Here is a 72089-nt window from a genome sequence, read left to right as displayed (position 1 = left end):
AATCTATGCCCTCTAGTTCTTGATGTTCTCTTGAGTGGGAACAGTTTCTCACTATTAACCCTGTCCATTCCCCTCAGGATCTTGAATACCTCTATCAAGTCTCCTCTCAGCCACCTTTTCTTCAAAATGAGGGATATTTAACCTAAAGGTCTGTTCAAGAACATCCCAGATGGGTGGACCTCGGAGTTTATCTGTTTCAATTTTGCTGTGCGGGTTAGTTGCAGCTTGGACCTGGTGTATGCTGTTTGCAGCTCACTGAGAGCAGATAGTCAAAGTAAATAACAGTTAATAGGCGCTGTAAGCAGAGAAAAAGCTAACTTCACATCAATCACTGTGAAATGCAAGTGAGACATAACTTCAGTTTGAATTTTGCAAGGGAACAGAACCTGGAAGGTTGCCTAGTTTTAAACTAGAGTAAGAGTCTACAGTGGTCCTCGAAGAGTCTTGTAGCAAAAGAAAGCACCTAGCAGATTAGTTTGGAAGTATTGAAAAGTAACCAGAATAAGCAACTGAGCCATCCATAATCAAAGGGTAGTAAATTAAAGTCTTACCTCTAGGAATAGCTGGAGTTGAGGAGAATTTAAGTAGTTTCCAGAGCACTGTGGCATACTTCTGGCAGTGCCGATAGAAGTGAATAATTCTATGAGATCATGAAGTAAAAGAGAATTCTTGGGGTCAGAAATGAGAAGTAACTTACGTAGTTATGAACCGTATTAAGTTAATAGTGCTAATTTTGTTTAAGTCTTTTATATACAGTTAATCCTCGCTTTAAGTTGCCTCACTTAATGTTGTTTGTTTTAAAGTTGTTTATTCTTTAGGGCTTGGTTCTCTGATTTATGTCTCGATTTCCATTTTTGTATAATAATTGCATGTTGTGCATCGTCACTTCCTTTGGCAGAGCAATGGAACAGTGCTGTTGGAGGATTGTCTGCAACCTCAGGAATTGGCTTGAGACATTTTCAAATCAGACCTGCTTCCACCTTGTTTGCTGCCCTGCTCAGTGTCTAACTCCCACCTTGCTTGCTTGCCACCATGCTCCAAATCACCAACGTACTATCAATTCACTCTTTCCACATCCTTGTAACAGAGACTGGGGAGAGACTTGCTGAGGACCAGGGAGGGACTCGCTGGGGATCAGGAGAGAAAAATGCTGTGGAACCTAACTCCAGTTTATACATGAACTCTTATGGGAAAATCTGATTCACTTAACATTTTTTCGTTTCAAATCGCACTTTTAAAGAACACAACCAGGAAGTTAAGTGAGAAATTAATGTACAATAACATTTTTTTTGCTTAAAACATGAAATCTTGTGGCGTAGTTGTATTGGTTAAACAAAGTGTTCAGATTTTTTTTTAACTGTTAACAGTCCCTAACAGGATCATAACAACACTAATGAATTTCCCATGGCATTGTTAATGTAATCAGAGATATGATAGTTGAAAACAGCTGTACAAAGTTTGAATTAAAAAATCTTAGTGGTGCTTAGTACTCATGGGACAGCTCAATAATGGAAACAATTGTTCTCAAGCCTCAAGACAGGTGCAGAGTGGAGGTGGCCACAGGGACCATATATGCGGACGTGGGCTGTTTAAAAAGCCTGCCTTGGTTCTCTGGGATGTCATCCGGTTGTTTTTTAAACATTAGGCCCTCTAGCCCTCACCACTCATACCCCTCAATCCCCCACCCACTCCCCATGCCCATACATGCCAACTCATGCTAACTCTACCCCCCCACCCACCCCCAATAGCCTCTCATACCCTCCATGACAATCCATGACTCCAACAATCCCCATGGGCCCTTATAGCCCTTATGCCAACTTAGTGCTAACTCATGCCACCCCACCTACCACCCTTTGTCCTTACACCCTCCACGCCAACTCACCCAGTATCCACCATAGGCAGAATGCAGGAGCTATGCTGAGATGAAATAAAATAAAGTTTTAAACATCTATTATAGACTTTACTATATAAAAACACTCTCATTCATGAAAACCCATTCATTACATTTAAATATCCTCAAGTAATTAACCCTTTATAAAAACAAACATTTGTATTCATAACCTAACATTAAGACAGCTAATCTTTAATAACCTCTTTGAGCTGTCAATCAAACTGTGATCTTACAGCTACCTATTGCGATGATGACACATTGTAGAAAGCAGCCAAGTATTAATAATGCTGAATTGGTAGCACTTATGGTTATGTCAACACACATCTATTAAAATGTCCAGAACAGATTCTTTTCAGCTCTCACAGCCAAAGGCAGGCAGCTTTTTTTTTTCAAATTTTAAAAGGCTAGCCATTTAAATAACTTGAACAGATTGAGCTTTTTTATACCTCTCTCAGACAGGCAGTTTCTTTCAATTTTTAAGGGGCTGGGCATTTATATAACTTGACAGTTGACAGTGCTACAGAATGTATCTGTTGTAAAAAGCCTTTAAGCAATAGCAGCACACCATCATTAGAAGGGAAGTGTGTCATGTGATCCAGTCTCAGTTTCAATTTGGCCTGTGAGTAGAACACAGCAAACACAGCTCTGCTGCTAATATTGTCAAACCCTCTACCTTTGCATAGCTGTGCTAATGTGCCTAGTCTAAATAGATAAACTCACAGGGTGTTTACACAATTCCTCATGAGTGATTGGTGCCTTTATATCAGGATAAAAACATGACAGTGTCCAACCTTCATGAGCATTAACAACATCTCTAAAGCACTGAGTTCAAATGGCTCTGCTGAGTTCAGGTTTTTGGCAAAAATGTTTCCTGCTGGATATTACCATAAGATGTAGGAGTAGAAGTAGGCCATTTGGCCCTTCGAGTCTGCTCCGCTACCCAACGAAACCACGGCTGATCCGATAATTCTCAACACCACTTTCCTGCCTTTTCCCCATAACCCTTGATTCCCCAACTGCTTAAAAATCTACCTTTCTCAGCCTTGAATATACTTATTGACCCAGCCGCTACAGCTCTCTGCGGTAAAGAATTCAACAGATTCACTACCCTTTGAAGGAAGAAATTCCTCCTCATCTCTGTCTTAAATGAGATTATGTCCGCTGGTCCTAGACTCTCCCGCAAGGGGAAATAACCTTTCAGCATCTACCCTGTCAAGGCCCCTAAGAATCTTATATGTTTCAGTAAGGTCGCCTCTCATTCTTCTAAACTCCAATGAGTACAGTCCCAACCTGTTCAACCTCTCCTCATAAGAAGATCCCTCCATACCTGGGATCAACCTAGTGAACTTGTCTGGACTGCCTCCAATTCCAGGATATCTTTCCTTAGATAAGGGGACCAAAACTGTTCACAGTATTCTAGGTGTGGTCTAACTAGTGCCTTGTATAGTTTTAGCAAGACCTCCCTATTTTTATACTCTATTCCCTTTGAAATACAGGGCAACATTCTTTTTGCCTTCCCTATTACCTGTTGAACTTATATGCTAGCTTTCTGTGATTCAAGCACAAGAACCCCCAAATCCCTGTGTGCTGCAGCTTTCTGCAGTCTTTCTCCATTTAAATAATATTCATCTCCTCTATTCTTCCTGCCAAAGTGCATAACCTCACATTTTCCCGTATGATATTCCATCTCCTAAGTTTTTCAAACTCATTTAACCTGTCTATATCCCTCTGCAGACTGAGTCATTCCCACCACTTGCCTTCCCACCTATTTTTGTGTCATCCGCAAACTTGGCAATAGTACATACACTTCCCTCATCCAAGTCATTAATACATATTGTAAATAATTGTGGCCCCAGCACTGATCCCTGTGGCACTCCACTAGTTGCAGGTTGCCATCCTGAAAATGCCTCCCATATCCCAACTCTGTGAGGCGGGATGCTGACCACCACCCACAATTGAGGCTGGACCGCGATTTCACGCTGGCGGGCCAATTAAGGCCCACCCAACATGAATTGCAAGTGGCAGCGCTCAGTGATGCCCGTGGTGGGGGGGAGAGGAGGGTGAGTGGGGAGCTTTGTGCATGTGCGCCGGTGCACGCTTGAAAATCTCCCTGAGGCACAGAGCTGCCTCAGGGAGATGAAGATATGAAAAATTAAAAACAAAATTAAGTTACGTTATTGGTTAAATTTTTATTTTATTTTTATTTGCTGTTGGAAACCTCATCCCGCCTGTGGATGATGTTTCCATAATAGTGGAAGGCCGGCTTGGCCTTTTTGCCTGCCCACCAACTACAAGATTGGATGGGTAGTGAAAAATTTATTTCAATTACCTTTTTAATGGCCTTAATAGGCTTTTTAATTGTAAATGGGCGTGCTGCTGACTTAGGCGCGTGCCTGCCAACCGAAATATCACGCAAGTGCGTGATGATTTCGGGATGCTCGCCCATCATCATGTGTCATTTTATGCTTGGTCGAGTTGGGCGTGTGCACACCCGATGAGCTAAGAATTCAAGAATTCTACCCCATGTCTTCTATGATTTATCCAATCCTCTATCCATGCAAATATAATACCTCCAACACTACGGGCTTTTATCTTATTAAATAGCCTTATGTGCGGTACCTTGTTGAACGCCTTTTGGAAATCCAAATATATTATATCTATTGGTTCCCCATTATTTATCCAGCTTGTTACCTCCTCAAATAATTCTAATAAATTTATTATTTGCCCTTCATGAAGGCATGCTCACTCTGCTTAATTGTATTTTGTATTTCTAAATGCTCTGCTATTAAATCCTTTATAATAGACTTTATCATTTTCCCAATGATGGATGTTAAGCAAACTGTTTTTTGTCTCCCTTCCCATTTGAATAAGGGCGTTACTTTGGAAACTTTCCAATGCTTGGGGACTTTTCCAGAATCAAAGGATTCTTGGAAGATTACCACCAATGCATCCACAATCTCTGTAGTTACTTCCTTTAATGTCCTAGGATGCAACCCATCAGATCCAAGGGGCCTATTGGCCTTTAGCCCTGTTAGTTTCCCTAGTACTTTTTCTCTAGTGATAGTTATTGTATTTATTTCCTCCCCATTTTGCCCCTTGATTATTTAGTATTTTTGGAATGCTGTTAGTGTCTTCTACCATGAAGACTGATGCAAAGTATTTATTCAACTCCTTTGCCATCTCCTGGTTCCCCATTATTATTTCCCCTGCCTCATTCTTGAAGGGGCCTATGTTCTCTTTAACCCCTCTCTTCCTGGTTGGGACTTCCGGATCAGGTTTCCATCCACCATTTTGGATATGTTGCAGAGTCTCCATGACTTTGCAAATTGGTCAATGGATGACTACAATCCTATGTTATTAAATCACATTGGAAAATAACGTTACACGATAGATACTTATGAACAGCAACGTTTAACTCATCCCCACTCATCCTCCTTGGAAGAACCAGTAGTCGTTATTTTGAAATGGTGAAAATCTAGTGGAGGACTAGAGATTTAGATGACTGTTTACAGAGAATATTAAAATATAATAGCCAGATACAAAAGATAATCAAAAAAAATGGAACATTAGCCTTCATAACCAGAGGGATAGAATATAAAGACCAGGGAGTTGCGCTACTGATTTATAAAGCCTTGATTAGACCTGTAGAGCTGTGTACAGTTCTGGGCACTGCACGTTAGAGATGATGTATTGACCTTGGAATGATTGCAGTGCAGACTCACAGAAAAGTTACCATTGCTCCAAGGTTTAGATTATGAGGAGAGATTACATAAACCAGGTTCAAGGCTCATTGATAATTTGATTGAGGTTTTTCTGATTTTGGTATTCATTAGGATAGATAGAGAAAATGTTTTCCATTGGTGACAGAATCTAGGAAGAAGGAACATAAGTTTAAGAGCAAGATTATTCACAAGATGAGTTAGGAAAAACTCCTTCATGAAATGGGTGGCAAAAATGTGGAACGTTCTCCCACAAAAAGCACCAGATGCTAGCTCAATTAATAATTTGAAATCTGAGATTGTCAGATTTCTGCTAGCCAAGGTAACCAAGGTGAGTAGGTGAAAATAGAATACAGATCAGCCATGATTCCATTGAATGGCAGAGCAGACCCACTCCCATTCCTTTTTCCTGTCTGGCCCCTTCCCCAATCACAACACCCAAACATTTAATTGATTCCAACTAGTTGTCTTGGATAATTGTCATTTTATCCAACATTGGTTATGGTTCACAATGTAACAACATTACTACAAAGCACCTGCCATTCGTAATCAGTTTGTTATCAGTTACCCAAATTTAAAGGCTAAAGTGAATTTGGAACAGTTATTTATTTGCAGCAAGATCCTGAATCCTTTCCAACAGAATAAAATGTATGACAATAGTTCCTGATTAACTTTGCACACATTAAATGTATTCCCATGTCATGTTGAGTGACTTTTCTATGAGATTGAATTTGTATGTTATCAATTTCATCCTTTACATTAAACATTTAATTTGTCTCTGCTTGTTGTTGCATACTGAATACAATTGCAAAAAGAGTCAAAATAAACACTTGTGTGTAACAGATTTTATATGGTTCGTAAACCCAGATAGTTATTTGTTTAAACTTTGATTTCCACCTAACCAGTATAAAGCAACAAGGTATTGTTCGCTCACAGCATTTCAATATTGGTTGCTTCCTGTGAGCCCGAAAGAACAGCCTGCCAGTGGTGTCAGCTGCCCAAAATGAGACAGCACTGCAGTGTCCTGTGCACCTCTCGTCAACATCTTCTAGTGAAGTCATTTCCAATAGGGAACTTCAGGAAGTAACACCAGGTGAGTAACAGAAGAAAAACCTGTTTGTTGAATGACCAAAGCAAACTTTTGCATATGCTGAAAATCTGGGAAAAAAAACAGAAAATGCTGGAAATACCCAGCAGGCTAGGCAGCATCCATGGAGAGAAACAGAATTAAAGGGGTGAAATTTACAGCCTCCCTGGGGCAAGATGGCAAAGAGAGGGCATAAAATTGGCAGTGGCACTATGCCTGCCACCGACTTCCCCCTACACATATCCGCTGCAATTTTACCTGTGGAGGGGAGGCATCAGGTGGCTGGCTCACCCGTGGGCCAACTGAGGCCCTTATGTGACCAATTAGCCAATTAAGGGCCTCCTCCCTCCTGTCACCCCATCTCCTACACTGTCCCAATGAAGTTCAACATAAGCTTGAGGATAGCACTTCATCTTTCAATTAGACAGTTTACAACCTTCCAGACTCAACATTTTCAGATCTTAACTCTGCCCCCCTTTATTTATTTGTTTGTTCATTTTGTTTTTGGACAGCAGCTGTAGAGTTCACTCCTTTTCTCTCCAGATCTGCTGAATATATCCATCATTTTCTGTTTGAGTTGAATTGTTGCCAATGATCACTTGTACTTTTTCAAATGCAGCTAAATCATGCAATTGCCTTCTTACTGTTCACTGGAAAAGGAGACCCAGGTGTTAGTGTTGTGGACCAATAAGAACAGGAGTAGGCCTGTTCCACCAGTCAGTTAGATCATGGTTGATCCATATTTTAACACCAGCTAGCCATCTTGCTTCTGTAACCCATAATACCCTTGTCTAACAGAAATCTGTCAATCTCATTTTTAACATTTTCATTTGACCTTGTCCCTTCAGCTTTTGGAGATCAAATTTGTCTGAGGAAGTACTTCCTGACATAACCCTGAACATCCTAGCTCTTATTTTAAGGTTATAAATTATTTTTCTGTATTTCCCCACCAGAGAATATTATTCATTTCTATCTTATCAAATCCTTTTGATCCAATGCATTGAGCACCTGTTTAATACCTGTGTGGCCAGAATATTGGCTGACACAACAATACCAACTGCATGAGAAGGCAGAAAACCTGAAGTTGGTGGTGGCCTTACTTGCTGCTGACAATGCTGTGCCACGTTATAGTTGGCCACATATATTCTTCTAGTCAGAGCTCCTCAAGTTGCTCTTTGCTGACCCAAAGCCCACCAATGCAGTTGTTCTACGTCATTGGCAGATGAATATACCAGGGTCACACAAAATCGAAGATGTCTTTGCTGGTATATAGTGACCAATTTATTACAATTATTCCAATGTGACTGAATCAGTGCTTTGTAAAACTCACTATTAATACCTGAGATGTATGTATTTTTAGGTCTATATCTTAAATTGTGTTCAACTGCTCCCCTTTTTTTAGGATGGTAGTTGCTGTTGTCATCATTTTCACTTCGCCAAGGCCCATCTTTTGTTGTTTTACTTGTAGCATTGCCATCTTCTTTCGCCTTGCACATCATCCATTATGTCTTTCAATCATCCTGCCTCCCACCCTAGGACAGACCTTTCCTTTAATTCTTTCCTCTCCCCTCCCTTTCTCTGCCTCTGTACTTGCTTAAACCTGTTATATCTCTAACTTTTTCCAGTTCTGATGAAAGGTCATCGATCTGAAACTGTAAATTTGCTTCTCTCCACAGTGTGCGAAACATCGTTTGAAAATGTTACACACTTCAAGAGATGGACCCAGAAGGAACACCAGCAATAACGGAAGCAGCTTTCAATCATCTGCTTCCTGTTCAAAAAAGAACATTAGAAATCTGCCCCCGATTGCTAGAGAGATCCAACAACCGAAATACATTTCTCTGCGCACCAAACAGAAAAAGCACACGGCCGCGCTCCTGCTGTGCATTGGTGAATTGTTTTCTTCGCTTTCGTCTCGCGGGGAATCACGTGGCTGTGCAGCGAGCTGACGTGTTGGGGGAAAAAGTTGCGAAAGTTTTGTTCGTTCCTGAAAGAAAAGCGAGTTGGAATTAGAAAGCTCAGCTGAAGGTAAGTAAAGTATTAATCTCCAGTGCCGATGGCAAGGAGAGAGGTAAACAACAGCTACAGAATGGGGTGGAAATTGATGTATTTTTGCTTTTAAAGAAACTGGGAGACAGTTTATTGACCAGCATGTTGGAAATCTTATATAAATTCCAAGGTCAGCTTGGTCATTGGCCAACTTCGTTATTTCCAGAACTTCAGTGAAATGCTGGGAATGGTCTTCGTTTACGTCAGGAATCTTGACAATGTTCCTGGTAATGGCGATTTTATTGAAAATGGAACTAAGGTTCAGTCACAGGAACTGTGGTGTGTTTAAGTTCCTTATTTCTTTAAGGTTTAAAAAATAATACAATTAAGAATGTAATTGTCGCGGTTTTATGACAGATTGTCCTTGGGTAATTTCATTAGAGCGTTAAACCGGCGTTTCGGATCGGGCACTCGTTTTAGAAGTCGCTGGCTTTTCCTCAATATTGATTTAATTGGAAAGGAAAAAGTGTGTGTTTTCCACAACTGGCGCCTGACCCGCGACGTCTGGCGGTAAATTGAAAATTACCCTGAAAATAGAAATACCTGACTGTTGGAAATGCTAGGTTCTCAGTCTGTAGAAGAGTGACTTAGTTTAGTATGTTATTATGCATCAATTTTGACGGGGTGGTAATGAAGTACTGTACGAATCTAGCATTGCAAAGGTGTGACACTGGGTGAGCAGCAGCAATATGGTGGAGCATTTGTGTTGAGTGAGCATCTTCAGACGATGGCCTTGAACTGCTCTCGCTTCCATACCCCCCCCCCCCCCCCAACATAACTGCGAAAAGGAAAGAGCTCGTATGCTCTGCTGCATTCTAATACTGAATTGTGGTCTCCGCATGTTTTCTTTTCATCCCCTGCTAACTATGGGATTCTGCTTCGCCTTGCTGGAGGATGATGCAAATCTTATAAAGGTACTGCTTCCTTCCACTATTTTACAGGAAGCCCTGTTGTTGATTGGTACCCACAGCAGAGCATGAATACCGTGTCTATATATTTGTGAATTGCACAGTGCAATGCTGTGTTGTATATTGTGTGTAGTCATTGGTTACAAGTTCATTTTAGTCATTGGTGTTTAGTAAATCCCACATGAGTGGGAACTTTGATGCTGTGGAGTAAATTGGTTGCAGATTTGAGAAACTAATGTCTATAGCCTATAGATATGGTATTACCACATGGAAAGATGTTCACATTGAAGGCAAGTTCTTCTCCATTTATGTTATGGCAAAAGTATTGTAATTTGTAAAATAATTTTCTCTTTACTGTCCCTAATTTCCTTGGAATGCACTTCAAAGATAGGAAAAAACTTGTTATTGTGGCATTTCGTTGGTAATCTTTTTCATGGAAGCACCCTGACCAGAAACAAAACTTTGCTTAATGCCAGACTCATGTTAAAGTGTGGAATTGTTTTTTTATTTGTGCATGGGATGTGAGCATCATTGGCACAGCCAGCATTTTGTTGCCCACCCCTAACTCCTTTGAGCTGCAGCCTTGAATCACTGCAGTCCATGTGATGTAGATACACCTACAGTGCTTTTCATAGGGAGTTCCAGGATTTTGACCCAGTGAAAATGAAACAAAGGTGATCTAGTTCAATGTCAGGATGGCGTGTGACTTGGAGGGGATTTTTAAAAAAAATTCATTCTTGGGATGTGGGCTTCGCTGGCTGGACCAGCATTTATTGCCCATTGCTAGTTGCCCTCAAGAAGGTGGTGGTGAGCTGCCTTTTTAAACTGCTGCAGTCCATGTGATGTAGGTACACACACACTGCTGTTAGGAAGGGAGCTCCAGGATTTTGACCCAGTGACGGTGAAGGAGCGGTGATATATTTCCAAGTCAGGATGGTGAATGACATGGAGGGGAAATTTCAGGTGGTGGTGTCCTCATCTATCCTTGTCCTTTCTAGATGGTAGTGGTCATGGGTTTGGAAGGTGCTGTCAAAGCAGCCTTGGTGAATTCCTGCAGCGCATTTTGTAGATGGTGTACACTGCTGCTACTGTGCATCGGTGGTGGAGGGAGTGAATATTTATGGATGTGGTGCCAATCAAGTAGGCTGCTTTGTCCTGGATGGTGTCAAGCTGCTTGAGTGTTGTGGGAGCTGCACTCATCCAGGCAAGTGGAGAGTATTCCATCACACTCCTGACTTGTGCCTTGTAGGTGGTGGACAGGTTTTGGGGAGTCTGGGTGAGTTACTCGCACAGGATTCCTAGCCCCAGACCTGCCCTTGTAGCCACAGTATTTATATAGCTAGTCCAGTTCAGTTTCTAGTTAATGGAACCCCCAGAATTCTGATTTTGGGGATTCAGTGATGGTAATGTCATTGAACATGAAGGGGTGATGGTTAGATTCTCTTTTGTTGGAGATGGTCATTGTCTTGCACTTGTATGATGCGAATGTTACTTGCTAGTTGTCAGCTCAAGCCTGGATATTATCTCATGATATTGAAGGCGAACAGAGCCTTGTAGATGGTGAACAGGCTTTGGGGAGACAAGAGGTGAGTTACTTGCCTCAGAATTCTCAGCCTGCTTTTTGTAATGTGCGATTTAAGCACATGGATTGCACCAAGGTTATAAGATTTTAGGGTTTCGAGGCATAAAACGCTCCTAATTAAAATCTCTATGCGTTCTGAATTCTTAATTTCTGAAACCAGGGTTCTCAGTTGTGCCGGATCTAATAAGGTACGAATAACTAGTATTTATAAATCAAGTAGAATTTATTAAGCAAGATCTTACATATACTTAACAAAAATCAGTGAAAGCAACATGGAAGTATCTCATCCCTCAAGTTCTTAGGATTCCTTGAACATTGTCAGTACAGGCAATGTCTTTCTTTTCTTCTCTGAAGTGATGTTGAACTGTGTCATGCCACAGGAGCTATGGTAAAACTGTGTCAACAAAGACTCCAATTTTCCAACTTTTATCCCCACTTTTCTTTATTTGGAATCCCTTATTTGGAAATAGTCCAAATTCACCTCTACCATTGGCTTAGGGTGCAGGTCATCTGGTGTCACCTCACCTCTGTAATTAAGAGTCATGCAGACTGAAGTCAAATGTCCATCCCTTGTGCCCTGGGGCCCCAGAGTGTACATTCCATTGTGGGCAAATGGCACATTTCCTTTTAGATTCGGAGCAGTTACAAACAATGTCACATCCTCTTCAACATATTTTAACATGAGTCCTATGGATACTAAAGTTTTATGGACAGGAGGGAGTTTAATTTACAACAGCCCTGATTTCTGCACTCACTACCCATTCGTAAACAGGATTTAAAAAATTTCAAATTGGTGGCGTATTTCCTTCACTTTCAATGTCACTGGACAATATACATGTGCTTGGTGGAGCCAGATGCCATGTGGCAATGGAGAAGGTAGCCAGGACAAAAGGTCAGGACTTGAGTGGCAGTGTGGCAGAAATCTAGGGCAGCTTGAAGCCCAAGAGTGGCTAAGGAACCAGGAAGGGAACTGGAAACCGAATCAAACTGAGTGGCATTACCCCTGAGTCAGAGAAGCCCCATGAGAATGAGAGAGAAAAAAAACAGGACTACAGCCAGGAGCTGAACAAGCCTGGTGAGTAACTGCATTCAGGAGCCAAGGCCTGGAATAGGACAGAGTTTGGAGTATCAGCAGTGAGTATTCTCTGTAAATAGTTTGTTCCTTGGAGTTACACTTTCCTTTGAGGGTTGATACTGCTTTGATGCCAGCGGAATAAACAAACCCTGTTTTATAATCTTGTAAGGTTTTGATAATACTATTAATTTTGAGAATTTAATGTTGGTCCGAAGTAACCACTTTTTAAAAGGTTCTGTTTGAATTCCTGCTAGTTGGGATAGTTTACAAGATGGCAGCTATTGCATGTGAGAAACTACATTTAATGGATTTATGACTACGTTGCCTGAGGGTCTAGGTTCAGCAGTTGTATGTTGTCTTTATTGTGGGCAAGTAAGAGTCTTTTTCTCAGTTTTGAAGAGTTAGCTGAAAGGTAGCTTGCTTAGGATGACACGATCTTTAATCAAAACCCATGCTTTAAATGATTAACCATATTTGTAGAGCAGAACATTTGTATTAGAGGAAAATTTTCTTTGCTTTGACATCATGGTAGGAAGTGTTATTAACATTTGTTCTTAATGGCTTTTGTCATGATCAGAAGGCAGGAAGGAAAAAAAATATATATCTCTATCATCCTGGATACTTTATTAACTTATTACTTTTTTAAAAAATGCACAAATGGCTAGACTGAAAATGGCCACAGCTGACCACAGGATGGTAGTTCTGGAAGTTTCTGAGCAGTTTAAATATGGACAACAGCTGACTCATCAAACTCCAGGAATGTAACAGTCCTTGCATTGTATAAAAATTCCAGTCAGGCGAATGCAAAGGGCTAGTTGACGAGGCATCTGCACCAGCCAGTGCTGGACAAAGGCTGGACAATTAGGATCCTCATCTCCAATGTTGCAATAATGGTTCTACTGCTCAAAACACAATGAGCCTTGTTAGGTGAATAGCTCAACCTGAAACCATCCTCCTACATGACCGAGAGTTTAGCTGTTTGAATTCCTTTAATTATACAGTTTTTGAGTTTTATCTGCAGTTGTGGTTTAACTTCCGAAGAGAACTGAAAGCCAGGCTGGCAGCCTGCCTTTGACGACCATCTCTCTCCAAGCCTGATTTCCCGAAGGAACTCTGTATTTCACCTCCAGAGTTAACTAATTTCCATGATGCGAGAATACTTTGCTGCCTCTTCAACAGACTCAGCCTGCAACCAAATTTCCAGGACCAAGAGGAATTCTGCCAGGCAAAGCCACCTAAGGCAGCTTTCATTGGACATTGACTTACCGGACTCTGGACTCACATGAAACCATAATTTCTTATTTTTATCGTGGTCTTTGCTCTGAACCCCCTTCTTTCTCATATCCCCCTTTTATTGTATGAATTCAAAAAGGTGCAGATGTTGCGAAACCCTTCCATGTTTCGTGTATGTAAAATAAACTAACGCTCTTATTTTATCCTATCTCGAGTTTGCTATGGGGCTATTAAGAGAGGATTGGATCACTCCATGATGGAAGGGTTCGGAAAAATATCGTCCAGTGACTATGAAGGCGAAGGAAAAATACACCACCGATTTGAAAGGGGGAAAACAGAAATTTTTTAAATCTCTGTTTACGAATGGGTAGTGAGTGCAGAAATCAGGGCTGTTGTAAATTAAACTTCCTCCTGTCCATAAAACTTTACTATCTATGGGACTCGCGTTAAAATATGTTGAAGAGGATGTGACATTGTTTGTAACTGCTTTGCATCTAAAGGAAATGTGCCATTTGCCCACAATGGAATGTATACCCTGGGGCCCCAGGGCACAAGGGATGGACATTTGTCTTCAGTCTGCATGACTCTTAATTACAGAGGTGAGGTGACACCAGATGACCCGCACCCTAAGCCAATGGTAGAGGTGAATTTGGACTATTTCCAAATAGGGATTCTGAATAAAGAAAAGTGGGGATAAAAGTTGGAAAATTGGAGTCTTTGTTGACACAGTTTTACCATAGCTTCTGTGGCATGGCACATTTCAACATCACTTCAGAGACAAAGAAGAGAAAAACATTGCCTGTGCTGACAATGTTCAAGGAATCCTAAGAACTTGGGGGATGAGATACTTGTCAAAGATACAGCTGCCTGCAGGTGGGGGCCCAAAGGGGTCAACAAGTTCCCTTGCTCGGTGTTTTCCCCCAACAGTGCCATCTGCTGTTGGAGTAAGCAGTAGATGTCTATTACTGCTTGCTTGTCCCTACAACCACACCCCCCTCCACTCCCCCCCCCCCCCCCCACCCCACACACACACACACACACACACACACACACACACACACACACACACACCTTAAACCAGCTTATATTTCACCCCTTCCTTGGATTCACCTAGTTCTGTTGAAGGGTCATGAGGACTCGAAACATCAACTCTTTTCTTCTCCGCCGATGCTGCCAGACCTGCAGAGTTTTTCCAGGTAATTCTGTTTTTGTTTTTGTTTTGGATTTCCAGCATCCGCATTTTTTTGTTTTTATCTGAGTTTTTTTCTGGAGATGCTTATTGCTGGCAGTTGTGTGGCACAAATGCTTGTGGTCACTTATCAGTCCGAGCCTGAATGTTGTTGAGGTCTTTCTGCATGTGGGATGGACTATTTCCGTATCTGAGGGATGGTACTGAACACTGCAATCATCAGCATTGTTACGATCTGTTTAGGGACCATGAGCAGTTAAGGGGAAATCAGTGCCTCATTTTAATCAGTAGAATTATGGCATAAGATTTCATGTTTTTAAACAAATGCAAACTTTATTATATATAAAAGACTTAAGTTAATAGTGCTTATTTCATTTAACAATATGGTTTATAACTACATATCTTATGCACTCAATTTTGCTTCCTACTTTCCCAAAGAACCTTCTGATACTTTATGATATCTTGAGAGTTATTTACTTCTGAGGGGACCACCCAGAGGTATGCCATAGTCGTCTGGAAACTAATTCTCCTCAGTTCCAGCTATTCTCAGAGATAAGACTTTCATTTACTACCTCACTGTGGATGCCTCAGTCCCTTGTTCTCATTGTGTTCTCAATCCTTCCAAGCTAAACTGCTGGTTGCTTTCTTTTGCCAAAAGACTGAGCAACCGCTGCAGCTTTTTCCATTAGCTTCAAACTAGACAATCTTCCAGCTTCTTTTCACTCATGAAATCCAAACTGAGATTAAGCCCTACTTGCATTTGACATGGCAATTGATGAAGTTAGCTTTTCCACTGTTTGCAGTGCAGGCCTAGCTAATTGTCATTTACTTTGTCTATCCTCTGTGAGCTGCAAACTGCACACACCAGGTCCAAGCTGCAACTAACTCTGTCAGCAAACACCCAGATAAATTGAAACCAGAGAACCTCCCTAAGCTCTCCGCATCTCCATGATGACATAGCATGCTCTGTGATGTCCTCAAACAGACCTGTAAGTCAAGTGTTCCTCATTTAAAATTCATTTTTTGACCTGATGAAAGAAATGGATTTTATAGCCTTTTACAAAATGCTTTTAAACTAATTTAGCTCTACCTCTCAAAGCAAAAACATCTCTCAGGACTGCCCTCACTGCAAGATTTGCAGATGTCATGCCTCTAGCTTTTAGCTAAGTGATGACCTGGGGCTGAGATGATTGGATTCCAGCAACCGCACCCATTTTCTTTTGTGTTATATGTGACTCCAACTAGTGGAGAACTTTTCCCCGATTACAATTGACTTTTAGTTTTGCTACGATTCTTTAATGCCACACTTGTTTAAATGCTGCCTTCATATTAAGGGTAGTTACTCTCGTCTCACCTCTTGAATTCAGCGTTTTTGTCCATGTTTGGGCCAAGTGTGTAATGAGACCTGGAGCACTGGTGAACGGGTGGTTACTGTGTAAGTGTTGCTTGATAGCACTGACGGAAACACCTTTCAGCACTTTGATGATGATTGAGAATAGATTGATGGAGAGGTAATTGGCTGCTTTTTTTCCTGCTTTTTGTGGATAATACATTCCTGGGCAATTTTCAACATTGCGGATAGGTGCCAATGTTGCAGCTGTACTGGAGCAGCTTGGTTAGGGCCGCGGAGAGATCTGAAGCACAAGTCTTTAGCACTGCAGTAGGGATGTTGTCAGAGTCCATAGCCTTTGCTGAATCCAGTGTCATCAGCCATTTCTTGATGTCACGTGGAGTGAATCGAATTGGCTGAGAACTGTCATCTATGATGTTGGAGACTTCATGAGGAGGCCAAGATGGATAATCCATTCAACAATTCTGGCTGAAGATGGTTGCAAATGCTTCAGCCTTGTCTTTTGCACTGATATGCTGGGCATCCCCATCATTGAGGATGGGAATGTTTGAGAGGTCTCCTCTTCCGGTTAGTTGTTTACTTGCCCACCACCATTCATGGCTGGATGTGGTAGGACTGCAGATCTTTTACCTGATCTGTTGATTGTGGAATCGTTTTGCTCTGTTGCATGCTACTTCTGTTTAGTATACATGTAATCCTGTGTTGTAGCTTCATCAGATTGGCACCTCATTTTTATGTATGCCTGGTGCTGCTCCTGCCATGCTCTCCTGCACACCTTTGAACCAGGATTAATCCCCTGGCATGATGAGAGAATGAGGGATATTCCTGGTCTTTAGGTAACAGACTGTCGTTGAATACAATTTTGCTATCACTGATGGCCCAGAGTGCTCAATGGGTACCCATATTTGACCTGTTAAGTCTGTTCAGAATCTATCTCGTTTAGCACGTAGTAGTGCCACACAACACGATGGAGGGTATTCTTAGGAGAAAGGTGGGACTTCATCTCCACAAGAACTGTGCACTGATCATTCTTACAAATGCTGTCAAAGATCAGCAAAGGATAAATTGGTGATGATGAAGATTTTCCCCTCTTTTTGATTCTCTTATTTATTGCAAGCCCTGTCTGGCAGATATTTCCTTCAGGACTCAGCTAGCTTGGTGAGTAGTGGAGCCACTGGGCCGCTCTTGGTGATATGCATTGACGTCCCCCACCTGGAAAATATTCTGTAACCTTGCTATCCAAGTGGAATACTTATATTTTACTCCGAGAAGCTGTATATGCACAAATCTGCTATTAAAATATTCCTTAAATGGAAACAATGTGAAATTGTTGCTGCAGAGTGCAAGGCCATTCCTTCCTGTTATCCTACAGCATTTTGTTTGCTGATTCCATTCAACATTTAGCATTTGAACAGACCAAAGTCCTGTTACAAAAGTAAATGGAATAATTAAAACAAAAGGATAGTTTCCCTGATAGTGACACCATTGAGCATTCTTCAAAAGCATAAAAAATTGAATATGTTTTTATTAACTAAAAACAATATTGATGCTTTATAGGATTCCTTTATTTATTATCCTAAAATCAGTAAACCAAACAGATGTTTTAGTAGGATGCTATTCAAAATCTCCCTAAGTTGTCCAGTAGTTTAAGGTAGCACTGTCCAAATCATGAGCCAAATCAACCTGCAAACTGATCTTATCAAATTATTGGAGCTTTTCATCAGCTCATCAGTCCCACCTAAAGTAGCATCTGATGTGTTGGTGAGCTTGTAGAAATTAAAAAAAACTCCTAGTCAGCCTGTTTGTCAGCAGGAGTGTGTTGTAATATGCCTTTAAGGGATTGCAGCATGACATCACTTGAAGGTTGTCATCCGATCGAGTTTTAGTTTTGCTTTTGCTTTCAGCAGAGCGCATGCACACAGCTCTGTTGTCTTCAAGCTTTCTGTCCATGGATATCTGTTCACGGGCCAAGAATTAATAAATGAACCCACGACGTGTTTACCCAATCCCTTATGAGTGATTGTTCCTTTTATGTCATTATAACACACATGATAGAGTGCACTCAATTAACAGCTCCCCCTTTCACCAGTGTTGCTGACCTCCTTCAGTCAGGACCTGGCTTAGCCATTCACGGCGCTGTATTTTCAGTCTTGAAGAAAGAGAAAAGCACTGCCATATGCAGGAATTGCCCATTAATCCAGTGTACATCTACTAACTGAACTGGTAGGCAGCTTGAGAACTTGCTAACTTTTCCACAAACAAGGCTGTTCAACTGCTTTCTACTAGTAGATTTTTTCAGAGGTGAGTGTATTTATTGAATAGTGGTCACTTTGCTTAATCTGGTTCTTTCCTTCATTGCAAGGCAAACAATTGGTTACAGTGGAGCAACTGGCCAACTGACTGAGGTGACCAAAGTCGTGCCAGAGCTTGGCAGAAATCTCTTTCATATTTGGCTGCCAACCAGGCGTCTGTTTGACCCCACCTCCAGTATTTGTCAGTATCATTGTCATTCCTGACTATCATGTCTCAGATACAGTGACCACTCCTAACCTGCCCACTTGGCCCATGGACTAGGGAAAGGCAAAATCAGCCATGTTCCTGTTACTATTTGTTAGCTCATGAACCCCAATGTGTAAATATAAATGTTGGGTAAGAACAGGATTAAGCTGCTCCAAGGTAGAATGACTTAATGATACTTGTTGTATACAGGCCTGTTAGCGCACTTGGCTAGATGGTTAGCGTGTGGTTCAGGATAATGTTAACAGCATGAATTTGGTTCCTGTTCCTGCTATGGCGGACTTGGGACTTGCCTCCTTGCCCTGCTGCTGAGAGTAGAAGACAATAGTAAGTCATTGCTTAAAAAATACCTGCCAAGAAACAGTTCAGGATGAAGCATCAGCCAAGGAACTGCCTTCAGGCAGAGCACACATGACATGACATGACTTGTTGTATAGCTTGTGTGATCAGTTGATTGAGACACTGGAGGGCTGCTGAAAGCCTACCCTAGCATGAATTGGCTCCAAAAGAAGAAGAAGGTGTGAGCAGGAAATTCCTTTATAGTTGGCTGCTTAATTGGTTCTTAATTGATAAATACCTTTACTGTCTTGTTTTTAAATCATCATTTCTCCTATGTATCATTACTTTATTTTATGATTTGTTACATGGTGTTTAAAAAATAATCATTATTCGACATGTACTAAACATCATTGTTTTGAGGATGTTGTTCACATATCTGTGCTAACAGATGAACATCATCTTGGAAAACGACTCTGATGCAGCTTTGCTTCAGCATTCCTACATCCTATGGCTTCTGCCATAAGTGCTGCATGCTGTGGATATTGTTACATAGAAGGTTAAGAGTCCTGCTACCCATGTTCATTGTCATTAGTCACAGAAAGAGCAGGAGGTACTGGCTTGGGTGCTTAAAGTGGGGGATCCAAGGGCACTGCTTTGGGGGAGATGAGATGCCGAGAGCATTTTCTTTTGGTGGGATAGAGGACTACTGTTGGCAGGTTGGAGCTGAGAAGGAAAGAAAATGATATGCTTGAGGGAGAAGTTGGAAACAAAACTTTGGAAGGAGAGTTAGTGAAGAAGCTGGGAGCATTGCCGCACTTGACACATTACAGGATGGGAGAAGTGGATTGCACCATTTGAGGGAAAGAAGTGGTGTTCAGTATGAGTAGGGGGTGTGAAAGAGAAGAGTTAACTTGAACTGAGGGTTGGTTGGAAGGGAAGAAAAGTGTAAACTTGAAAAGGGGAAAGGGTATGAACACCACTGTGAAGGTTAGGTAGAGATACTATGTTTGCATAAAATGACTGGGAAGTTGGAGTTGGCACAGCATTTCTTAGCACTGGGTCTAGATGGGGCACTGTAAACTGGTGGCCGTGTGTTTGGAGGGAGGAAAGTGACTAGTGAGGTAGTGTTTTTGTAAGCTGGGACTTTTTGGTCCCCTGAAAATCCAAATGTCACTGTGTTTTCCCTTTTCTCAATTGTGAAGTATAAATATCTTTCACACAAACTTTAATGCATTTCCACACATCTTGGTCCCACAACTAAGAGCCATGCCTTTAATTGTGTAGGACCTAAGCTGTGGAATGCCCTCGCAGCTCCCCACCTTTCCCTCCTCCTTAATACTTGCTTCTTTGACCATGCTTTTAGTTATCTATGTAATATATCTTTCCTTGGTTCAGTCAATTGTTGTCTTATTGTGCCTTGAGATGCTCTATTAAGGACACTATATGTAAATGAAAGTAATTTCTGAGTCTGCAGCTTGAAGATTAATTTTTCAGGTTGGCATTTATGCAGTGTTCCTCTCCCCCACTTTTAGAATGAATTGCTAATTGTTTAATATAGTCACGGAATAAACAGATTACTTTGGAATTGATTCTTTCCATCCATTTTCACACCGCTTCTTGTGGTGAGGGTTATGGTAGCAGTAAGCTGAGCGGGGCTGACCAGAGTTCCCTTTCCTCAGCCACACATTCCAGCTCCTCCTGGGAGAACTCCCAGGTGTTCCCAGGTCAGCAGAGAGATGTACTCCTTCCAGCATGTCCTGGGTCGACCTCGAAGTCTCCTCCCAGTAGGCCCTGCCCTAACTAGCTTGAGCGGGCGCCTACCGGATGCATCCTTATCAGATGCGAGAGTTGTGTCTGCATTCTCGGCGTTAAGTTGAATTTGTTCAAGGTGCGTGTTGCACTCTGCTAAGGCTGCGTCTTGCCTCCACCCCTGTTAGTGTTTATCATGGACAGGATATCAAGGTGCAGCCGAGGTACGGAGAGGATTCAGTTTGGGGTCTTGAGGGTGGCATCTCTGCTGTTTGCAGACGATGATGTGCTTCTTGCCTCATCTGACTGTGATCTCCAACGTGCACTTGAACGTTTTGCTGCCGAGTGTGACATGGCTGGGATGCAGATCACCCCTAAATCTGAAGTTGTGGTTCTTTCTTGAAAAAGAGTGGGCTGCTGTCTCCAGGTGAGGAGGGAACAGCTTCCCTTAGTGGAGGAGTTCAAGTATCTCAGGATCTTGTTCACGAGTGATGGTGGGGGGAGCATGAGGTTGACCAGCAGATTGGTGCGGCGGCTGCAGTTCTGCGGGCGCGTTACCATCTGTGGGGGTGAAGCAGGAGCTGAGTTTTAGGATGAAGCTCTCGGTTTACCGGCCGATCTACATCTCCATCCTCACCAATGGTCCTGAACTGTAGGGAATGACTGAAAGGAAAAGATTGCTGGTACAAGTGGTGGACATGAGGCAGGGTCGCTGGGTATACACTCTGGGACAGGGTGAGGAGCTTGGCAATCCGGGAGTACCTTGGAGTTTGGTCACTGTTTCTCTGGGTCAAGAGGGGCCCGTTGAGGTGGTTCGAGCATCTGATTCTATCCAGACAGGCTTTTTCACAATTTCAACTGTCAATGAATGGCGAGAGATTTGGAAAATTATTCAGTTGTCACGCTTCCCCTCTCTTTCTTTATATTTTAATGTCTGATTCAACCAATCACTTGAAGTCTACTCCATTGAAAGTAAACATTGAATTTCTTATACTTTCCTATACTTGTATGTAACAGACTATGGTTACTATGGTACCGTACACTGTTTCTAATTACTTGTTTCTTTTGATGTTTGATTATATATCTGATTCCTCTTATTAATTTCGGCCCGTCTATTAGTAGCTATCCTTGGAATGTACTTGTCATTTCCCCAAACTCTTATCATTGATTTCATTTCCCCCTTTTGAGTAAGTTGCTCCTGATACTACGTTCTTATATTTTAAGAACATAAAAATTTAAGAATTAGGAACAGGAGTAGGCCATTTGGCCCTCCGAGCCTTCTGCAGAATCCAACAAGATCATGACCAACCTTCTATCCCAACACCACTTTCCTGCATTATTATCCCCATATGTCCTAATTCTCTTAGTCCTTAAATAAATCTTATTGACCTCCGTCTTGAACACTGTTGGCAGCTGAGAATCCACTGCTCGTTGGAGTAAAGAATTTAAAAGATTTCAAAACTCCTTTGAGTGAAGGAGTTTCTCTTCATCCTTGTCCTACATGACCGACCCTTTCTTAGACTGTGACCTCGTGTTTCAGGTTCCCCAGCCAGGGAAACATTTTCTCAACATCTACCTTCTTAAGCCCCTTAAGAATTGTATATGTTTCAATTAGGCCATCCCTTGTTTTTCTAAACTCCAGGGAATATAGACCAAGCCTACTCAATGCCCCTTTGTAGGACAATCCTCTCATCCCAGGAATTATTCTAATGAACCTCTGTTAGAGTTCCTCTAGAGGAATTATGTCCTTTCTTAGGTAAAGACAACAAAATTGCAACCATAGTCCAGGTGTGGCCTCACTAATGCCTTGTCTTGGGTGTAGGGTTCTGTGCAAAACTCTTCCAGTTGCATTTTATTATCATTGAAAAATAGCTGGACACACTACCTGCGGTCTGTCAGCAAGAAAGACCCAAACCTCCCTGTCACTTGCCATTTTAACACTCCACCCTACTCTCTTGCCCACATGTCTGTCCTTGGCTTGCTGCATTGTTCCAGTGAAGCCCAACGCAAATTGGAGGATCTCATCTTCCGACTAGGCACTTTACAGCCTTCTGGACTGAACATTGAATTCAACAACTTTAGATCTTGAACTCCCTCCTCCATCCCCACCCCCTTTCCATTTCTTCCCCCTCCCTTTTGTTTTTTCCAATAATTTATATAGATTTTTCTTTTCCCACCTATTTCCATTATTTTTAAATCTTGTATGCTTTGTTAGTCTTTCCACTCCACTCCCACTAGAGCTGTACCTTGAGTGCCCTGCCATCCATTCTTAATTAGCACATTCGTTTAGATAATATCACCACCTTCAACACCTCTTTGTTCCTTTGTCTGTGACATCTTTTGATTAACTGCTCCTATCACTGCTTGCTCGTCCCTACAACCACCCCCCCCTACTTCTCTCCCCCCACCCCCCTTAAACCAGCTTATGTTTCACCCCTCTCCTAATATTCACTCAGTTATGTTGAAGGTTCATGAGGTCTTTTCTTCTGCACCGATGCTGCCAGACCTGCTGAATTTTTCCAGGTAATTCTGTTTTTGTTTTGGATTTCCAGCATCCGCAGTTTTTTGTTTTTAACACTATCTCTCTTCTGACTACAAAGAGATTGTTACTTGAACACCAATTGTAAAGACCATTGTAAATGCCAGATAACGGTGTCTTTAGCTTAAGGTCAAATCACTAAATATGATAGGATAGAATTTCTAGGGTCTTCTCCTGATCTCTCATCATAAACCCTAGAGAAATGGCTGAATCAGGTGTTAATACCGTTTCACCAGGATTCATCTATGCTGAAGCTGTTCGCTAATTATGTTCACACACTCCTCCCCTCTGGCACACCTGTAAATAAAGAGGTTGAGTTTCTGCTAGTTATGTTAGCACAATCTGGCTAGAATGTGCTGAACCATCACAAAGAATCAGGGAAATTTAAATGTGAGTGAGCTATGCCCAAAACAACTTGTGCTTGTGTTTTGCACAATCCTTTATGCAGGTTCATGAATCAATTCACCCAAATCAGGCCGAACCAATAAAACTGGCCAGGACTTCAGATAGAAAGAGATTTCACTGATTGTGTTGGTTTTGGAAAGAAAGCTCTTCAAATTCTGTTCATTTTTTTTAGATGCACTGACACTAACAGGAACATTTTTCATATCAAGATATATTTAATTTAATAAGAAACTGGCAATGTATGTCAATGAAACTACTCAGTGGTTCTGTATAGTCTTTTATGTTAATTTCAGTGATTTTTAAATTGGGACACTCGCCGGTAGGGCACTGGACACCCTCAAAACTGCTTATCTTTTTTGGTGATAAGCCCATTTTCCATTGCAGTACTGATACTACATCACCAAGGTATTCCTTTTAATGGGCAGAAAGGAAATGAATGATTATGCTGCATGATTGCGCTGGTTCATGAAATCTTGAAGTCTAAGCTAACCAGTGTGGTTTCAGGTGCATTTTTGACAGAATATCACAATTTTCTTTCATGTTCTGTTCTTCCACACTGTTTTGGGCAGTTTTTTGTAGCCCCAATTCCCAATGTGGATGCCCTTAGAGTGTGGATATAATAGATGGAACATAAAAGCAAAATACTGTGGATGCTGGAAATCTGAAACAAAAACAAAAATTGTTGGAAAAACTTAACAGGTCTGACTGCATCTGTAGAGAGGAAGACGGTTAACATTTCGAGTCCGAATGACTGTTCATCAGAAATAAAGAGAAATAGAAATGTAGTGAAATATAAGCTGTTTAATGGGGGTGGGACAGGTGAAGGTGGATAGAAGGCCAGTGATAGGCGGAGACAAAGGAGAGATTGCTAAAGATGTCATAAACAAAAGGTCAAAGGGCTGTTGATGGTGGTGATATTAGCTAAAGGACGTGCTAATGGTGACTTTAAGGATAGAAAGCAGGATGAGCAAGAGTCAGATGGCCCCAGTGGGGGGAGGAGATCGAAAAGGTTAAAAGGTGGGGATAAAACAATATGGAAATAAATTGAAAAAATAATAATAGAAATAGGTGGGAAAAGAAAAAAATATATATTTAAAAAAATATACCATTTATTAGAAAAAAGGGGGAAAAAAAGGGGGTGAGGATGGAGGAGAGAGTTCGTGATCTGACATTGTTGAACTCAATGTTAAGTCTGGAAGGCTGTAAAGTGCCTAATTGGAAGATGAGATGCTGTTCCTCCAGTTTGCATTGAGCTTCACTGGAACATTGCAGCAGGTCAAGGATGGACATGTGGGCATGAGAGCAGGGTGGTGTGTTGAAATGGCAAGCGACAAGAAGGTCTGAGTTATGCTTGTGGACAGACTGAAGGTGTGGCATGGACCACGGCACCTTCCCATGCAATTGCAGAAAGTGCAACACCTGCCCCTTTACTTCCCCCCGCCTCTTCACTGTCCAAGGGCCCAAACACTTCTTTCAAGTGAAGCAGCACTTCACTTGCACTTCCCTCAATTTAGTCTACTGCATTCGCTGCTCACAATGCGGTCTCCTCTACATTGGAGAGACCAAATGCAGACTGGGTGATTGCTTTGCGGAACACCAATAAAATATCATGGAATTTCTGATGATCATTGCAACCTATTTGGTTTATTTAAATTGTTAGCCATGTGATTATTCTTAGAGATTAATGTTTTATGATCAGTTTCAGATATCCATTATTCTCCATGCTAAATGGGAGCAGTGACAATCATAATATTTTAGACAAAAATGAGATATTTTTACTGCCATTAGTTAACAGGGGTAAAAATGGAAGTAAGAGAAGACGATTATGATTTGAAACTTTCTAATTGAGTGGGGCCATACTTTTAAAAAAAGAATTAGTGGGAAGAAAGAGTTACAATATGAATGCTTTGAAATTGCAGATGTCAATTAATGTGGCTTGTTTTTTTACTTTTACCACAGATATCTTAATAACTATAAAATAATACAGATTAGTATTCTATTGTAATTTGAAATTACTTTAGTTGGGGTGAGAAAACAATGAATCTCTAAATTATTTTCACCTTTATCTGCTTCCTCTCCTGCCTCCCACACCATGCTAATTCATCCTGTTTCTCCTCCTGACTTTCCCACTCCCATCACAGATTTGTTTCAACTTCTGCCTAATTACTCCAGGGTATGCAACTCTGAGCCTTTGTCAATTTATTGTGTAATTTTCATGGTCATAACAAAATACATTTTTTCTTCATGAAGTATTTAATGATCAACACTTGCTTTGAAGGTTTAGTCTTGATCTTATTTTTAATCTGACTTTTAACTGCTTTGAACAAAGTTGAATATCACAAAGCACTGACAGGTCAAAAAAATTCATGAGCAAAGTAGAAGTCCTGACTAAAGAAATTTTAGAACAAGAAAATAGCCAAAAAGTTGAGATTTGATCAATTCTTGACTAGTCAGAAAATGCTGCTGGGATGTTCCTCCAACTTAGCATGCATATTGGACGCAGTTCTTTATCCATTTGATATCCCCTTTCCACAACTATGCTCTCCATAATTTACCTTTTTTGTTAGTTTCTATATTAAGTAGAAAGCACAATAGAAATAGTGGGGTGAATAAATGTAATTTTAATCCTCCTCATGTGGGCTTTGCCTTGTTAGCTCTGAACTGTTTTCTCGATCTCAGCAGATTGGTTTTGTTCCTATTTTGTGCTTCAGCTTGTGTTTTATTTTTCTTATTATGAAGCAGAACAAAATTCGTCATGCCCACAGTTTTCTGCTGATCAAGTTCAATGTGAATATTTTTTGTTGTTACTAGTGACAGAATTTTCAGCCCTGCAAATAAGATTGAAGATTCATTTGCTTCAACATTATCAAAACATTGGATTGAAATGTGCCATTGTAACTTTCTCTTGCTAGAAAGCTTTTGTGATTATAATTGCCATGGTTATTCAAATCATGCTGAAATTAAGTGGAATCCATAGAAAAAGATACTATTGTTAGAATTTGAACTGAATGTCCAGACTCTGCTTATGCAAGTTGTAAGAAATAAGATAACATTTCACCTCAACAAAAACAGAATTACCTGGAAAAACTCAGCAGGTCTGGCAGCATCGGCGGAGAAGAAAAGAGTTGACGTTTCGAGTCCTCATGACCCTTCGACAGAACTTGTCGAAGGGTCATGAGGACTCGAAACGTCAACTCTTTTCTTCTCCGCCGATGCTGCCAGACCTGCTGAGTTTTTCCAGGTAATTCTGTTTTTGTTTTGGATTTCCAGCATCCGCAGTTTTTTTGTTTTTATAACATTTCACCTCTCCTGGCTGGACTATTAGCAGAAGAATAGGCATTGAAATTGCTCTGCACTGTATTTGTAATAAACTTATTAATGCATTTGTATAATTGTTCCTTGTCCATTATAATCCTCATATCCCTGAAGAGCCCAGGAATGTTTTACATTTTGTTAAAGGCATAATCTAACGTTATAAATGCAACTTAATTTTTTAAGGAGGGCAATGCATTTGTTAGAATTTTTCCTTGTCCACTATTTTATGTGTAGCTCTCTTCCTCCTCTGATTCAAAACAAAAGAAATCCTTGCATGTATGTTGAACAATTTTGTCACATTCCACTGACAGCTCAGAGCACTGACAGACTGAAGTCTTTGGTATGGTTGAGCAGATGTTACAGGTCAGGATAATTTAATGGCCCCTGTTTGTTCAACTAAATTAGGGAGGTTTCAAAATTCCTGCTTCACAGTGATCTTAAGAGTGGATTATTGCATTTATATGGGACTTTGATCGGAAAAATCAACACGTGTGTCTTGCTATCATGTTCCAATCTGACCCATTCTTTCCTTCTTGTAGGTTAGTCTGGGTGGGGTTACCTGTTTCCAGAGTAAGTTTCCAGGAAAGGATGTTGGAACTTCAGAGTCTGTGCATTACCCATTCTAATTGGCATGTCCTCCAAGTGTTTCATACATAAATTTGTTTTGGGAAATGTTCTCCTCCACAGAGGGTGTGATAACCTGATGTGTAATATACCTTTAAGAAGAATGTTATAATGGAAGATCACGTGATCTTAGTATCCAATAGCAGAGTAGTGCGGGCTACCTCCGTAGTTAATAGTCTGTAGTTAGCAGCAGTAGTGTAAAGATAGAATTTGAAGTGTAAGCACATGTTTAGTTGCTGCTGAGTACCTTTGTAAATAAACAAGTTTCTACCTATGAAATGTCTGCTACTCAATTCTATCATCAGTACCAAATTGGCCACCCCTTCCAACAAGCACGCGAACAGAATTCAACAAATTGGTGACTAGGATCCAATAAACTGGCGACAAGGATTAAACAAGTTAAACCGGAGCAGGCAAGAGAAACGAAATTGGCACTGTACCTCGCACAGCAATTGTAAGTGGAAGTTCTGTTTAAATTGTCTAAGTGACTCCCGAATGCTGTGAGGAAGAATTGATCCTTTCAATCCAGCAGTGGACGATTGGTGCCACTATATTGAGCATCCCTCGGCTTTTTGCCAAGCAAATAAGATTTTGGGGGAAGAGAAGAGGTGGGCGATCCTCTTAAGTACGTGTGGGAGTAAGATTTTTGGCTTGATTCGAAGTTTGATGGCACCCAGTGCCCCAGACTTGAGAAATTTTGATGAATTAGTGGACCTGGCGAAGGGCCGTCACCAACCAAAGCCCTCAGTACTGATCAAAGGCTCAAGTTTCATTCAAGAATTAGAGCCCCCGGGAGATGGTTGTGAACAATGTGGCAAGCTTGAAGCAATTAACAGAGCATTGTGAGTTTGGTACATCCTTAAATGATATGCTTAGAGATCGTTTAGTGTGTGATGTGAATGAGGACATGATTCAGAAGCGATTGTTATCCGAAAGAAGTTTGGATTTTAAGAAGGCGCTAGAGATTGCACTGGCAATGGAAAGTGCTGTTAGTGATTCGAAAGCCATACAGGGCGCACAAAATGGTGCCATCCTCCACATCGGAAGGGAAGCCCCAGCCAAAAAGGGCATGAAAATGCAATACTTTACTGAGAGGCGGGAAACAGCCCCTGCTAGCTGGAAAATTAGAAAAAATGACTTAGCAGCAAAAAGGAGTAATGTCAATCGAGGCGAAAATAAGCAATCTTTTAATGATTGGCACTTTTCAAATTAAAATAGAATGTTTTTATTGTCATAAACAGTCACATAATAATGTAACGAAAGAGTCAAGTAGACTTTTAAACAAAAAGGAAAAAAAAAAGTGAGATCTACAATGTAAAAGAGCAATCAATGTAACAGTGAAAGTGAATGGAAGACCTGTTCGAATGGAAGTGGACGCAGGAGCTTCCACTAAAGTAATTGGGGAACATACTTTCATATGTGAGAGTAATGGGGAACATCAATTAAATTTGGAAGAAACAACTGCCCAATTAAAAACAAATGGGTGAAAACATTCAAGTCAAAGGCATAAGTAATGTAACTGTTAATTATGGGAGCCAATCAATAATGCTACCCTTGATGGTAGCAGCAGGCGAGGGGCCAAGTTTCCTAGGGCAAAACTGGCTAAAAGAGATCAAGTTGGAATGGGCTGAAATTTTCCAATTGAGAGCAAGTGAGTTACCAGAGCTACGACAAAAGTATGCCACAGTCTTTAGGGATGAACTTGGGAAGATCCAGAGCTGCAGGCAAAAAATCATGTGGTTCCAGAGGCCAGCCCCGATTCATGAAGGCGTGACCATTGAGAAAAACAGTCAAAACTGAATTGGACAGACTAGAAAAACTGGGCATTATACAACCTGTGCAGTTCTCAGAATGGGCAACACCCACAGCCCCCATCCTTAAACATGACCAGAGAGCCCGTACTTGTGGAGACTACAAATTGACAGTTAATAAAGTAGCTAAGCTATATAGACACCCCATACCAAAAATCAAAGACCTGTATGCCAAGCTGGCAGGTGGAACCACCTACATGAAACTTGATATAAGTCATGCTTATCAACGATTAGAGTTAGATAATGCCTCCTGGGAATTTGTCACAATTAATATCCACAAAGGGTCGCACCAGTATGCTCGATTGCCTTTTGGCGTCCCTTCAGCTTGTGCTGTCTTCCAGAGAATAATGGAAAGTTTATTGCAGGGTCTGTCCCCAGGTTGTAGACTATTTAGATGATGTTTTGGTGACAGGGTTTATTGGAAAAAAGTACATGGCAAACTTGGAAGAAGTCTTAGTGTTTCTTGCAGGCTAGAGTGCGTTTAAAAAAAGAAAAATGCACGTTCCAAGCAAGGGAGGTAATCCATTTGGGTCACCGGGTAGATTCACAGGGCCTCCACCAAGTTGAGGAGCAAGTGAGAGGCAGCTGTGCCAGAGAACACCTCTGACCTCAAATCATTCCTAGGAATGATCAGTTATTATGGACGGTGATTTCGAAATTTGTCTACAGAACTAGCGCCCCCACATTATCTACTCAAAAAGCACCAACGTTGGTCTTGGGAGGCACCCCAGAAAGAAGCTTTCCAGAAGATCAAAAAATTGTTGCACTCGCCCAACCATATTATGACCAGAGGAAAGAATTAGTGTTGTCTTGTGACGAACCCCCCTACAGAATGGGAGCAGTGCTCTCCCATCGGATGGCCAATGGCTTGGAACGGCCTATTGGTTACGTATCAAGAACACTCATCAAAGCGGAACAAGTTCTCGCAGATAGAAAAAGGCCTGTCAATCATCTTTGGTGTTAAATTTCACCTGTATGTACACAGGCGCCATTTTACTATCGTTTCAGACCACAAGCCATTGCTAGAATTGTTCAGCAAGGGCAAGACTATATGACCCATAGCCTTCGAAAGAATACAACGATGGGCTTTAATCCTGGCAGCATACGAGTAAACTTTCGTTTATAAACTCTGCTTCACTTTGTCTTGTTTGCCTTTACAAGAAAAGGATGTGGAAGTCACAGTTCCAAAATAACTTATTTTGTTGTTACATTTCTTAAATTCATCACCAGTATGTGCTCGACAGATCAGAGACTGGACAAGTAGGGACCCAGTCTTAACTCAAGTATGAGAACAATTACTTCATGGTTGGTCACAGGAGCCTATACCTGATTAAATGAAATGGTACTTTAACAGAAGACACGAAATAACCAGTCAATATGGCATCTTATTGTGGGGAGCTCGAGTGATATTACCTCCAAAGGGTAGAGAGTCACTTTTAATTGAATTGCACAATGCACATGCAGGAATATCCCGAATGAAGACCATAGCATGCAGCTACCTATGGTGGCCTGGGATGAATGGTGAAATAGAGTTTAGTGAAGAGTTGTGCGCAATGTCAGCAACTGCAAAAGTTACCTTCAACAGCTCCGTTACACCCTTGGGAATGGCCAGAAAGACCATGGGGTTACACATTGGTTATGTCGGACCTTTCATGGGAACAATGTTTCTGCTCGTTGTTGATGCCCACTCAAAATCAATGAGGTAAAATCAACGTCTCCTGTTACAATTGAGGAGTTATGTAAAAGTTTTGCCATTACCAGACTACCAGAAGTAGATAATGGCTCACCATTTACAAGTGCTGAGTTTCAGCAGTTTATCAGCCATCACTCATAAAAACTTCACTGTACCATCCTTCCTCAAATGGACTGGCCGAAAGGGCAGCCCAAACATTCAGAGCTGGCAAAAAGAAATTAACTGGAGATTCCTTATCAACCAAGCTAACAAGATTTCTTTTCCATTCTAGGACCACCTCTCACACAGCAACCGGTGTCACACCTGCAGAATTATTGGTGAAATGCTGTCTCAGGTCAAGATTGAGCTTAATAATGGCTAATTTAGCCGGGGAAAGTGGAAAGGAGTCAGGGAAGTCAGAAAACTAGACATGACTGGCATAGTTGTGAGTGGAAATTTCCTGTGGGAGGAAGGGTATACTTGAAGAACCTTGGAGAAGGACGAAAGTGGTTACCGGGTGAAATAAGTGCAGTGACTGGACCTCTGTCTTACCATGTGGAGGTGGAAGGCCAAGTCATACGGTAATGCGGATCATCTAAGGATGAGAGAAACTATGTCCCAAGCAATTTTTCCACTAATGTTCATGACTGGGCTAGCGTTTCCTGTCGAGAGAACTCAACCCAGTACAGACAAGTCTGATGTTCCTTCGAGTGGAGGATACAGATTGCAGGAGCTCACCGAAGCACCTGATGTTCAGACAACTCCAGAAAGGGAGTTTCCTGACAAGGCATCTGAAGAAGTAGAGCTGAGATGATCGCATGAGGAAACCCCCAGAAAGACTGAATTTGTAAATCACTTATTGGTGTAAATATTATGCTGTTTTGATAAAATTGTAATTGTAAATATAAGATGTATTTCTGAATAAAGGGGGAGGGATGTGGTAATCTAATGTGTAATATACCTTTAAGGAGAATGTTACAATGGAAGATCATATGATCTTTAGTATCAAATAGCAGAGTAGTGTGGGCTACCTCTGTAGTTAGTAGTCTATAGTCAGTAGTTAGTAGCAGCAGTAGTGTAGAGATAGAGTTTGAAGTGTAAGCACACGTTTAGTTGCTGCGTAGTACCTTAAATAAACAGAGTTTCTATCTACGAAATGCCTGCTACTCAACTCTATCATCAGTACCAAATTGGCCACCCCTTACAACCAGCGTGCGAACGGGATCCATCAAACTGGCGACCAGGATCCAAAGGAGTTAAAGTATCATTTAGCAATTGTCAATCTCAACTGAATTTCCTATGCTGTTGGGACAGGGTGGGAAATTGTTCTCTGCTGAGTAGGCCGTGGTCAGCAGGGAATTGAGTTATTTCATGTCCTCTGTGGTCTCCCAAACTGAAGTTTTAACTTAAGTTATGCTTGAAAGCTGTGGTATGGTACCAACCTATATATTTCACTTTGAGGTGAGAGTGCTTTAAGTGCAGTCTTGCATCACTAATAGTTCACATGAGATGGTATATCTCCAACCCAAAGCATTACTACATTGGACCCACTGGGGACTTTGAAAACTTTTCCTAAATGTTTTAAGCTTTGGCATACGGCTGACACTCTACTGTGCTTCCCTAAAGAAAAATATTTGTGGTGTTCCTCAAGATCAGAAATCATCTGTTTGTGTCCATGCATGTTCAGTGCAATTTCTTGCTTATTTTATGTAAAGTAAAGCTGTCAGTATAATTCACTCCTGCTAGTTGGGCATCACTTAATTCAGATGGCAGAGCGAGACCCATCTAACTTGAGCAGAATACTTAGTGCTGAGGCTTAATGATCATGACCTCAATACAGCCAGCATGTTTAGTTAAATAGAAAGTAGTACAAATGAGACTACAGCATTTTGAATAAATATAGATAAGTGCCTATTTAGTTTGAGGTGAGTTTTCTTAATGTATAATGTGGCATTGTTTTCTCAGCAAATTGGGTGATGATTAATTAGTCAATCATTTCTTTTCAAAATAGTGTTGTGCTATCCTAACTTGTGTTTACTTTGCATTATGTTTTCATATTGGTGGGAAAATGAAAATTCATGTAACAGTGCGTTACATGAATTGTTTTGGCATGCACAATCATTACTTCTTTCCCACAGGATATGGCTGTGCGCCTATCTTGATCTTGCCAAATGATATACTGCTTTTAAAAAAAAAACTGCATATCCCTTTGAATTTATTTTGCATTCTTAGGAAAGTAGTGACTATTACAGACACCTTAACTATGTTTTTTATGTATTAAATACATTTGACTTCCTAAAATCATTTGTCACAATCCAGTGTTTTAATATCCATAATTTAAAAGTTGTTTAACTTGAGAAGCAGCTGGGAATTTTCAGTCTTTTTCATTGTGAATGTAAGTGTTATGACTTGGTTAAGGACCTTTACCATTTAATTAGAAATCTGAATACTTTGTTTTAGCCAATAGAACTATGCTACAAAATTTCACTATTTTAAACAAAACAAACTTTATTGTATATAAGAGAATTAAATAAAACAATGACTATTAAATTAACAGTATGGTTTATAATGGCCTATGTTATGCACTCAGGCTTATGTCCCCCAAGAATTCTCTTATAAGACACATCAGTTTGCCAGTTATTTGCTTCTGTTGGGACCACCCATAAGTATGCCCAGGTCCTTTGGAAACTTTCTTTAATTCTCCTCAGTTCCAGCTATTATCATACATAAAACTATAATTTACCATCTATTAACTGTTGTTGCCTCAGTACCTTGTTCTGGTTACTTTTCAATTCTTTCAGACTAATTGGCAAAAGACTCTGTAGGGACCATTGTGGATTCTCCCAGTAACTTCAAACTAGGCAATCTTACAGCGTCTGTTCTCTCTCAGAGCTCAAACTGAGATTAACCCTCGCCCGCATTCCACACAGTGTATGTTTGGTTTTTACTCTGCTTATTGTGCACCTGTCATTTACTTTGACTGTCTTCTTTCAGTCAGCTGCAAACCATACAGGTCCAAACTGCAACTAACTGTCTCAGTGAACACCCAGATAAATTGAAACCAGAGAACTCGTCTTAGTTCCACCCATCTTCATGACGACATAGCCTTCTCTGGGCTGTTCTCATATGTCTCATTTACAATTTCTTCTTTGACCTAATGAAGTGAATGGGTTTTACAGTATTTCAGGGTTTACTGAATGCTTTTAAACTAACTTAGCTTTAATTCCCAAAACAAAACCATCGCTCTGGGATCTCTAGTTCTTACAAACACTGCTGACATCGCATCTCCAGCTCCTTAGCTAAGTCCAATGTTTTATGAACTTGCCTTTCCAGCCGTTAACCTCTTAAATCAACATGGTCCCAACCTTCTGAGGGCAATAGCCTCCAAGCTTGCTTTAATTACAATTATGCCATTTTTCAGTTAAGCATTAATTCCTAAAACTAAAAATTATATACCAAAACACGTGAACCACAAACTAAATATTTGCAACAGTGTGTGATTAGAAAAATCAATAATACTATATCTAAATATGGCAGATGGATTAATTTGCTATAACTAGATGAGATCCCAGCTAAATTATAGTTGTAGCAAAACTACCTAACTGTTAAGCTTACGCAGTACCCCATGGAAATTGCATGATGTAGCAATATTATCTGTCGTGTATAGGTGGTTTAGGAAATCGATTCAGTTGCTTATTTTGGAATGCTCAGCAATTTGGATATGATAAAACGAATGTGTGTGTTTATATACATATACTTGCATGTAAGTTGTGCTGTAGGAAGTAGCGTGAGTTCTTTTCCCTCCCCCAATTTCCTGCCCTGAAGGCTCTGGTTTATGTTGAAATATGTGTCCTCAGATGGTGATAGCTCTTGCTGGCGTGCTCAACTGCCCTTGTTTCATGAAAGCTTAGGAAGTGTGGGTGTATCACATTCGAGTCTGATCCTGTCCCTTTTTATTTGTTCAAATGCATTTTTTTTAACAGCAGGATAGCATTCAAAGCATGAACTTTGGCTGATTTATATTTTGTTTTTCAGTTCACCACCTTCCAACTGCCAGATTTCCATTTAGGCACTGACAGCTAAACTTTTCTAATAAGTGTAGCCTTTTTGAACATTGAGTAGAGGCTCCGCTTTGAATGCAATCAGTGATCCTGGTGCCTATTTTAAGTGTTTTTGCCCTTGAATGTCTGCGAAAACTCCAGATTTGAGTTGTTCCTGTCCCTTTGCATCTCACCAAGCTCAGTAATGGAGCCCAGCCCTGTCCCTTCAGTACCCACTTCAATTTTCCCAGCCATTCAACTGGGGAAAATTTCTGCTGGGCTTCCTAGATCTGGGGAAGGTGGGAGAGTGAAATGAAGCAGAACTTTTAACACTAAAATAAAAGCTAAACACTGCAGATGCTGGGAACCTGAAATAAAAACAGAAAATGCTGGAAAAATATCAGATCTGACAGCATCTGTGGAGAGAGAAACAGAGTTAACGTTTAGAGTCTGTATGACTCTTCTGCAGAGCGGAAGAGAGCTGTCTTCAGCTCTGAAGAAGAGAAACGTTAACTCTGTTAACCTCAGATGCTGTCAGACCTGCTGAGTTTTTCCAGCATTTTCTGTTTTTACTTGAGAACTTTTAACAGCTCTGATGAGATTCTGTCTGTACCTTATCTGAATGCATGACTTAGCACCCCACCCACCCCTCATATTGCTGAACTTGTATCAATGTTATACACATGTCTCTGTATATTAGTTAATCATAGGGCATAATTCTGGTTGGGAATGTACTTGAGTAATCTAGCAAACTTTTAAAAATCAAACTCAAAAGTAGCCTTGGCTGAATCTATAGCCTGGTGTGTAATGTACTATTATTGTGTTTTAATAATTGTATAGACCAATAGTTGTGTCTCAACTCTAACTGTATCTCTGACTTAAATACTTTAGAGATTGCTGGGATTCAGTTTTGCAAACTTCTAACTCCTTGTGCCATTTTGATGACATCACCGCCTTCTTTCCACATGTGCACAGTTTGCGCTAATGCAAATAAGATTTTCCAGCTGTGTCAGGAGTTAGTGTTATCACTTTAAAAAGAAGTTGGGGGAAAGAAACTTGAAATTAACAGAACAAAATCAAAGAATGCTGGAGAGTGCTGATTGCTTGCGATTTATTTTTAAAAGGGGCTGCAGATATGAGACTCATTCCCAATAAGTTACCAAGTGCCATGTAATTAGACTTTTCATTTTTGAAATTATGGGAGATTTATTTACAATAAATTAACAGAAGTATCTTATTTATAGATTCTAATTTAAAATATTTAATGCATGTATGCATACAATCTTTGGTATTTGTGCTACCTTATCTATCTAAAGAAGAAAACCAACAAATACAAAACGTAATGTCACTAATGTCTGCATCACCTTACAAAGGAGTTAGTGATAATAAAAATGAAGCCCCTGAAAATCAAAATGCAGCCCTCAGGAAAATCTCATAAAGAGCCTTTGAAAGAAAGGTATCTTGACATCTGGGTTGAATGTCATTTTCCTGGGAACTGTGGGAGTTGATATGAGTTTGAGTGATATCTGTGATTTTTTAAAAATTGATGCATGTTTCTATTCTTTTTGTTTATTAAATGTAGGAAAATGGCTGCTTCATTTTTTGTCACACTCTTTGGATTCTTTGCACTGATGTCAGCCTTACCTCAACAATTGAGTCCCACTAAAGGTAGGTGAAATATTGTAAGAAATGTTTGTATTACATGATTATACTCTGTTTGCTTTCATTACTAAAGAGAGTAACCACAGAAAAATCTAGGTCTAAACTTTCCTATTAATCAAAAATGACAGTGGGTAGATATTAATCATACTCTGTAGATATGAGTGTAAGAAGGCTGTGTGCACATTCAACACCTATAAACTCTTGTGTGTGAGTTGTTAATGGAAAGTTAAGATTTTCCATTTGTGTAGATTTTTAAAAATATAGTTTAACTTTAACTTGTACCTCTTGTATTTTTAAATGGTGACCCAGTAGGATGTTTACAAAATTGATGAAGATTGTTATATTTTTGGATTTTTCAGATATTTTTGTCTTACTAAGCAGCTGCTCCTATGAGTCTGCTTCGCATTGCAAACCAGTGTGTGTCTATATACGCAAAGTATCTAGTATTGTGGTGTCACCTAGGGTTACAGTATAAGCTTCATTAAATTTATGGGAGACTTATTGTATTCTTTGTCCTTGGATAGTGGAAGAATTAACACTCAATTGGATTGTGTAACTTAGTAAACCTTATTGTATTTTATATTCTAAATAATAGCAAGTCAATAAAGCAGATTTCAGTTGGTTCCAAATCTTCTTAAATTGCACCTCTTCTAATATTAGCAAATTTGACTTGCTATCCCTAATACAAACCTATATGCGAGGTAACTTCTGACCAATGTTCCCACTAAATTATACATGTGCATGGCTGCATAGCAAGTTGGATGGTACATAAAAGGCTGTTCAAAAGTTGTTTCCTGACACATACTGCATGCATATAGGGCTACAGAAAAATGTAGAAGTTTCACACATTGACTTAAACAATCTTGCACAACAAAGCAAATTTATGTCAATGAACGCACAAGTATAGAGGAGCTGGGAGTATTTGCCTGAAAACTATCTCTTACTCATTAAGTTCAATTCTGAATGTAAGAAATCAAAAGCTGTGTCATTTGAGTTGAACAAAATGTATCAAGTTAAATTGATGAAGTCCTGAATCTTGGTGAGGTGTTTGGCAGAAATTTATTTGCACATGATAACCAAGTCCTTTACCTTAACTTGATTGATATCAGAGCAAAGCAAATAATCTATTTTAGGTACGGTAGTGTAGTGGCTGTGGTACTGGATTTGTCATTTGGAGGTTGGAGCCAAAAATTTTTTTAATTGAATTTGATGTAAAACTAGTAGTTATGAAAGCATGGGAAGTATAGAAGTTTTGGACAGTTTTCTGATATTTGCAAATTTTAGTTATTTGCAGTTTTGGTGGAACTACCAAGGGCTCAAAGACTAGAAGCACACTCCATATCTAGGAAAATCTAGATAGATTCAAATATTTCCACTAGCATCAAGATATTGAGAAATGTTGGCTATCTCTTATTTAAAAATTCTATAAAGAAATTCCGTTTAAAGGAACTTCACCTGTGGTTTTTCTTATGTTTGTGGTTTGATTCAAAATTACTTTATTTGCGATTTTGAGAGTGATGTCTGCTACTCAAAAACTTTAAAGTAGATTTTCAACTTGTCCAGACACAGAATTGGCATTGTAAGTGGGCTACTTGTAGTAGAAATCACCTGGTTTTCATGGATTTCAATGGTGGCATGTTGAAAACCCACAACATTTTCTGGACATGAATAATATGAATTACCTTTTAAAAATGATGTGGTGCGTAATGACAACCCTATGCATAATACATGTGATTGTTTTCCCAGGGCAGCAGCTTATATTATGTTTGTACTACAAGGAATTCTCTTTTTAATTTCATTCTTGAGATGTGGGCATTCCTGGCAAAGTTTTCATGTATTGCTCATTCTTAACTATCCAGAGAAGGTGGTGTGGACTTTCATTAGTAACTGTTTTCAACTGAGTAGCTTGCTAGGCCACTTCGAAAGGCATTAAGAATAGGACCAGAATCACATTGGTCAGGCTGGGACATTAGGGGACCAAACAGGCTTTGCGCAATACAGCAGCTTTCTTCTGAGCCAGCCAGATGTAAGATCACAAATTACCAGGCCTATTGAATTTATTTTCACAGTTTGATATGGCGGAATTTGAACTTCAGGCTTATGGATTACTATCGCATAACCGCTACACTACCTATTTGACGGAGTAACAGTGCGATTCTTTGTCTCTGGGTGCTGCCTATTTCTATTAACTGAGAAAGACATCTGATGAAAGCTCGAAATATAATAGCCATTTTGCAGAAATTGATTATGCTGTTATTGTTAGCATGCTAATGGATTTTCAAGGGGGTCAAAGAAGTGGCATCTAATGTTCTAAATAAAATTTTAGTTGGTAGCACTGATGCCTCTGAGCCAAATGAAACCTGAGTTTTATCTCCACTCCATAATTTGAGCTCATGATTTAGGCTGACTCTTCAGTATTGAAGGTGTGCCCCATGATTGCACGTGCCATCTTTTGAATGAAATGCTAAATTAGCTCCTGGGTGTATGAGGTCCAAAGGTAACAGTCTTGACACAATTGTAGTGCTCTTGGGCTGGGGATGGGAATGGGAGCAGCCATGATTTGAAACTTGATTCTGGAGGGTGATGCTGGATCCCACCGCCTCCTGAATGCAATGTGATTTTCAATGTGAGGCCCCTCCTGGTAGTCGAGAACCCAAATACCTCCAATTAAGTTCTTGTTAAGTTAGTTGTTCCTAATTAAAAGGACTCAGTAGAGCAGTTTCAGATTTCCAATTGGCAGTCATGAGGAAACGCAGTTCTTTAATGTGTCAGGGTGCACCTAGTATGAGCACAGAGGGAAGCCATTACAGCTAATGGATGCACTGAAGAACTCATTTAAAAGAAAGAGAATAATGCTCAGCTGCTCAACCAGTGATACAGTGTTGCTGTATAAGTGCTGAGAAGCTTTTATTTCTCAACATTCCTCTGTGGGGCATCAGGCTGTGGGCATCACCTGGGCAGAGGTTGGAAGAGGAAGCCCTGGTGAACAGGTGAATGCCAGCTGAGGGAGTCTGGCGTATGGGGTAAATTCATCCATTTTGAGACAGATGAGCCAACAAAAGTGCAGAGGGCATTGGGCTTTGCTGCCATCAGTGGATTCCTTCAGGCCCAGAGGGTAATTGATTGCACCTCTTCATCCACTTCAAGTCAATTTGTATAATCATGTTGTGCAGCACACAACAAACGACTACAATAAGAGATATGGCTTGGCCTAAACAGCCAAGTGGTTATGGTACTGGGTTTGTAACCCCAAGCGCAAGAGTTCAAATCTCACAATGGCAAAACTATCAAGAAAGCAGCTAACACAGTCTACACAGCCAAAAATGGCCACTGTGCAGAAGGATCCATTTAGGGCTTGGCCTAAATAGCCAAGTGGTTATGGTACTGGGTTTGTAATCCCAAGATCAAGAGTTCAAATCTCACAATGGGGAAACAATGTAACTTCATCTGAAACAGATAGAAGTAGGTTTACACTTGGCCTAAATAGCCAAGTGGTTATGGTACTGGGTTTGTAACCCCAAGATCAAGAATTCAAATCTCACAATGGCAAACCATGAAACAATGTAACTTCATCTGAAATAGATGGAAACGGGTTTGTACTCGAATTTAAAAGATTATCAAGAGTTCAAATCTCACAATGGCAAACTATGAAACAATGTAACTTCATCTGAAACAGATGGAAACAGGTTTACTCAAAAGAGTATCAAGAGTTCAAATCTCACAATGGCAAACTATGAAACAATGTAACTTCATCTGAATAGGAACAGATGGAAACGTGTTTGTACTCGAAAGAGTTAGAATAAGAGATACCCTGACTGGCTCATACTGGAGGGCAGCACTTGACCCAATGGATGTAACCACTGACAAATGAGCCAGCCAGATTTCTCAACAAAAAAGGCTTCCACTCATTGAATGCCCAGCTGGCCTATGACCACAGGCAGTGCCACTTGCAGCTCTCTGCTTGGTTCCCTGGCAGCTGTCATGATTCATTCATCCTGCAAGAATCCCAGGTGCTGCATCTCTTCAGGCTCACATCAAGACTCTGAGAGTGGCTGCTGGAGAGTAAAGGTTATGCCCTGAAGAGGTCGCTCCTGATGCCTGTCCGGTACCTAGACATGGATGCAGAGAGACATGACAGCCAGAACCATCTACTAACAAGAATCTGAATTGAACCACTGAAATCTTGAAGATGTGCTTCTATTGTCTTGCTGGGTCAGGTGCTGCCCTCCAGTATGAGCCAGTCAGGGTATCTCTTATTGTGGTCGTTTGTTGCGTGCTGCACAACTTAATTATACAAATTGACTTGAAGTGGATGAAGAGGAGGATCTGGAATGTTCCAACCTCTGAGGAGGAAGATGAGAAGAGGGTGCTCCAGAAGATTCCATATCTAGGTATTGGAGGGAGATTGCTGAGACCCTCCCAAGCCTCTCAGTGATTGACGGGCTGACATGACTGCAAGGGCAATTTTCACTCAGTGATGCTTCATCTGAGTAGCTCCCAACCCTACGGCAGATGACTCCAAAAGTCAGTCTGTATCAGAGAGGCAAATTACCTGGCAACACACACACACACACACATTAATCCCATTACCACCCAGTGACATCAAGCATTGGGTCTCCATGGCCCCACATCACAGGGCATGGAACTGCATCAAGCGCCACCCCCTCCTCTTAGCTTTCATTTCATTCTTCATAGCAAGTTACAAAAACACGAGTCTGATCAATATCATCATACATTATTATTATTGAAATGAGATGGATCAATTAAAAAAACAAACACAGCAAGCTTCACCCAAGTGACCCATCAGGTGGCCTATCAAGGGAGAAGTTGTGGTAATGTCACTGGACTAGCGATCCCGGAGCTCAGGCTTATGCTCCGGGGACATTGGATCAAATACCAGCATGGCAGCTGGTGGCATTTAAATTCAATGAATAAAACTGGAATTAAAAACTAGTCTCAGTAATGGTGACCATGAAACTATTGTCGATTGTTATACAGACCTATTTGATTTACTAATGTCCTTTTAAGGAAGGAACTCTGCCATCCGTACCTGGTCTGGCCCACATGTGGCTCCATATTCTCAGCAATGTGGTTGACTCTTAAACGCCCTCTGAAATGACCTAGCAAGCTACTCAGCTATGATGTCTAGAAGGAGTGAAACCAGGTGGACCACCCAGCATCGGCTTAGGCACCAGAAACGACAAACTCAGCCCTGTAGATCCTGCAAAGTTGTCCCCTCTAACATCTGTGGGGGCTTGTCCCAAAATTGGGAGAGCTGTCCCACACACTAGTCAAGCAACAGCCTGTCATTGTCAATAAGGCATGATTCTATGTATATGACTATGTCCCAGACACCACTTTCACCATCTGCCGTGGAACAGGACATAGCCACCCGTTGTGGCGACACGGTGGTATACAGTTAGGAGGGAGTTGCCTTGGGAGTTCTCAACATCAACTATGGACCCCCTGAAGTCTCATCGCATCAGGTCAAACATGGGCAAGGAAACCTCCTGCTGATTACCACCTACTGTCCCAGTACTCCCCTCAGTACTCCTCAATGTTGATCACCAATTGGAAGGAGCACTGAGTGTAGCAAGGGTACAGAATGTACTCTGGATGGGGGATTTCAACATCTATCAGCAAGAGTGGCTCGGTAGCACCACTACAGACTGAGTTGACTGAGTCCTAAAGGATGTAGCTGCTAAACTGGGTCGGTGGCAGGTAGTGAGGAAACCAAAGAGAGGGAAAAACTCGCTTTACTTTGTCCCTACCAATTACCTGGCAATGTGGAAAATTGCCCTGGAATGTCTTGTCCACAAAAAGTAGGACAAATCCAACCTGGCCAATTACCGCCCCATCAGACTACTTTCAATCATCAGTAAAGCAATGGAAGGTGCTGTCGATAGCACTATGAAGTGGCATGCATTCAGAAATAATCCGCTCATTGCTCAGTTTGGATTCCAACAGGGCCACTCAGCACCTGATGTTATTACAGCCTTGGTCTAAACATGGACGAAAGTGTTGAGCTCCAGAGGTGAGGTGAGAGTGACTGCCCTCGACATCAAGGCAGCATTTGACAGTGTGGCATCAAAGAGCCTTAACAAAACTGGAGTCAGTGGAAATCAGGGGAAAACACTCCACTGGTTGCAGTCACACCTAGCACAAAGGAAGATGGTTGTGGTTGTTGGAGGTCAACCCTCTCAGTCCCAGGACATTGTTGCAGAAATTCCTCGGGGTAGTGTCCTTGGCCCAACCACCTGCTTCATCAAATACTTTCCCTCAATCATAAGGTCAGAAGTGGAGATGTTGGCTGCAATGTTCACTATTTGTGACTCCTCAGATACTGAAGCTGTCTATGTCCAAATGTAGCAAAATCTGGATAACATTTAGGCTTGGACTGATTAATGGCAAGTAACATTCGCACCACACAAGTGCCAGGCAATGACTATCTCCAACAAGAGAGAATCTAACCATCTCTGCTTGACATTCAGTGGTATTCACCATTGCCAAATCCCCCACTATCAACTTCCTGGGGATTACCATTGACCAGAAACTGAATTGGACTAGCCATATTAATACTGTGGCTACAAGAGCAGAACAGATCAGAGACTGGGAGATCTGCGATGAGTAACTCACTTCCTGACTCCCCAATGCTTGCCCACCACCTACAAAGCACAAGTCAGGAGTGTGATGGAAACCCTCCGCTTGCCTGGATGAGTACAGCTCCAGTAGCACTCATGATGCTTGACACCATCCAGGGTAAAGCAGTTGCTTGATTGGCACCCCATCCACAAGCATTCACTCCCTCTACCATTATGCACAGTGGCAGCAGGGTCTACATCTACAAGATGCACTGCAGGAACTCGCCAAAGCTCCTTAGACAGCACCTTCCAAACCCTCGACCTCTATCACCTAGAAGCACATGGGCAGCAGATGCATGGGAATACCATTACCTGGAAGTTCCCCTCCAAGCCACTCACTATCCTGACTTGGAACTATATTACTGTTCCTTCACTGTCTCTGTACCAAAATCCTGGAACTCCCTTCCTAACAGCACTGTGGGTGTACCTACACCATATGGACTGGAGCATTTCAAGAACATGGCTTCATCACCACCTTCTTGAGGGCAATCAGCAGTGGGTAATGGGTGCTGCCCTAGCGCCCATGAACGAATAAAAAATATCCCATGAAGGAATTTTAAAGAGGTGTGGTGCCTTGAGCTCATGCACACTCCTTTGAAGTGCTTTTCCTGTGTCTGAGGATGAGGGTGAGGCAGCTAGTTCCATTGTGTCTGCATCCAGCTGAGATGTCCATAGCTAAGTCTTCATCTTGAATGTGCTCGTGGGCCTCCTTCACAGGCTACAGCACCTATGTCCTTGCAGGGGCGACCTCAGTGGAGGAGCTCATGTGCTCAGATCCCTGAACCGTGATGGAATATATGCTGTGCTTTTCTGATGCTTCAGAAAGGCCTTCTTTGTTTGTGACACCTGAGGTCCAGCATCTTTGCCCCTGAGGATATGGCTGTGCCTGCTCTATGATCTTGGAAGGGGGCTACCTACTGCTGACTCTGCCTCATTCTCTACGTCCTGCTCGCTGGTGATGTGCTGTTCACCCAGTGCTCCCTGCTGTCATCTTGGTCCCACCGAGGTGAACGTGCCTGCACTGGTGGATAATGTGGAAGTATAAAGTGATGCTGTAGGCTCTGTGGTTTCTCCCCCCACACCCTGTACCTCCACCCTGCGCTCCTGCTGAGGAGGCTGGCAACATCTGCACTGGACTACTTTGTTCTGTTGCTGAGGGAGGTCCTGCAAAAAGGTGATGATGAGAATTTGGATGACAAGCCACAGTGTGCATTGGACAGGAGTTATCTCCATTTCCTTCATCTGAAGATGGAGGTACAAAATGGCCCTGCTCTGGGTGGTCACCAGTTTGGCCATCTCTGATAGACTGTACTGATGGCATTGGTACAATGTCCAGCGTTGTTGATTGGGCACCTTCCTTGGCCCAGGTACATTAGGAAATTGTCATGTCAAAATTGTGCCATGTCGCTGATATTGTGAATGATCAGGAACTGGAAATGATCTGGTAGAAAATCCAGCCCTTTGCCCCTCAGAAGGTTGTGGGATAATGCTCTGTTCAGGCCATCTGTGTATAATTTTGGCTGACGTTCCAGTGCAATACTGCGAGACTGTAGTACTGACAAAAATGCTTTCCTTTGGATGAGACATTAAACCAAAATTCTGTCCTCCCTTTCAGGTGGTTGTAAAGTATTCATTTGAAGAAGAGCAAGAGTTCTCTAGTGTCTTGTCAACTAATCTCCCTTAACTTACTACACTAAAGCATTTTAAGTTACAGTTGATCCCATTGCTCTTTGTGGGACCCTGCTGTGTGCAAAGTGGTAATCATGTAAAAACAATATGAATCTGACAAACCTAAATGATTGTAATGGAATCCTTTCATTGTGTTCTGAGATTGTGAAAGGAGCTTATATAACTGAAGGCTTCCCCTTCTTTCAGAAACTGAAGGAAAATGAGAATTGTCCCATTGTTCTGCTCCATATCACGAAAAGAAAACACGCCAGCAGCAGTACTGCTGTGGGCTTTTAAAGTGTTATATAAATATAAACTTTCTTTGAAATCACACTTTTATTTCTCTGAATCTCTTTTGTCTGCTGTGTATCCCACATCGCAAAAGTGACCACATTTCAAAAGTACTTCATTGGTTGTGATGCACTTTGAGACGACCAGTGGTCATGAAAATAGAAGTCGTCCTTTTTGGTCCATTTCTCCTTTCTCTTTTTGTTCCTTTCTTTGTTCCCACACCCGCTTGTTCCAAAACAAAACTTCCATTTTACTCTAAGAACTTAAAAAATAGGATAATTTTTCTGGTAGTTTTCTTTCTGATTAGTTTTCATGGATGAACTTAAGTTGATTTTATTACGATTCAATGAAGATGAGGTGTCTGTGCTTTAAGAAAATTAATAGCCCAGATTTAAGGGCACTGCACTGAAATGGGCCTCTAATTACTGTAAGTTGCCGTGCAAAAGCCCATTTGACAATTGTGTGGGTAAGCGTAAGTGCGGACCTCTCCCCTTTTTATCAGTGCTACATAGAGTTTTGTAATGAATGCAGTTTGATCCTGATTTAGGGCTTCACTGACCAGGAAAGATAATTTTTTGCTTTTAAATGTTTACAAGTAAGGATTAGACAGTTATTGCATTTTATAATAATACATCTGCTTTCCTGTGCCTTTAACTGTTGTTTTATTTTATTTTTGTTTTATAGAATCATGCTTAGACATGGGTGTTGAATTGAACCACTACTTTGTTCTGGAAAGAGAAGGAGTTATTTTTAACTGCCCTGAATTGAATACAAAACAGAACTACAGTGTTATGTGGTATAATAATGAAACATTTGAAGTAATTACAGCAGACAAGGAGAAAAGGATACATGTACAGGATGATTTGCTTTCGTTTCTTCCAGTGTTGTTGGAAGACACTGGACACTATACTTGTGTTGTAAGGTAAGGAACTGCAAACCTAACTTAAAAGTGCTGAGACCATGCAGACTGCAGCTGTGCCTTCTAGGCCCAGAGCTGCTCTAGATTATGCTCCGAGGCCATCTGCAATTTCCTGCACTGAAAGTCAGTAAGTTTTTAACAATCATACTGTAGCCCTTGGAGTAGCACTCTGTAGGAGCACAAGGAAAGGTAAGAACACCCAGGGAACACGCAGGAGTGATTAATTGCCTTTGTAAGCCATATGGCATGATTTCATTTACAAATGCGATTTGAAATGTTTTTGTTTGTCGTGTTTTTATAATGATATAAAGGCACCAATCGCTCATAAGGGATTGTGCATTTTGTGGACTCATTTATTGAGGCGATGCATGTGGGAACATATTTACAAAGTGTTAAAGCTTGAAGATGTCAGAACTGCAGAGCTGTATATGTGCTCTGCTGAAAGCAGAAGCGAAACTAAAACTGGGTGCATGACACATTTTAGTGCCAATTCATGCCCCCCTCCCACCACCCCTTCTTTTCTTTCTAGTGCCCTTAAAGGCATATTGCAACAGTGTTTGCTTTTATATTTCCATTGTAGCCAAGTGGACACTGTGATGGTCAATGACAGAAGGGAGGTCAGGCGTGGGACTGTTAGTGATCAGGGCTTGTCGTTGCTGGTATCACACTTGAATAAGTTCTTTAGATCCAAGCAGAAAGGGACTGTCTATATTGCTTTTTAAGTTCCTCTTCCTCTTTTTCCTTTTGCTGCTCAGCTACTCACTGTACAGCTGGGGGTAAAGATTGTGCCCTCATGATGGTGAGATTGTGTAGTATAGAATGGACCACCACAAATCTTGACATTTGCTGTGCTGAGTACTGCAAGATTCCTCCAGAGTTGTACTGGCAGTAAAAATGGTCTGATCTACCATATTCCGTGTGGCAGCATGGCTTTGATTGTATGTATGCTGTGCACGTATGCATGAGTTGTATACTGGAGTCATCAGCCATGTGGTCAGCAGATAGCCTTTGCTGCCCAGTAGCTGTCTTTTGGTTTGCCATGATGACTCGAACGCTGTTGCAGTGTGGACTGTCATAGAACAAAGACATCATGACTGTTGTTAGAATACTGGGCATTGACCTGCATGATTCGCTGCCTTTGGTCACCTACCAGCTGAGCATTGAGGGAACCCAATCCCTTTTTGGCCCATTGTACAGAAGAATTGCGACAACTGCAAAGCGACGTACATGCAATGAGTTTCATCATGGGGAGACCAGGAACCTTGCTCCATCTGTTAGTCTCTGGTAAGAGAATGGAATGTAGTCAGCTTCCCCATTTGAATAGATGGCCTCACTGACCTCCTTTACAGTAGATCACAAACTGCGAGGTATTATAAACATCTCCAGCTTCAGTCAGAAAAAAGCCAAGCACGTTGAAGTTCCTTGCCAAGGTCACATTCACAGGCACGGGCAATGTGGTCCTTGCAAAAGTGCAGGGATGGTGCTTGGAATTCTAGCAATTCATAAAATATGATAGTGTTTCATCAGTTCTCTCAGGACAGTTTCTTGTTGAAAAATAAATGCAGAGTTTAAATATTTTCTCCTCTCACTATTCAAGTAATATAATTTGTGTGTTGAAAGCATAAATATTTTTATCAGTAATTGTGTATTAAAATCATTCTAACACTTCATTGTACACTGGCAGGTATCCAACATGTAGCCAAAAATTTGCTGTTTCGTTAACAGTTACTGCCTCTACCAGTCCTTCATGTTTCCAAAGTAAATTTTTCTATGGGTCCTCATCATATATGGGGATTTCTAAAAAGATTTCTTGTCCTGATATCGATAACTATGTAACCTCAAATGAAGAATTTGAACTACGTTGGTACAAGGTAAGGAATAGTTTAATGTCTAAAGATTTATGTATAACATTAACCATTTTAGTGATGAAAGTTTCTGTGTTACCTAAAATAATTTAGGTACAAGTCAGGAGTGTGATAGAATACTCTCCAAAGTCTGGGCGAGTGCAACTCCAATAACATTCAAGAACCTCAACACCATCCAGCTTGTCCACCATCATAAACATTTGCTCCCTCCACCACTGGTGCACAGTGGCTGTCGTATGTGTCATCCACAAGATGCACTGAAGCAACTTACCAAGGCTCCTGCAAAAGAATTTTCTAAATCTGTGACCACCACCACCACCTAGGAGAACAGGGGCTGCAGGTGCCTGGGAACACCACCACCAGCAGGCTCTCCTCCAAGCCACGTGCCATCTTGACTTGAAACTATGGCTTGGATCTTCACTCCTGAGGTGGAGTTGCAGAGCTGGTAAATCTCCTGGTTCGCTGCAACCACCTTGGGGAAAATGTGCCCCAAGTGGCAGGATCTTCATTCCAGGGGGGTGGGTGCAAGATGGTGACAGGTCTGCCACCCCCTTGGATTCAGATCAGAGGTGGCCAGAAGGCCACCATTGATGGCTGTGCCTGCAGTTGCCTAGGCCCTAAGCTCTGGAATTCCCTCCCTATACGTCTTTGCCTCTCTAACTCACTTTTCTCCTTCATTTCACTTCTTAAAACCTACCGCCTTGACCACCACCTAATATTTCTTTATGTGGTTCGGTGTCATACTTTGTATTATGATGCTCCTGTGAAATGCCTTGGGACGTTTCATTGCTTTAAAGGTGCTATATAAATATAAGTTATTGTTGTAGATGTATCAGGCATCTTTAGCTGAGGTTCTTTCAGACCAAGTGCAATTTACAATTTCTACTGTTTAACCTTTTTAAGTACAGCAATATCTGCCCTAGCAATAGCAAACATCTAGTGAATAAGGTTTCAGGTTGACTCTAGATCTGCCAAAGATGGATGTAAATTTTGGTCTGTCAATTTTCTACAGTGGTTTTAGCCAGTGCAAAACATCTGACATAGGGTATCCCGACTCTATAATAGTAATTGTGTTTGATTTTTTTTCAGAATTGTGAGCCTGTTGCATATGGAAGAAAATATATCTACCATAAAGGTGACCAGCAACTTACAGTAAAAAATGTGGAGGCATCAGATGCAGGAATCTATGTCTGTGAACTGTGGTTTATATATAATGGTTTACAGTACAGAACAACAAGAACCATTGACTTTGATGTTAAAGGTAGGTTTGTTGTGTTCCAAGACAATAATACAAATGTTTGTCTTGGAAGAACTATGTAGAATTTATTAGTGAAAAGATTAATACTGTAATAACTGGTTAAAAAGATGCATGCTGTCAACTTTCAAATTGTTTTTTTTGCCTAGCACAATAAATGCTTTCTGATGGAAAGCAAATCACTAGCATTACCAGGCAGATATAACAGCATTTCTGCATGGCTGTCAATTGCACCAACATGAGGGTCCCTTGAATGGTAACAGAAAAAAACCTGTATGCTCTCCACTTCCATACTCAAATCCTTCACTCTCAGTGTACTTATTAAAATTTCTCTGCTAACAAATTACTATAAAGGCAACAGATAGAACTAATACTTGTTTTTTTTCTAGTTGACAAGATTAGATGATTGAAAATGTCATTTAATCTTTTTTACTTAGGATTATAAATTATTTAACTTAACTCACTTTTTTAAAAGGTGTCTGGATATGCACTCAAGTGCCATAACCTGCAGGGCTATGGACCAAATGTTGGAAAGTAGGACCAAGCTGAGAGGCTCATTTTTTTGCCTGGTACAGACATGATGGGCAGAGTGGCCTCTTTCTGTGCTGTAAACTTTTTTTCTATGATCTGTTGCTACACCAGAAAAGATATACCTGCTATATTTTTCTCATCCTAAAAAGGAACACTTTATGATCTCTTTCCATAGTTTTAAATATACAAGTGAAGGTCCTAACAATTTAATGATTAAATGCACAATTTTTTTTTTCAAAAATCAGATGAATAAATGTATAAATGCTTAACCATTAGAACATACTGAAATGATTGACTCCAGCAGATTAGATGTTTAACGAAAGCAATAACACCACCTAGTCGAATAGATTAGCTTATCATCATCAGTTCATGCCTTTCTGACAGGCTGAATATAGCACAAAGCAATAATGTATGGTAGAGTATTCAAAGATGTACCTTTCATTTATATCTACAGAAAATTGTAATGAAAAGCATTTTTAATATTTGTCTTAAATATACTTAATGTCAATTAAATATAGTTCTCCCAAAATGCCTCACTTTATTATTTCGCTCATAGAAAATGTTTATTTTCACAGGCTGTAAAGCTAGTATCGGCCCAAAAATTATACATCCAAAAAATGGTACAATTGAACTAGAACCTGGTAAGTTTTTTTTTTCTGAGAAATGGGCAAGGTTATTTTTGCCGCACTTTCTGATTATCGGTTCCTGATCTGGCTCCTTTCCTAATGTTTTTTTATCCCACTCTCGAATAAGCTGGGATTGAAAAGTTATTTTAGGTATTAATTACAGCAAACCACAATTTGAACAGCAAACTATTTTGCTTTTGAGGAAATAGAATGGGATTCCACCGTATGTTTCTAATCTCATTGAGCCTGTTGGAAAAAAGCTACATAGCCCTGTAGCAGTACTTGACTTAAATTTTACAGATATGTTTGATTCTTAGTCCAAGTTGAAGAATTGTTTTGAGATGCTTAATCCTCTTATGGATTAGTAAGTGTTGTTGCACGCTAAACACCATGAAGCCCAATGGAAATTTTTTTCAGAAGGAAGTAGTGGTGAAGGATGGTCACGGAATATGGGTGTGGTGAGAAATACAAGAAAGTGGTGATGACCTTATTAATTCACCGAAACATCAGGAGTGGAGACACCATGAGCAAGATCGAGAAAGCTACAAATAGGTGCAGATGAGTTGATATGGATGGAGAATTTTAGAGCAGAAAGAATGATGTACTAAGAGGAGAGAGGATCAGGTTATCTGAAATGGAGATTACAATAATTGAGAATGAGGAATTGCTCCGTACAGAGTCTAAGAAAAGAAAAAAACCAAATAAAGTTAGCTAGTAAAGGGAGCTTGATAAGGATGTCACCAGGATTTATTAAACTTTTTACATTTTGTATTCTGGAGCTTGTCACAGCCAGTCCTGACTATCACGTGTATATTTCAATGTCACTCAGATGACCCCTGTCCCATAATCTGATTAAATATTACCAGTGTCCTCTATCTAATGCAGATCCAGAGTGTGTTGCACATTTACTAAGGTGGGTTCTCTCGTCCTTGCTCTCAACAGGGAGAATGAAGGGGTAGTTCTTGCCTTGAGGAGGTCTTTCAAAAACCCTTCTTTCATTGTTTGAAGTCTGTGGATGTTCTGCATATTGGTTGAACATGTGGTTTTATTCTACCTTTATTGTCCAGTCCTATATTATCCCTCCATAAACCTGCAAGGCCATAACCCAGGACTGGCTGGCTTGCTAAAAGGCTTTTCCATGTCCAGTAACACCATCAGTATACACCTTTTTTTGGTTTGATAGCTGCAGCAAGTTGTTACAGGTGCTTTTTTTTCCTTTCCTGTACCCTGACTGAGCTGAGTTGAAGAAATTAATGCCTTCTAAGTATTGTTTGGAGGTGCTATGCGATGTCTTTTCCAGTAGCCTTTCCAGGTAGCTCAGCAAGCTGGTATGACTAATTGTTGAGCCCTTAAAATCTTTGCTTTGTTTGTGCATCATTGTGACCACAGTTGATTTCCAGCATCTCAAGAAGTAGTTCAGCACCAATGTCTTGGTGAAGACCTCAACTATCACAGTCATTATCTCTTAAGTGCCTCAATGAGTATATTTGGTCATAACTTATGGGTTTTTACTGCTTGACCAGGAAGTTGGTGGCCAGGGATCGATTACTTTCTGCGCACATTAGTTTGCAGGTTTTCAAATTGGAAAGTTTCAGCAGGAGGACCATGTGAAGGTTGCTGTTTCCCTCTGTGATGATAATTATATTTTAATAATATATAATCATTATTTCTGGAATGTTGAGAGCAACATAACTTGAGTGGATTCCTGTGCTAGTACGCATTAAACTTCCTGATGTTCACAGGGAAAATATCCTCTTCAAAGAACACTACCAGCTGAGAACTTAATGAAGCACTCCTACCTCAAAAAAAATTCCATGCATTCATCTGAAATCCTGTAGCTTCTACTGGAACACACTCCAAACTCTACAAACTGACAGCCCCACCTCTTGATGGCGCACCTCCTGGTTAAATGCAAACATCATTAACTGCAACTGAAGTGTATTGAAAATTGCATTGTACTTCTCATCCACTTGAGGCTGCTATACACGCACATACCAGCAGAGGGAACCTGTTGGAAAGGAGTTATAAAATAATCCATGTTTAGCAGCTTGCTTGTGCAGTCCTGAGCCTAGAAGCCTCTGGTTGATTTTATAGCTGTTTCTGCCCCAAGAACTTCACAGTGGTGAGAAGGTGGTGGAAAAATAAGAAGTATTGCTTTCAGGTCACTTGTGGAGGGTTTTACCTACTTTTTACAGACAGCAATTTAAGTTGGAGATTCAGAGATACTGAGGCTGTGTTAGACTCACACATCCTGGGACTCTTTGAACTTACCTGGGAGCCCCCACTCTCTCGACTTAGGCTCCGACATCTTCCACTTCCTCTTCCTCTTCTGTCTACTCAACGCTGTCGCTGCAAGGACTGGAGAGCTGCCAGCGAATCAGATGGGCAAGCAGCTCTCTAGGGCAGGACTTCGAGTGAGGGGCAGAAGTTCCGCCTGCAGCCAGTTAACGTTCATTCAAGCATGAACTGGCTGCAGGGCACTCTGAGTCGGCGGGGACAGATGGTGGGAAGCAAGACCCTGCCATCCAAAAAATTCAGGCCTATGACTCAGCAGTAAAAACACTAACAACCTATTTAATGCCCAAGAAAAATAAAATATTGAAACAATTGTTTTCCGATGTACTAAGCAAGAAGCAAATGAGACAATTGACCAATATTGCACGTTTGAGGCAATTAGAACCATAAAGAAGTTACAGCACAGAAGGAGGCTATTCGGCCCATCTTGTCCATGCCAGCCCGAGGACACCCAGGTGCCCTTTCTAATCCCACCTTCCTGCACCCGGCCCATAGCCCTGGAGCTTACAGCACTTTAGGTGCAGATCCAGATACTTTTTAAAAGAGTTTAAAGTTTCAGCCTTTACCACCAACTTGGGCAGTGAATTCTAGATACCCACTACCCTCTGCGTAAAAAAGTTCTTCCTCATGTCCCCCCCACATCTTCTGCCACTTATCTTGAATCTTTGCCCCCTGGTTCTAGAATTCTCCATCAAGGGAAACAATTTTATCCTGTCCACTCTATCTGTTCTCATAATTTTGTACACCTCAATCAAGTCGCCTCTCAGCCTTCTTTGTTCTAAGGAAAATAACCCCAACCTATCCAATCTCTCCTCGTAGCTATTAGTGATCAAATGTGACTCTGATGATGTTGAACATGTCGAATCAATAATCATAGGCTGTCTCTCTCTAGTCAACTTTGTTTAAAAAAAACACTCAAAAAAAAAGAAAGCTGTCAGAGTAGTTGGATCACTGTTCTTTTCAGAGTCCAGAGCTATTGGGGTAGAGGATGCCAAAAATAACTACCACACTCAACTCTTGTAAACGATGTTCATCGCTCACGTGCCAGGAAACCACCTGCAAAGCAACGACAGTAGTCTCACAAACAGAATTACGACCTGTCCAAACAGTTTTTCTATTGTGGTGATGCTTATCCACGCTGGGCAGAGATTGCTGTTGCTGGTCAACACTGCAAAGACTGTGGAAGACAGAACCATTTTACTTGTGTTTGCCACTCATCAGCCAAATTAATCACCTAAGACCAATATCACCAGAAGAGAGCTACATATGCATACCACTGCAAAAGTTCAAGGTAATATAGCCAATGACACAATATAATTTTGTCTTTTTTGGACATAGGAGCCAGCCACTTGTGACAATGACCTTCGGCTGCTCGGATGTAGATGCTTTCATAGATACAGGAGGATCTGTGAACGTCATGGGAGACAAAACATTTAACAAACTTCAGGGTTACCCCATTCCCTACAAATCAGGGAATACAAAACCTTTCCCGACAACTGGGCAAACCATTGAAAGCTCTTGGAACTTTTGAAATGCCAATCTTGTTCAAAGACACTAGAATGAATGCTGCATTCTATGTCATATCTGGCGAACAGACGTGACACACTTACCAATTTCCATACAGCAACAGACGCACACATGGTTGCAGTTACATACATGATTCCTCTGCATATCAATGACATGCTTGAACTGTATGCAGATTGTTTCACTGTATCGGCAAACTGAAAGGTGTTGCATACAAGCTGCACGTAGACTCCAGTGTGCCTCCATCTGTGCATTAATGACGATGAATACTGTTGCACGTCAGAAGGCTTGTTCAACAATCCAGAGAGCAAACCACCTACTCGAAGAGAGTGTTGGATTCCCAGTCATGGAAATAGTTACATCAACTTCATTGAAAGGACTCATCCCAAAGCTTTACCAGATTTTCGCCTTGTTTCTCACATGGTGAGAAGTGACAATTGACCCCCATTCAACAGTGATCATTTTAGTAAATTTGCGAACTATCCAGGTTTCACTCATTGAAAAATCACACCCCATTTCTCAAGAGCTAATGGAGAAGTTGAGAGATTTAAGCATATCTTGAAAAATGGGATATGTACAGCCACAGCTGAGAGCAATTCATGGAAACGAGCTGCATCTCTTCGCAGTTACAGAATGACACTTCACTTGACTACTGGAAAGCCTCCCAATAGCCAAGTGGTTATGGTACTGGGCTTGTAATCCCAAGATCAAGAGTTCAAATCTCACAATGGCAAACTATGAAACAATGTAACTTCATTTGAATAGGAACAGAGGGAAACGTGTTTGTACTCGAAAGAGTTACAAAGTAGTGGGCCATGACATTGTGGTTACAGATTGCTCATGAACTTAATGTGCAGCTGATGCTTGGCCTAAATAGCCAAGTGGTTATGGTACTGGGCTTGTAACCCCAAGATCCAGAGTTCAAATCTCACAATGGCAAACTATGAAACAATGTAACTTAATCTGAATAACAGATGGAAAACATGTTTGTAGTCAAAAGAGTTACATTCATCTTCACACATCCTATGTGCACACGTCTTCCTGAGCTACCCTGTGGAGCTAAAGATCAACCTGTATGTGAACGTGATTGAGAACGGAAGGATCGAATGAGAGTAAATGCAGAGTGAAATATGAAATTCAGAGCTACACTGCTAAAGTCAGGAGATAAAGTGCTTGTGAAATGTGATGGCCATGTTGGAAAACAAACAACTCCTTACAACATCCAACTACACAAAAGGATCAATGATTACTGCTAAACATGGTTCACAAATCATCACATGAAATGTGTCATTCTTCAAAGCACTGAAAACACCATTTGCATAAGCAGTGAATCCAATTCTGACATAAATATCTCGGATGAGGAATGAGTTAAGTGAGACCACGCTATGTTAACCAATATCCTGTTTGAGGGAAAATGTCCACCATACCAGTGATTATGTTACAAAGTGAACTATTTTCAGTTTGTGAACAAATCTTTCATCTCATTGTATATGCCTGAGTGCATTATTTTACGTGATTAGTTGAATATTCAAATTATGGTTAAGTTTATTGTTTGCACTTTGGAAACAAACCATTGACACATAGTATGTCTCCTGTTAACTGAGAAGAAGGGATGTTGTGTATAGAAAATTGCATTGTACATCTTATCCACTTGAGGCTACCATATACGCGTGTCCGCTGTAAAGCAGTATTAAAGGAATCCACGTTTAACAGCTTGCTCATGGAGCTCTAATTCTGGCTGAATATGTAACTGTTTCTGTCCAAAGAACTTCATGCAACCTGAGGCCTGACCTTCCATGGAGTGGCACTCAGTTGGATTGCCACTCTGTTGCTAGTTACTTACCTGGAAATTTGAGCTGCTCCATTCTTGCCTGATCTTCCAACTCAGGCTGGGCAAGAATTGTGTAGGGCAGCATGCTCCTGAGGCCTTTAGTTGGGGGCTGAGAGTTGGAGGTAAGGAATTCACCTCCACATTTTGACGCACAAGCTGCCATAAAACAGGGAAATTTAAAGGTCCAGCTGCTTTCAGAATCGTGGAGAAGGTAAGTTTGTAAGGTAAGTGGGTAGGATTGAGGGGTTGTTGGTCAGGGAGGGGGAGGGAGTGGATTGGGTGTTCAGGTGGGGAGGGGTTGGGTGGTTGTGAGGGGTGTCAGTGGGAGCATGGTCAGGGGGGTGGTCAGAGAGGTCCTGTGGAGGTTCTGGGGTTGGGGGGAGTCCCATTGGAGGGGTCAGCACAATCAGGAGTTAGAAGAATTAAAACCACTTATTCTGGGTAAGGCAGTCAGAACCATCCGAAGTTTGCCATTTCAATCATTCTTTTGGATGGTTCCAGTTGCAGGGCAATTGTCCAACAGAAGCCTGGACTTTGGGGCAATTGCCGGGCAATCCTTACCCCTAGGGACTTCTGGTGTGGGAGGTGGGGCGGGGCGGGGGGGTGGGGGGGGCGGCGGGGGGTCCGCATTGCATCTTTGGGGTACCCCTAAATTACGACAGTTGGACGTTACGAGCCCTGATATTTGACCTGAATGGTGAAGTCTTAGGTTTCAACCTTCCACAGAACATCTGGACAACCCTGAACTGCTTAAGGACAGGCCAGGGAAGATGTGGTCACTTGCTCCACAGGTGCAACGTGAGGAACAGCTCAAATTGTGACTGTAGTCATGCAAGTTAGACCATCCGCCACATACTGAACTCCTGCCCTGAGATCCATTCCTGGTGGTATCACAATTATTCACACTGCCAGCTGAAGCTATTGAATGGATTGTTAACCCTAACATTGAACTATAACTGCTTCCCCAGACATAGGAACAAAAACAGTTCTTGGGGCCGAATGATTGCCTTGGCTGCAACAATTTAAATGTACTCGGCTTGGAGACTAAATAAAGGTTGATCCCTGATTGGTTCAAGCTAGCAGTCAGTCCAGCAACCTATGAAGTTGAAATGCCTCAGAAGAAATCAACCAATATGGGAGGAGAAGGATAAAGAGAGAAAAATTGGGCTGTGAACAAGATGATGAAGAAATTGGAATTTTCAGTTTCAATGGCTCTACTTCGTGTATCCAGGCTCTCAATGTTTGTGTAGGTTTCAATTTTCTGTATATGGAAGTTCACATTTGGGCAAAAGCCTGCTTGTTGGGTGTTGTTACAAGAATCTGTCCTTAGTTCCAAAGGTTGGATATTCTTGATGTATGCAAATGTTTGTTTTATAAATTGTAACAGTACGACTGCAAGCTTTTTCTAGGTGGAATTGTAGACTTTTATTCAATCCATGAGTTGACTTTTCCTTTGTTTACCAGAGTGTGGTTTTTTTCAGTGAGATGATTTTATTTAATTTTGTTCAGGCCAGGATGCTTGTGGCATTGATGTTATTCCAATTTTACAATGTTGCGGTGACAAAGAATGTTTGTATTTTGTTTGTGCAGGATCAAAATTGAACTTATCTTGCACAGCATATACAGGATATTGTGAACCATCTACAACATTAATTTATTGGACCGTAAATGAAATGTTTATTGAAGACTACTTTGGTAACCATCTTCAAGTTGAATATAGGTATGCAGCTCAAATTTTATCAGGGTTTGCGTGAGTGCATAACTGTCATGAAAATGTGCTGACTACAATAATTTTGGGTTTACGTATATAAATTTTGTTTCCAGTCAGAAGAACGATAAAGAACAAGGAAACTATTATCAGTCAAATATAATTTTTCCTAATTTCAAAGAAGAGTATTATAATGAATCACTTACGTGTGTCTCCAAAAATGGCCTGGGGTATCAAAAAGCAACTGTTAAATTTAGGAAAACAGGCAAGTAATTCATTACAATATTTAAGAAATGGCAATAGCCTTTAATCTAATGATCATTTGCTATAACTTATTCAGGACCTATGGTAACTTCCATTTTTGATGAGAATGCCTTGCATTATCATTAATCAATATTGAAAATTGATTATTGTTAACATTCACTGATAATGTTAATCAGATTAATCAGTCTGCTATCCCTACTGTCATATTCATAAAGTAAAATGCTGATTTCACTTTACTGATCATGTTGCATGACTGCATCAGAGATTCTTAAAATATTTTTGTAAATGAATTTGAGTGAACATTACAAGAGAAAAAAAGTTATAAAATATACACTATAAAATATAGAATATACACTAATCATGTAGTATATTTATACCACATAATTGAAGGGGAATTGTGGCATGCTCCAAAACTGACCAAATCACTTACCATCTCCATTCTTCTTATTCTAACCTTTCTGCTTCCCCATCCCTTCTTCCCAGAATTATTGGCTGTGCCTTAAGATTTCTTGGCTCCACTCTCTTGAATTCCCTCTCTAAACCACTACACCTCCCTCTGCTCCTTTAAAACCTTTCATAAAACCCATTACCTTAATCAGAACTCCTGACACTGGCACAGTGTCTGTTTTCTTTTCTCCTCATGCTTCCATGAAGTGCCCTGGGATGTTTTACTATGTTAAAGGCACAATGTAAATACATTTCTGCCCAACCGTTATATCTCCTTGTTCTGTTTCCATTGTCGCCCCTCAAATCAGAGGTCAACCTGACATTTGTTTTGCTACTTCATGAGTTCAAATTCCAAGGTGGCACGGAATCTAATTTTTAAAAAAAGATATGGCAAATGACCAAATGTCATGCTCTGTGACTCTAGTAGATTATCCCTCCTTTCCCTTCTTAATCTCCCTGAAGTTTTCTCACTGTGAGCCCCATCATGTTCTGTTGTGCAGCTCTGCTAGCTTGCCTTTGTGTAATTCCATTTCTGCCTGCCCAAATGCAGCTAGCACATCTCTAGTAGCAGTTTTTGTTCCCACTTTCACACTGTCATCTCTGTGCAGTTATCCCTGGACCCCCAATGATAAGTCCTTGGCTGTGTCCTCTTCATCTGCATGCTACTTCTTGGTGAGGCTATCTGCAGCCACGTGAAGGCTGATAATTTTCAGCGCTACCCTTCTCCCTCTTCTCTTGACCCCATGGCTATATCTGAGCAGTTAGATTGTCTGTTCAGAAACAAATAGTAGATAAGTCAATATTTTCTTCAACTGAATATGCGAAGAAAAGAATCCATTGTATTTGGCCTCAGCCATCCTTTACCACCAGCTTCATTTTCCTTTGGTTACTCACTTGGTGAACCAGACTTGCAGAACTATTTCCATGTCAATCTTTAATAACATTCTTTAAGCCCATCCTTTGAAACAAATTTTTGAACACCTCTCTGTTAGCTCTTTCACCATGTCTTGCCATCCCTTTTAGTTATTACTTTCAGTAAACAATTTATTTATTTTTCTTCCCTCTACAAAGTGTTTGTGTTTTTTCTCATTAAAAACTCTTGCAGACTGTTGCTAATGTCTTTTCTTTATACCATGATTGATGTTTTGTTTGCAAAATGATATTGTATTTGAGAGTAACTAACACTATCTAAAATAAAACCCATTTTACAGTTGTGAGATCAGAACCACTTTAGAATCCACATATCAATGTACTTAAAAAGTACTTTTGCCATTTTAATTACTTAAGCTACAGAATGGATTACTTTCAGGACAAAATACAAAGCCTATATACATTGCACATTGTGTGACATTTACAGTAGCAACTAAAATAGATGATACACTTTTGACAGACAAGATGAAAAAGCATAGAATAAATCACATATTGTCACAGAAAAGACACCAATCTGGCCCATCAAATTGGCCAGACTTGTTTTTCTCTGTGTGTTGTATGTTGATGGTGTGCGATCCTGCCTAATTTGTTTGTTTTCAATAAACTCTGTTCACTGTTTCCTCCTACCAGAGTTGTGCAAATGCATAGCTGCCTTAGGAATTTCTGATTCTTGTAACTTTTAGTAAAAATATGTTTTGTTTATGTTTAGCTCCAGATTTTACCAGGGAGATAGTAGCTGCATTTGGCGTTTTTGCCTGTGTTTTATTTATCTGCATATGCACTTATAAGTTTTTCAAGATTGATATTGTCCTGTGGTATCGTGATACCTTTCCTGTAAAACATTCTGAAAATGGTAAGTGCAAATTCAAAGTCAGTTTAACCTAATAGCAAATTAAGTGAGACATAGTTAAAAGAACTTCAGTGCTGCATTCTGGTAAATTATACTAATGCTTTGTTCACTTTCAGATGGCAAGAGATATGATGCATATATCATCTATCCACAAAGTTCATGTTCTTCATACACTACTAATATCCTTGTCTTCATTATGGATATGCTGCCTCAAGTTTTAGAATGCCAGTGTGGATATAAATTGTTCATACCTGGAAGAGACGATCTACCCGGAGAAGGTGAGACTAAAATATGGTTCATTAGCCTCTGTAGTCAGTGATCCTCACATATTGCATTGAAAGTAAATATATATGGGGTTGCTTCAGCCAATTTGACTCACCCCAAGGGATTTCAAATGACAGCTGAAGGCATTGGCTACTGCAAAGGCTACAGGCCCTGACAACATTTCAGCAGTGGCATTGAAGACTTGTGCTCCAGAACTAGCCATGCCCAAAGCCAATCTGTTCCAGTACAGCTGCAACACTGACACTTTGCAACGTGGAAAATTGCCCAGTTATGTCCAGTCCACAAAAACCAGGACTAATCCAACCCTGCCAATTGCTGCCCGACCAATTGCTTCTCGATCAGCAGCAAAACGATGGAAGCTATCATCGACAGTGCTATCAAGTGGCACTTACTCAGCCGTAACCTACTCACGAATGCTCAGTTTGCATTCCGCCGGGGCTACTCATCACCTCATCACAGCTTTGGTCCAAAAGCAAATGAAAAAGCCGACTACCGAGGTGAGGTGAGAGTGACTGCCCTTGACATCAAGGCAGTATTTGACTGAGTGTGGCATCAAGGAGCCCTAGCAAAACTGAAGTCAATTGGGAATCATCGAGAAAGCTCTCCACTAGTTGGAGTCATACCTAGCACAAAAGAAGATGGTTGTGATTGCAGGAAGCCAATCATCTCAGCCCTAGGACATTGCTGCAGCAGTTCCGCAGGTCTTCAGCTGCTTCATCAATGATCATCTTTCCATCATAAGGTCAGAATTGGGGATGTTTGCTGATTGCACAATGTTCAGCACCATTCGTGACTCCTCAGATACTGAAGCAGTCCATGTCCATATGCTGCAAGACCTGGGCAGTATCCAGCTTGGGCTGATAAGTGGCAAATGACATTTGCATTGCACAATTGCTAGGTGATGACACCTCCAGCAAGAGAGGATCCAACCATCTCTGCTTGACATTCACTGGCATTACCATCGCTGAATCACTGCAGTGGTTCAAGTAGGCAGCACACCGCCATCGCCTTGCGGGCTATTAGGGATTGGCAATAAATGCTGGCCAACCCAACGATGTTCATATCCCATGAAAGAAATAAAATAAAATTGTTGATATTGGCAGTATTTCTATTCTGCAAGATGAATGAAAATACAAAATATGCAGTCAAAAATGATGAATTTTAAAAATTGTATTTATTCAATCTCAGAATATGGGCACTGCTAGCAAGGCCAGCATTAATTGCACTTGAGAAGGTAATGGTGAGCTGCCACCTTTGAATGTCTGCAGTCTGTGTGGTTTAAGGAATCCTGCACAGCTATTCGGTAAAGAGCTCCAAGATTTTGATCTAGTGTTGACGAAGGAAGAGGGATATATATCTAAGGTTCCTGTGTCATTCTGAGGGGAGTTTGGAGGTGGTTCTCTTCCCAAGCTGCCCTGGTCCTTTTAGATGGTAGCATTGGCAGATTTGGAAGGTGCTGTTGAAGTTTTGGTGCGATGCGCAGTGCATCTTGTAGGCCTACACATTGCTGCCACGGTGTGGCTATGGTGAAAGGAATGAATGTTTAAGGTGGTGAATGAGATGTCAGTGAAGGGGGCTGATTTTTTTCCTGGATTGTGTTGGGTTTTTTGCATGTTGTTGGCATCTCACTCAGCCAGGCAAGTGGGGGGGTACTCTGTCACAGTCCTGACTCATAGCTTGTTGGTTGCAAAACTGCTTTGGGGAGTCAGAAGGTGAGTCACTCATTGTAGGATAACCAACTTCTGACTTGCTGCTGTGGCTGCACTATTTACGAGGCTCGTCCAGTTACATATCTGGACAATTGTGACCCACCAGATGTTGATGGTAAAGCTAGGTGGTTAGACACTCTTGTTGGGGATGGCCATTGTCTGGCATGAAATTTACTTGCTGTCAATCGGCCAAGCCTAGATATTGTAGAGGTCTTTCAGCATGCAGGCGTGGACTGCTTGATTATCTGATAAATTGCAAATGGAAGTGAACGTGGCAATTATTAATGATCATTCCCACTTCTGATCTTATGATGGTGGGAAGGTTATTAATGAAGCATCTGCAGATTGTTGGGCTTGGACAGTGCTCTGCATAGCACCTTTAGTGATGTCCCAGACTGAGATGATTGGACTCTGCTACAACCATTGTCATTTGTGCTAGTTAAGACTGCAACCAATGGAGATCTGTTTTCTCCAATTCCCACAAACTTCCATTTTATTAGGGCTCTTTGGCCAAACTGGGGCCAAATGCTGCCTTGATATCAAGGCCAGTCACTCTCACTCATTTCTGGAGTTCAGCTATTTTATTTTCCCATGTTTGGACCAAAGCTGTAATAAGGTCTGGAGCCAAGTGGTCCTGAGGAACCCAAAATTAGCACTGATTAGCAGGTTATGGGTGATAAAGTGCTGTTTGATAGCACCGGCGATGACATCTTCTAACAATTTGCTGATAATTAAGAATGTGCTGAGGGGGCAGTAATTGGCTAGATTTGCTTTTTCCTGCTCTTTGTAAGGGGGGGTGGGGGGTAGGGGGGTGGAAGGAGTTGTGCTGCGGAATGATATAGCAGGGGAGGAGGGTGGGATTGCATGGGAGGGGGTGAGGGGCAATGGCATTGGGGTTGGAAAAGAGGAATTGAACAGGAGTGGGTGAGGTAGGAGACAGCATGGGAAGGAGAGAGTGAGTGTGGGTGATAGGTTGGCATGGTGGAGGAGAGGGTGGACAATCTGGGAGGTGTGGAATAGGGCTTGGATGGCATAGGCAGAAGTGGTCTGATGGGGAATGATTTGAAAGTGATAAAAAGAATAGAATAGAGATGGCATAGGAAGGAATGGGATGGGGACTTGAAGAAGTACTTTTCCAATAAAGACACATCACACCACAATTGTTTTGCCAGTCTAAGCTAGTTACTAATGCTGACTTATTGCAGATTTTTATTTAATTAACAGAATTCAGATTCACAAACTGTCATGATGGGATGTGAACTTGCATCTCCAGATGGTTAGTTCAAGTCTTTGGAATGCAAGTCCAGTAACATAACCATTATGATGCCATACCCAGCAGTTTCATTCTACCTGAGATATAAGTTGGGTTTTTGTGAACCCTGTCTGTGCCTTTTCATCTTTTTTTAGTGTTAGCTTGGAAACTTGTGTCTCAGAACTAGGTAGTGGGCCTTTTTGGCCAAAAAAGAGTTGGTCCAGTGCGTGGAATCTGCATGTGGTCCTCGGGTATTCCAGATTACCATTGGTGGTGACATTGATTCATTCAACACACTGGTACAGAATGTGAAAGTGAACATGATGCTGAAATTAATTTCAGCTGAGAGGTGCTTTGGTATTACAAATGCAAGGGCTTTCTTTTCTATGTCAGATGTGATTGAAACCAAGAAAGCATTTGCAGTCTGTGTTTAGACAGGGAGGGTCCTGTCATTTGATAAGGGCAGTATTATCTTTGTGGAAAGCTGTATTTTTTTACATTTGTGTGATTGAATTTTCCAAAGTAGCAAGGGTAGAAGTAGTACCATCTCTTTGAAAAAAATGATAGACATTCTAAATTTTTGGGAAAAGTACTACTGTAGATTGTGCTTATAAGTTGACCTTTGAAGCAACCAAAAATGGGGGTTAGCTTATCCACTGAGTTTAAAATGTGAACGCCTGGTGTGGATGGTTGCCATTTTGAAATGCAAAAAGAAACATAACACTGATAATTCATGTTAAATAAATGTGGCATGGTTTATACCATGAATGAATTGTATAAAGGAACCTTCAACCACAATTTAAGCACTTTAAAACCGTCAAATTCATTGTCTTCAACATCTGATGCAATGAATTCATTGAAGCCATTATGAGTGGCTATTACATCATTGACAAAATTCCATCCTGGATTAGTTGTGGCATTTTCACTTATAAGGATCATTCCCGCACAACAAATCATCACCTCCATTCATTGAATCGGATATTCCACATTTTTTGAACAATTTGATGACACTTGGTGAACTAATAGCATCCCATAATTTGTTAATGAAATCATGCAAAGCATCAAGCATATTTACACTCTTTGTGAAGGTTTTTTTCTCCATCAACCATCCCCCTATTCCATTTGGTGCGAATGTGATTCTTGAATGGTTTGTTGAGGCATGCATCCAGAGGTTGAACTATGGATGCTAGACGACCATCACACCCCCCTCCTCCGTCCCCTGCCCCACCCCACCTGATATTCTGTCCTTTGGGATCAAGGATGCCTTGCTTCCACTCCGGTTCAATAAGTTTTGAGGTGGCTGATAAGTCCAATGCGTGATGTGCAGACTCTGCCACATGAGGGGCAGGTGGTACTTGATGGGTTGTGTAGATGGTTTGTTTGGAGATTTGTGCGTTCCCCCTGACATCTTGACTTTGCCTCTGCACATTCCCAACGAAGCCTGTTGATGTGTTCGGTGCCTTCCCAGATGAGCCTTCTCCATTTTGGCTGGCCACAAGCCAGGGTTGCCTGTGAGTGGGCGGGGATGCTTTGAAGACATCCATAAAGCGTTTCTGCTGACACCCTGGGAGTTTCCTGCCACAACCAAGTTCCAAGTAGCGCAGTTGCTTTGGGAGTCTGGTGTCAGGCAAACAAATGACATATCCCGCCCAGCGGAGCTGATTTTGAGTGATTAGTGTGTCGATGTTGGGCAGGTAGGCATGGGAGAAGGCACTACTGTTGGACTGCCTTTATTGCCACTGGATTTGGAGGATTTTGTGAAGCACTGCTGCTGGTACTTTTCTGGTGTTTTGAGGTGCTTGCTATAGGTTGTCCAAGTCTCTGAAGTATATTGGAGCGCGGGGGCTTACTGCTGCCCAGTAAGTCATGACCTTCATCTTGGGTTTGAGATCCTTGCCCTCAAATATTCTTCTTCAGATGGCTGAAGGCGAAGCTGGCACATTGGAGGCAATGATACATTTCATCACCTACATTTGTCTTTGTTGAGAGAATCCCAACATGTGCAAAATGGTCCATGTTTTCCAGGAGCTTGCCATTGAGCTTAATTGAAGGAGGGAAGTATTGTTCTGTTGGAACTGATTGGAAGAGGACCTTAGTTTTCTGGATGCTTAGTGAAAAGTCCATTTTCTCATATGTTTCAGAAGAGGAGTTGACAATGACCTGGAGCTCAGTTTCTAAGTGAACGCACACACAAGCATCATCTGCATACTGAAGCTCAGTGACTGAGGGTGGATTGGTTTTGGGTTTGGATTGGAGGTGGTGTAGGTCAAACAGTTTCCAGTCTGTTTTGTTGATTAAATCCAACCTTGTGGCTTGTTCGTTGGTGATGAGGTGCAGTATTACAGCAAAAAAATGGAGAAGAGTTGGTGCAATGACACAACTTGTTTGACCCCAGTCTTCACTAAGATAGGGTTTGTAGTGGTTCTCTTGGTGGGGATCACAGCTTGCATGTCATTATGGAGTATGCTAAGAAAGGTGACACATTTCTGAGGGTAGCCAAATTTGAGGAGGATATCAATAAGCCTTCGCAGTTCTGTGAGGTCAAAAAAGGCCAGGTACAGCAGTTAGCACTGTTCCTTGCACTTTTCTTGAAATTGCTGTGCAGTGAAGATCATGTTTGTGGTACCTCTTAATGGGAACAAACCGCACTGTGACTCTGGAGTTCCTTGGCCACTGGGATAAGGCGATTGAGGAGGATTCTTGCAGTGATCATCCCTGTGGCAGATAGCAGGGAGACATTAGATCCCTGGTGAAACTGCAGTTTGGGTGCCATTTCCTCACAGGCACTTCTTAATCTCATTGTTTATATGGGACCTGAATACGTCCCACAAGCTGCATTCTTTACGTAGGCCACCAAATGCCTATTGCACATATTATCGATCCATGACTTCACTCCACCCTCACCCATCCAACCATTGTAATGGACATGCACAAGAGTATCTGCGGGGAACTTGATGTTCGGCATGGTTTTACACTTGAAAATTACCATAGGCTTTAATTTTGTTCTGTCACCAGGCAGGCTAGTACCACCGTGAATCTTGTTGTCTCATGTCCTGCTGTTTTCACTAGAATTTTTTTGAACCTTTCCAGTCCACACTGGACTGTTTTGTTCCATTAAGTGGCAAAACCAACTAGCTGTTGCACTGAAATCTTTGCTGGCTTCAGGATTTGATTTGGCCCACGTAAGTGCATATATGCGTATTGCATTTCTGGTGATGATGTAACTATTCTGATGATTTTTGAGGTCATATTCTGACACATGCTTCTCAAGATCAGGCTCATGGCTGGTCCCTGTTCAGATGGTGTTTTTGGTCTTGGGCATCTTCCTCAATATGGATTCCTCCTCCTTCCATTCTCGCACCAGCCTTTCACTAACACCAAATTCCCATCCTGCAGCAGTTACTTAATTAGTTAACAAAGGTTACAACCTTTAGTTTGAAAACTAAAGACTGCCTGGGATTTACCTGCAGTGTTTTGGATGCCCTTGCCCATACGTAATGTCCCCTCCTGACTTGGGCACTCTGACCAGGGTTAGTTTGTTAGGGAAGGAAACAGTTAACTGTCAAGGAGTGTTTAAGTGGCAATTGGAAGTTAACAAGCTAAGTGATTCACTTGGTGTGTATTTAAAGGGAAAACAGGTGAGATGATGTGGAGTTTTATGCATCAGAATAAAACTCTGTTTGGAGAAGTCAGTCTTGGTCTCTGCCTTTGTTATCAAGCAGCTATTTTGGAACAGGTGGTAGAGGGCACTGGTGGGTACAGACCAGATGCATTGGTGGCATCACAGACCACTTTTTCAGGTACAGTGTTTTACTAGAAGGCTAATGCTCTGTTTAACTTATGTTTTCTCCATTTCTTCTTCCTTTTAGATTACATTGAGCAAGTAAAAATAAATATCAAAGACAGCAGAAGACTGATTATTTTAATAACAGAATCTTTTGATAAACAGCTGTGCTCTATGTTTGAACAGCAAGTTGGATTGCACGATGCACTGATATCTAATCAAACGGAAGTTATTCTGATTGAGTTGGAGTATGATGATGATTACAGTGACTTTCCAGAATCAATGAGGCATATTATACAAAACAAAGGAACTATTAAGTGGAAAAGTAGTGAATGGGAAAAAGAATCTTCATCGTTAAACTCAAAATTCTGGAAACAAGTGAGATACAACATGCCACCAAAATCTTCTCGGTCCCATTGTAAAATTGAGTATTATGAGACTTAAATGTATTTGATATCCTGTGTTTCAAGAGAGTACAGACATTTAGGTATAGTACAATGAGTAATTAAGTAAACTGCAGAGGTGGATATTTCTGAGCACTTGGTGCACTCAGGTTCTCTCCCACTGTAACTTTGCTGAAAGTTCAGATGAAACTCTGTTTACAGTATTACAAGCCTCAAGGAAATTAAACTCTTTAACCTGTTATCAAAGCCTTTTTATCTTTAATTGTCTGTGCAGTTTTAAAAGTGTATTTTTTACTGACGTTTCCTTATGTCATTTTACAACTGCACAACATATGGGAGTATCCACAAATGATACATAAATGTATGTTGTCCATATATATTGTGTAAATAAAAGTGAATACAGCATGGTCAATAAATACATTCCAAAACCAGATTTATAACAATATAGGGAAGGTGATGGCGTAGTGATATTGTCACTGGACTAGTAATCCAGAGAACCAGGGTAATGCTCAGGGGACCCGGGTTTGAATCCCACCATGGCAAATGATGGAATTTGAATGACTATGAAACCATTGTCGATTGTTGTAAAAACCCATCTGGCCCACTAATGTCCTTTAGGGATGGAAATGTGCTGTCCTTACCTGGCCTGGCCTACATATAACTCCAGACCCAAAGCAATGAGGTTGCCTCTGAAAATTCCCCCTGAACACAGGCAATTAGGAATGGGCAATAAATGTGGGCCAGCGATGCCCACATCCCATGAATTAAAAAAAAATGTAATGGATGTTTTAAAGTCATAATAAAGAATCCTTTTTTGAAAGTTTGACTTCTTCTTTTGTGCAACATATTATTTATAAGTTTTGTGTAACTAAAATCGTACCCAAATCCTAAAAATAAACAGCTTAACTAAATGTTCATAATGAAGCACAGAGTAGAGGCATTTTGCATGAGATAAAATGATGAATTGTAGATGACAAGTTTTCCTAGACATCTAATTGTTCTTATTAGTCTGCTTTTTTTGAAAGGATTCCTTTTTTTGAAAAAATACATTAAACAGCAGATCTAAGATACAAGAAACATGCTTAAAGAAATGTTTTCAAAATGGATTAGGACCTAAAACATGACTCTGGATGATGGAATGAGTTAGAAGCATTGTTAATATAGTTTTTTCATGTAATCTTCAAACCTCTGAACTTACTTTCTTTGTGGCTACTTTTAGTAAATTGTTCCAAAGCATATATACAAAGTAGAGTGGGAAGACTTCTGTGTGCAGTCCTTCTGATCCATTTCCTCTGTAAATCTGCTGAGAATTAGGTCAGGAATAATATATGATGGATCACAGACTTCCCTGCTGGATTCTGCAGAACCAGTACCCTGCAGTGGTTTCCAAACAAGATTACTGCATCAGTGGTAGTGGACCTGCAACTCAGTTTCCTTAACTCCAGCATAATGGAACGGCTGCAGCTGGTGTGCATAGTGAAAGGAGATGCACTAACTGTTGTAAGGGAGGAAAAGAGGCCCATCTGGGGTTCTGATTGGATTGTGGAATGTGTTCGTATTTTTTTCTAAGGTTATTTTCAAGTCACCATCTGATTAGCTACTCTGATGCATGTTTGCAGAGTGGCCTCAGAAGCCCCTCATGAGTGGACAGCCCACACCACACTTGCAGCCAAACTATCTGGTTGGCTTCCAAGATACTCGCATACCAGTGTGGGCACCAGTCACGATGATAAACTATGCTCGAGTCAGTGGTGGAGGGACCTGGCTGGCTGAGCACAGAATTTTAGCCCAACATCTTTACTATTTATTACATGGTTCCAATTTGAAGTTAGTAATGTGCAATTTGATAGGGCTGTGCATTTTTTCAGCTCCTGTTATAATATAGAATTGTATTCTTGATTCCCATAGTTGCTGTTTTAATACAGGCTAGCCATTGCAGTTGTAATACTTCAAAGAAAAAAGTAATGTAAATTTTCACTTTTCAAATAATGGATCTGCTTTTCATATGCAGGTATTTTCCATACATATATCCTCAGCTCTCTTTAGCATTTAGGTCCTCCAAGTTGACTTGCTATGAAAGTTTACTTCCTTTGGTGTACATAGTCAACTGCTTAGATTCTCTCTGTCATCTGTTTACTGTCTAATTAGGTCAAATATACTGAATAAAAAGAGTTGTTGAAATGCAGACTTGTGTTTCCTTGTAACTTTATACTATCTACCCTTCTGTAGTTTATAGGATGAATTCTATACTTTCAACAAGAGATGTGTGGTACATATTCCAACTGCGAAACTAGTGATTTTCTACCTATTAAAGGCAGACTTGACCCTCATGAATTTTTCAATACAGCCATTTCTAGCCTCTTATGTCATTCAATACTTTTTGCTTTTTAGTCTACATATCTCTGGTGGAAATTTGACAACTATGAAATTTATTAGCATATATCTGGGTTTCTCATGTACCAATCAGGACTATACAGTACCAATAATATACCTGATGGGTGGTACTGGCAAGCATATAAAAGCAACTGTAATTATCAGAACCATCAGAAACTCTCAGTAGTTGGACTACAGTACTTGTTTGTACTGCTTTTGAAAAAGACCTCATCCATTTCCTTATGCTGTCAATACTCTGCTTTACCTTGCCACCACCTCTCAACCTCTAGTATCTCTTGTTTAACTGTTTATTTAACATTCAGTGTGAATGGAGATTTCCTCTAATTTAATATTAAGATGACCAAAACCATTGCCTCAGTCCCCGCCACAAACTCAGTTCCTTAACTACCAACTCCATCCCTCTCCCTAGCAAATGCCTTGAGTTGTTTGCAGTCTTGGTGTTATATATGACTCAGAAATTACCTTCCAATCACATAGCCATGTCATCAGTAAGACTGCCTATTCTATTCCATAACATAGTTAGATTCTGCCCTTGTCTCAGCTCATCTGATACTGAAATCCTCAACCATGTCTTTGTTATCTCTGAACTTGACTATTCCATTGCAATCCTGACCATTGTCTCACGTTCTACCCTCTCTAAACTTCACGTCTTCCAATGCTTTGCTGGCCATGTCCTAATTCACATCAAGAGCTGCTCATGTGTCCCGCACTCAGTCACCTACATTGGCTCCCGATGAATGATTCAATTTTTAAAAATTCTTATCCTTGTTTTCAAATCCACCTATGGCCTTGTCCCTCTTTAACTCTGTAAACTTCTCCATTCCTAAAGCAGAAGATATCTGTGCTTCTCCAATTCTGGCCTGTTGCGCATCCAAGACTTTAATTGACCAACCATTGGTGCTTGTGTCTTCAGCTGCCTACACCGTAAGCTCTGGAATACCTTCCTGACACCTCTCTATCTCTCTTACTTCTCTTTTCTCCTATAAGATGCTCATTAAAGCTTACCTCTGTCCATTTGTCCTACTATCTCCTCATGGCTTGGTATCAAATTTTGTTAACAGTCTTTTGAAGTGACTTGGGACGTTTTACTACATTAAAGATGCTATATAAATGCAAGTTAAGAAGCCCATGCTGGTTTCCATTTATTCAATTATTATACTATTTCCTTTTGCAATTGTATTGAAAACGGTGTAGTATTATACATGTCAAACCTTTGGACAATGAGTGCAGTACATTACCTTTATTCTCAACTGTAACATTTAATTGCAGTTGAATTCAAAATATCCAAGTTGCAAAGCATATTTTGAAGTTTCTGCCCGCACCACCTCCCCCTGACCATATGTGAAATTTTATTCTCCTTCCTGTGGTTTGTGACTCATGTTGGGATATAACATCCTTCCAGTTCTTCATCCAAGTGTGGCATTTTTCTTTGAGCTTAATGAGTATAGGTAGATAAGTGGAAACTTAACTTCTCCTGCGAAAAAGTTCAGGCCAATGTTTCTCATTGAAAATAAAGTATTTATTCAGGAATGTAACACCAAATGTATTACATTTAAATGCACTTTACTCATGTGGTATGAGGAACGTTACTATGTGACATGTATTACTGAATTCTGCTGAGCTTAATTCTAATCTTACCTGATCCCCATGTTATACATTTTGAGAAGAAGTCACTCTATAATGCTCATAACTTGATTTCCTTTACTCCAATCCAGGGGAACTTAAGGCAATTGTATGGCTCCATGTGCAGCAATTGACATGGGGCAATCTCTCAGTTCAGCACAATTCAGAAATACATGTCACATAATAATGTTCCTGAACTCTTTCGCAGGAGAAGCTCCCCATCTGTGCAAAAATGCCAGCAGAGATCTGAATCCAAAAGGCCGAGATTCCTTTTTGGGGGTGGGGGGGATTGGGGA

The 72089-nt window shown here is 40.9% G+C and overlaps 1 protein-coding gene across 1 annotated transcript; it reads left to right on the top strand.

The window, feature by feature from the left end:
* The first annotated feature begins 27874 nt into the window (after positions 1–27874).
* On the top strand, positions 27875–69961 carry LOC121284032 (interleukin-1 receptor type 1-like). The gene is made up of 11 exons (XM_041198991.1): positions 27875–27966; positions 36618–36703; positions 45982–46219; positions 47901–48087; positions 49171–49342; positions 50443–50508; positions 57734–57863; positions 57968–58116; positions 60202–60345; positions 60459–60620; positions 67458–69961. The coding sequence occupies exons 2-11, from the start codon at positions 36622–36624 to the stop codon at positions 67814–67816; spliced, it is 1689 nt and encodes a 562-aa protein (XP_041054925.1). The 5' UTR covers positions 27875–27966; positions 36618–36621; the 3' UTR covers positions 67817–69961.
* Positions 69962–72089: the final 2128 nt, after the last annotated feature.

Source organism: Carcharodon carcharias, chromosome 11 (genome assembly GCF_017639515.1).
Source record: "Carcharodon carcharias isolate sCarCar2 chromosome 11, sCarCar2.pri, whole genome shotgun sequence".
Lineage (NCBI taxonomy): Eukaryota > Metazoa > Chordata > Chondrichthyes > Lamniformes > Lamnidae > Carcharodon > Carcharodon carcharias.
Note: the sequence above shows the minus strand (reverse complement) of the source record. Positions and strands in the feature narration are given on the sequence as shown.

What these genes read in the sequence shown, in the direction of transcription:
- LOC121284032 (XM_041198991.1), top strand. Translation starts at nt 36,622, where the DNA reads ATGGCTGCTTCATTTTTTGTCACACTCTTTGGATTCTTTGCACTGATG. An exon ending in CACTATACTTGTGTTGTAAG is followed by an intron (nt 46,220 to 47,900) that starts GTAAGGAACTGC and finishes GTACACTGGCAG; the next exon opens with GTATCCAACATGTAGCCAAA. An exon ending in AGACGATCTACCCGGAGAAG is followed by an intron (nt 60,621 to 67,457) that starts GTGAGACTAAAA and finishes TCTTCCTTTTAG; the next exon opens with ATTACATTGAGCAAGTAAAA.